At 36.0% G+C, this 65,964-nt stretch overlaps 1 protein-coding gene and 4 pseudogenes across 1 annotated transcript in view; 1 reads left to right on the forward strand and 4 right to left on the reverse strand.

The window, feature by feature from the left end:
* The window catches only part of LOC143529089 (uncharacterized), a 3,951-nt gene extending 1,134 nt beyond the window's left edge, over positions 1 to 2,817 (forward strand). Inside the window, exons 2-4 of the mRNA XM_077024961.1 lie at positions 527 to 682; positions 981 to 1,616; positions 1,723 to 2,817. Of these exons, the coding sequence (XP_076881076.1) occupies positions 527 to 682; positions 981 to 1,616; positions 1,723 to 2,760 (1,830 nt within the window). The 3' untranslated portion in view covers positions 2,761 to 2,817. The remainder of the gene's footprint in view (positions 1 to 526; positions 683 to 980; positions 1,617 to 1,722) is intronic.
* A 3,318-nt stretch (positions 2,818 to 6,135) lies between these two features.
* On the reverse strand, positions 6,136 to 7,037 carry LOC143529068 (RING-H2 finger protein ATL70 pseudogene; annotated as a pseudogene).
* A 28,890-nt stretch (positions 7,038 to 35,927) lies between these two features.
* Positions 35,928 to 40,574, reverse strand: LOC143529077 (uncharacterized; annotated as a pseudogene).
* Positions 40,575 to 43,475: 2,901 nt separating this feature from the next.
* LOC143529069 (uncharacterized) lies at positions 43,476 to 47,135 on the reverse strand (annotated as a pseudogene).
* Positions 47,136 to 64,612: 17,477 nt separating this feature from the next.
* On the reverse strand, positions 64,613 to 65,650 carry LOC143529078 (flavonol 3-sulfotransferase pseudogene; annotated as a pseudogene).
* Positions 65,651 to 65,964: the final 314 nt, after the last annotated feature.

The following is a 65,964-nucleotide window of genomic DNA, read 5'->3' on the forward strand; positions in this document are numbered from 1 at the left end:
TAGGTTAGCTGTTCACATATTTGGTTTTTGTTTTTAAGCCACGGTTTACTTGGTCCCACTGGTTTGGCTAGCAGAGTATTGGTGGGGCCAGTGAGTTTTCCTTGGGCTTTCATGATCAAAAGAAACCTTTTTAAGAAATGGAGTATTTAAAAGAACAGAGTAATGCAGATTATAGTATAATACTCGTTTTGAGTTTTGACCGTTTCCATGATGTTGATATATAAACTCATGAAAGTTATTTCATTAACTTAGGGTTTGTTTAATGATGTCGAAAGCCCTAGTTTAGTTCAAGATATGATTTGTCCGCTAGTGTCGGTTTGATGACGCGAATCATAGATTGTCGCATCATGCGTATCGTATAATATCGTGTTATACGTATCCTATACTGTCGCATCATACGTATCAAATATTGTCCTTTGTCAGTATATTTCCTAGTAAATCTAAGACAACGCATTTATGTTGTTTTTGAAGTTGTGATGATGAAATACTTAGTTTCATATGTCTTCTATTTTATTTTTTAATTCAGGGATCTAGCCCGGGACCGAAGAACAAGATTCCTATAGTTGGAACGGCATCTTTGAATCTTGCTGAATATGTTTCTGCTGCTGAAGAAAAAGATCTCGACCTTACAATTCCTCTCACCGTTTCATGTGGATCAACCGAGTCTGCCCCCTCTCTTCATGTAAGCGAGCTTTATATTTTAGGATTTGTGTATTTAATAGACACAATAATTATCGTTTTAGGATGTCTTATACTAGTTAATTGATAAAGTTTCATAATTTGTAGCTGTTTGGTGTAATATGCATGCAGGTCCCACAAAATCGTGTCGTTAGTTCTTAAAGATTTGAACTTTTAAAGAAAGGATTACAGTTTCCCTGTTTGCCATCGCTTTTGATATACATATAGAAAACTTTTAAGAAATGAAATACCTAAAATACCCTTGATATGCAAATAAGTAACCCTTGAGGTTGATTATGCAGATTCAAATTAGTTTGATGGAGGTTAAATCTGATCAAGATCCAGCCGATGCGACTCAAAGTCAAAGTCAATGTCAAACATCAGAAAGTTCATCAGGACCAGGAGAGAAAGATGAGCTTTCTGCACTGAAAGTCGGATTAAGAAAAGTCAAAATCTTTACAGAATATGTTTCGATTAGGCGAGGAAAAAAAACGTCTCGTGAACATGATCACGAAAGCAGGAGTGAGGAGGGTGATTATTCTTCATACCGTTTTGACTCGGGATCACTTGAAGAGTTTGAAGAAGGCGAGCCCACTGAAGTCAAAGAAGAAGATGCTAGTTTTAGGAAATCATTTTGTTATGGTACATTAGCACATGCCAACGGTACCACAGGTTCTCTTTATGAAGACAGCGTTTATTACAGTTATAGAAAATCTGACGTGGGCTGCTCTCAAAACGATGATTTGAATGCTTCAGTTTCTGAAACCGAAACGTTTGTGATCCCAAATCCAAAACGAGGTATCTTTCCTTGGAAGAAAAGGAAACTAAACTTGAGGTCACCGAAAGGCGAACCGCTTTTAAAGAAAGGATATGCTGAAGAAGGCGGTGATGACATTGACTTTGACCGCCGCCAGCTCAGCTCAGCCGAATCTTCTTTGGTAAGTGAAAATGTGAAATCATAACCCTTTTGTGGTTTTGCTATTTCAAGATGATAAAATGAAAAAAGTTTGAATTTTTAATGAATTGTAATCGTCTTTTTAACAGTGGCATACGATGAACGATCAATCTTTAATATCCGAATTCGGTGACGATAGTTTTGCGGTTGGAAACTGGGAAGAGAAGGAAATAATCAGCCGTGACACACACATGATGCTTAAGACACAAGTTTTCTTTGCTTCAATCAATCAACGGTCCGAACGAGCCGCCGGAGAGAGTGCGTGCACTGCCCTCGTGGCGGTTATAGCCGACTGGTTTCAAAACAACCATGATCTCATGCCAAATAAGTCCCAACTCGATTCTTTGATCCGTGAAGGCTCGTTAGAGTGGAGAAATCTTTGTGAAAATGAAGTTTACATGGCCCGGTTTCCCGATAAACACTTTGATCTTGAAACCGTTCTTGAAGCGAATTTACGCCCGTTATCGGTCAATCCAGGAAAATCTTTTATCGGGTTTTTCCACCCCGAAGAAGTCCATGAGGGTGGTTTTGACTTTTTGCATGGCGCGATGTCTTTCGATACCATGTGGGATGAGATTAGTCGCGAGTCGGAGCCGCGAGTCTACATCGTAAGCTGGAACGACCACTTTTTCGTGTTGAAAGTTGATCTTGATGCTTATTATATTATTGATACTTTAGGGGAGAGGCTCTTTGAGGGGTGTGATCAAGCTTATATCTTGAAGTTTGACCGAAATACAATGATTTATCAACTTAACGCGTCTGAATCCGGTTCTGATGACTCTAACCGAAAGTCAACCGCAGAACCCATTGACCACCCGGTGGTCAAAAACTCGGGTGAAAACGAGGTTATTTGTGAAGGGAAAGAATCTTGTAAGGTGTATCTTAAAAGCTTCTTGGCAGCTATTCCTGTAAGGGAATTGGAAGCAGATATGAAAAAAGGTTTACTTTCTTCGTCTACACCGATTCATCACAGGTTACAGATCGAGTTTCACTACACTCAGTTGCAGCAACCAACGCCTGAGGCGGTCAAACCTGACCCTGTTCCGGTCAATCACCCGAGGTTGATGATTCAGAAAACGTGGTCGTCATATAGGATAGTTTCACAAACCGGCAAATGCGAGTTTTAGGTTTGAAGTTTTAAGCTTTTAGGTTAAAGTAGATTTGTTTTAACTCTACAAGAACTTGTTTTTTTATATAGATTTTGTGTTAAAAGACTCTTTAGATGGAAAGTTTAAGGGAATCCCAAATGTGTAGTCTATGTTTCCATCTTTTGCAAATGAAAAGGTTTTGACTTTTTTTGGTCAACTTTTAATTTTTTGGTTTTGAATAGACAGAATTACAAATTTTGTTCTTTAAACATCGCCGATTTATGGATCGGGTCATTTAAAAACTTTACTTTTACTCGTCCTTTAAATGACACCTTTACACTAACGACCATCCAAAAAGGCAGTTTGAAAATGGGTTGGTGGCTGTGGGTGGCTGGAATTCCGTCTTGATTTTATTATTAAGTTCTAAATTTAATGAGTGGAAATTACGCTTTTGCCCTCACATATATCGGATTTATCATTTTACCTTTCACATGCTTGACACATGTTAGGATTTAGCTAACTTTTTGAATTGTGTAAAAGACTGAAAACGAGACAACTTGTCATTTAAAGTACGAGTGAAAGTAAACTTTTAAATAAACAAATCCATAAATCAGTTATGTTTAAAGCACAAAATTTGTAATATTTTCTTTTGAATATGCAATTTTGATGGTAATTGATTGTTTTTGGTAACCATGTGATGGATGTTGGTTCTTAAAAGACCTAGACATTTGGTCAAAATTAACCTTTTGTGTGTCCAAAATATGTGGTCTGATTCCAGTTTCCAAGTTCAGATCTGCATCTCTGAAGATTTTTTTGGTTCACCATGTGATTAAGTTTATGTGGCCTTGCCGTAAAGTTTTCACCTTTTTTCACTTGTGTGGCCTTTGAGAGTGTCTTTTTCTTGTCTCAATAACACTTTATGAATCAAAAAAAGTTAACTTAAAATGTTTATATAGTATGTATTGAAGGCCGTTAATACATAAAAAAAAGTTGAAACTTTAAGGAGCAGTATATTGCGTTTTTACACGGTATTCTATTAAGATGATGACAGAGAAAACGAGTATATTACGCTTTTACTTAGTATTTTATTAAGATAATGAAAGACAAAGCGAGTCATTTGACAAAAATATTTAATCACCTTATTTATTGTAATTAAAACGATATATATAAGTGTGATATAGTTTTTGTTCTTCATAGTGCTTTATCTGTATAACGAAAGATAAAAAAAAAAGCTATATAGACAGACAATTATATAATCGTCTTATTTATTGTAACTAAAACAATAAGTATGATAAGTTTATTATGCAGTTTTTTATTTTAGTTATGTTACTCATATTGCTTTATTAATATTATATGAAAGAGAAAAATAGTTAGGTAAACGGACTTGTATATAAGAGTCTTATTTATTTGTGGTAATTAAAACAAAAGTGTTAGATAGACAAGCAATTATACAATCGTCTTACTTATTGTAGTTAAAACAATACGTATAAGTGTATTATACAGTTTTCAGAGTTATGTTCCTCTCATATTTGAACTTCATATATCTTATACACTGAACTATATGCCTTGCATAGTAAATCATTTGTTTTATAATGCACATGTTACAACTTTTGATTCACTAAAAGTGGTATCAATCTTGCTTAATATGACAATAAGCATCCAATGTGGCTACCTATAAACAATTAATATGGTACAATCTTCATTGTACAATGTACAAGTTCTGGCTGAGAATGCACACCACAAACATACAAATCCAATGATTTTTTTATGCAGGAACAAATATAATATTCTTGGTCACATGACAAAATTTTTGAATACTAACTGACTTCCCTCCCTTTGTCATATTATGAGAATATTGGTCAAAGATTATCTAACAATGCATGAATCATTACACCCTTTTGTGTTTAAATATTTGTCAAACAATAAAATATAAATATAATATATGCCAAAAATGTAAATTACTAGAGATATATCTATGAACGAATATTCTTTTGTATAATAAAATTAAAAAACCCAAGTTGAATGTATTTATACCATTAACTTTTTTAGTATAAAACAAAAAGAAAAACAATTGAAAAAAAAATGAGAATAATGGGCAATATTGTATCGGATGAGATTAGGGAGGAGAGATTATGATGGTTTGGTCATGTAAAGAGAAGACAGATGGCGACGTCGATAAATACAATGGAAACCTTCACGGTAGAGTGGAAGAGGAGAATATGTACACCCAAGCGAACATAGGTTGAGCGGATTGATATACATGATTTGCTCGACCCGCATTTATGTTATGTGATATAGTATTTAAAAAATATAAATATAAAAATAAGAAAAAAAGGTTTTCTAAGCCGGGTTTCATTGTGAGCAACCTCTCTATCTCCTACGATTAGAGTAAGGGTTTGGCCTCATCTTACCCCCTACAGGCTAGGCGGTTACCAGTAGTTTGCTATGAATGAGATTTTACTCCGTATGTTTGTGTGTTTAGTGATGAGCTAATTTACTAGTTGGGCCAAGCCCAGTGAGTATTCTTTATTGGGCCAGTGAGTATTCTCAGCTCGTTTTGACCTCGAATAAGTGGGCCAATGCATAGCGTTTTCATACTATCAACAGGGGCGGACCCACATAGTGTGGATCGGGGTCCCGGGACACCAATGTTTTTTAAAAATTTATTAGAAGCGGTATATTAAATTTTTTGAGGACCCCATAAGATTTAATACTTGGAACCCATACTATTAATGTTGATGTGGTCTGGTGGAAAGTCCCTTGTTTTATCTTTGAAAGGTCATGGGTTCAAGTCTTACAAGGCTCAGTTTTTGGTTTTTTGTGTTAATTTTTAGTGTTAATCAATCATTTGATTGCTAATGTTGCAATGATAACTTTGGAAACATTCAAACACCTCTAAAATACATATCATTGTTTTCAACTTTATGCATGGTTTTCTTTAGAAACATTCAAACACTTTAAAATATCAGTTTTATTTTTCACTAGTTTAAGTTAATTGTTTTCAACACATGCTTATGAAAGGGTGGATTTAGGTTATATCTCAAAAATGTTTAAGAAAGGGAAAACAAAGTGTTTATGTGTCAACCCGACCCATTTTGACCCGTTCAGGTAGTGATGATTGAAAAGAAAGTTTTATTATGATATTGTTTTTTATTATGTTCTTCGCCTCGACCCGACCTGAACAACGACCGACCCGAAAAATTTGAACACCGAAAATATGGGACCCCATTGGCAAAAAATCCTGGGTCCGCCACTAACTATCAAATCACAGACGCTGTACTGTACATATATAACAGAAGTCAACATTTAAACTGATGGGCTAATTTACTAGATGGGCCAACAAAGTTTTACATGGGCCGATTCATGGGCCTCTATATCTTTTTATCTCATCCACCTTATAGCCCAAGGCCCAGCAATAATATATAAGTTTTTGACATCCATAAACACAACTAATATAACTTTTTAGTAAATCACAATGAAAAGTTATATAGTATATACAACAAATTTATGCATTTCAATAGCAATAAACTCTACAAGATCTACAATATATCATAAGTAAAGGAAATGTAGACCTTCAACACCAAATGCTCATCCAAGTCGAACTAAGCCGAACAAAATAAGATAAAATCAATCCCGTCTTCTTGCAAGCGGAACCACCTCGGCCAAAGGGGTCGAGAGCGGTGTTGGCATGGGAGACGTTCGACAATTAGGGCACGTAGGGTTCACCCGCAACCACGGGTCAACACATTTGACATGAAAAAGGTGACCACAATCCGGAAGTTGTCTAAGCATGTCACTTCCCTTATAATCACCCAAACAAATGGAACAACAAGTTGAAAACCCCGAATCCGATTTATTGATCTTTGCATCTTTGTAGAGCATAGTGGGATAACTCAAAAGTGTCTCTTCATCAATTCCCACTTCAACCACACAATGGGCCGAGTCATGAGGTTGGCCCAACGCTCGAGCTAAACTATTCCTTTGGGCTCGGATTTGGGCAGCCGATGGTGATGATGACGTTTGTGTGGTTCGATTGCAAAAATAAGAAGCTAGAGTGATTGTTGTGATAAGCAAAAGCATTCCAACAGAGATCCCGATTCCATACCCGAACCCGCTGATATTTTGTGACCCTAGAAACCCGCTGGAGTTCGGATCGAGCCCATTCGTGTTGTTCATCTTCTAGTTTTAGTTTCTGAAAAGGTGATGTAGAACTAGAAGAGAATGAGGTGAACAAAATGTTGAAATATTAATCTTGCCAGCCATTTTGTGGGGTGTAATGTGGAGAAATGGCTATTTGATGGGGGGTTGAAATATAAAATATTTATACAAAAAAGTCACCTCAACGTAGAGGGGATCAAATTGCAAAAAGAATTAAATAATAGGTAAAGTGTCATTTTTCAAAGTATTATGAATCATTAATAATATTAAATTATGAAAGCTTACGTTATAAATGTCAACGCTTTTATTTTTAAGAGACATTGTTGAAATACTTCACATACACGTTGATTGTATATGTGGTATAAGTTAAGTATTTAAATAAATCTGACGTATAATTATTATATTTCTCAATAAAAATATTTTAAATTAAATATAATCTGTTTATTATTATAAATAATAAATCTTCTCTTACAAGGCAAAAAGGGTAAATTTTATTCAATTTTTTTACAAAAAGAAATTTTAATTATGTAATATTTTAGTTATGTATTTGATAAGGTAATACCTTAAAATCTATGTATTAAAATTTTGGTTCAATTTGAAAACAGATGGACGTGTTGCATGGTTGAATTGCACGTTGGGAGCACCACAAAATAAGGTGATTCAACAGGTATTAATGTATTTGAATATACATAGTAAATATTAATTCTATAATAGATTCATTTAAATAAATGAAATTGTAATTAATGTGGTGTAAATTAAATACAACGGTCACGTTCATGAGACAGCTTTGTGATGAATAAGTCTTGTATTTATTTATCTCTATTCCATTCACTTGTCAAATACTCAAATATATTGAGTTATATAGAAATTAATATGTGTATATGTATGTGTCAAGAATCGTTGGTATATATGAGAGAAACTTGTATTTTAATGTTAAAATCTAAAGGATTTGAATAATGAGAAAGGTAAGAAGGATGAGTGTGTATATATTAAAGCAGAATATAAAATTAAAATAAGATAATGTTAATTGAGATGGTAGATGAATATACGTAGATAGCGTGATCTGAATAAGTCGTTTTCATGTATCAATTTTTTGGTGAGTGAAGAAACACTAATCGACCCCTGGCAGATTACGGATAATCTGGGGGTTAAATAGATGTTTCCCACGAGGGGTTAGACACGGCAAAGATGGTTATTCTGATAACCTGCAAAACAGACACCGTGAGCTCGTCACTGGGAAGGGGGGGGGGTACCTCCTTGTGACCACCCTCCGGCGTGAGAATCAGACTAGATTGCTCTTGAATATAAATGTATATTAAGAGATTGCTAGAGTAGATATCAGGTATAAGATGTAAGATACGAGATAAGATGAGATGATCATACCATTTGGGGTATTTATAGCCGAAGGTAGGTTTCCAAGAAGGTGTAGCCGGCTGAATAGTATTCCTGTTCTACCAACTGTGGCCTACGCACGTGCCATGCTGGTAGTTGGTGGGTAGGCAGCGGCTGACAGTGACCAGGCCTGCTGTGTACTATTCCTTTTCCACCAACTGCAGGCTATGCACGTGGTATGACAGGAGCTGGTGAGTAGGCAGCGGCTAATAGTGACATACAGTACAAGAGCATGCTGCTCGCCATACTGTTGTCAATGAGCTGTCGTATCTCTGGTCAGATCTTTTGCCCATACTTCGTCAGGTACAGTACAAAAGATCCTCCAGTATCGTACGGACTGGCTCATTTGGGCGGGAGTATTCCCCCTCCCGCCTTTGTGCGGGATTGTTCCCGGCTTTGCTCATTCCTTCAGGTGACTACTGAATTATTTTGAGAGCTAAGTGTCTTGTGCGTGTAGCCTTGCTGCGCGGGTGGCCTTCCCTGATGGCTTGTATCCGCAGCTGCGGGAACAGGCGGAGTACTTCGCCATTGGGAGGCATTTCCTGCGGGAACAGCTTGCGTACTGCGCGTAAGGACGTCACGTCTCTGAGCATGGTGGGTCCTGCGGATCCAGTTGGTTTCTGCGCAGACGTCTCTCTTCAAGGTGAGTCCTGCGGATCCAACTGGGCTCTGCTGGGACCTACCTCTTCAAGTCCCCCCAGTCCAATGTTCTTCTCATGAATGTTTAATAAGTGAGGTGAACTTTTGGACTTAAGCAAAGGGTTTTTGAAAAGGGGTTTAGTTTTAAGGTTTTCCATGGGGATTCTTCCCGCGGAAGTCCTAATGTCACTTGCAGAAATTCCCGACTTTCCTGCTTGATCTTTGGGTATGATGCGGGTAGGTCTGTAACCTCCTCGCAAGTCGGGAGCGTTGAGTCCCACTTGTGTGGATTCTCCATGAGGTTTTGGTAGTTTTGAATATAGTGATCAATTATGTTAAAACCACCAATTCCATCTTGGAGTTTCAAACAATATAGTTCTCGACGTTCCCGCTATGCGGGGATGTTATTCCCGTTTCCGCAAGCATGGCCCAGAAGATCCTTCTTGGTTTCAATTCCCTGCGGAGCGCTAGGTATGTGAAGGGTTTTGCCTTGACACTGTACCCGCACTCGTCTTACGGTTACTTTACTTCCAAGGTATTCCTGGCGTCAATTCCCTGCGGGTGCTAAGTATGTGAAGGGTTTTGCCTTAACACTGTACCCGCACCCGTCTTATAGTTACTTGGTTGCCAAGGTAAGGGGTATTTTCCCGCTTTTGAATCTTTTTGAAATTTTGAAATTCGAAGAGTTGGTGAAAGGATAAGAACAGTCCAAACTATTGAAACGTCGTCCGACGGTTTCTTCTGACAGTGTCAGGACGTGCAGGAAGTTATGGCGACGTGACAGTATATGGTCATTCCAGGCGCTTTTTCAGGCGCGTGGGCGCGAATTTTCGGGCGCGTGGCCGCGAAATTACTGGCACGCGTCCTTTTAACAGCTGTTGCCAGCTTGCTTTTTGCCACGTGTCATAGTTTCATTGCACCTGCGATTTCTCTCTCTTCCGCATTAAATTCATCGCATTAATTGCGATTAGTATATAAAGGGGGAAAGGGTCCTTTGTAATCCACACTTTCACTTTTCTCTTCATCTTCAAAACGATTTCCGGCGAATACTCACCTTTTTAGTCGAGCATTCTCTTGAAATCGTTCTCTTTTTCATACCTGCAAGATGTCTTCTGCTCACGATCTTGAGGCTACAGCCCAGGAGGCTGGGGTGTACGCCGAGCACCCCGTCATCCACGTCCGACAAGGATGACAAGAGTACTGCTGGCGAGTGCCAGTGTGCTCTGCCTGTCGATCTATATCAGTACATCGTCAGGAAGTTCATGCTCGAGTCTCTCGAGCCTGAGTTTCCTGAACCTCATCAGACGGTGTATGATGCCCCCAGAGGCAAGATCGGGGTATATGCCGCATTCTTTGTCTATGGGAATCTTAGGTTCCCTTTGACAAAGTTTGTGTACCGTGTCCTAGAGAGGCACGGTGTACACCTGACCGAGGTGCACCCGATGGCGATCGCGAAGATTCGCCACTTCGAGTGGGTGTGCCGGATTCTGGGCGTTGAGCCCTTCGTCGACCGCCTGATGACCTTCTACTCTTGGAGGTGCATCCAGGGGTGGTATACTCTGATAACCCGGGTCAGGGGTTTGAAGATTTGCGCAACCGAGCGCAGTCTTCGTTCATGGAAGCGGGAGTTCTTTTTTATCTCCGCTCGCGCCATCCCCCTTGCCATGAAGTTCAAGAATGGGCAAGCACTCCCCAGCCTTCACGCCTCCAACTACCAGGAGGCGGAATGGTTCTCAAAGATATCCCGAGTCCAATATCCGGTTTACCGCTTTTGCGGAGTCCGGGATGGTGATGCTCGGGATGAGCCGGGTGTGGAAGGATGCGGAGGCGCAAAAGATCCCGATCGTCCTTGAATACGGTTTGAACTCTGTCCCTTACGGTATGCTCTGTCTTCTTTGTTTATATAGGTTTGTCTTCTAACTGTTTTTCTTTTATTTCAGAGGGGAACGACTTGCAGTCGCTCCTGTATCCGCGGGAGGCTGATAGTCCCGCTCGGATGGGTACTCGTGCTCTAGATGAGAACGAGTTGCCCATCCTTGAACAGACGGTGGATCGGTTCGTGGAGGTCTACCCGCCAGGCCACGAGATCCTGAGCGCCAGGCGGCCAGGTAAGGCGTTATTCAACCCTCGACCCCTCAATGCTGAAACCTCTGCTGGAATTCCTCTAATCTTGTGTTCTGATGAGGAATCCGCAGATGGTCCTCCGTTGGTGCGGAAGAAGAAGGCTGCCGGCGGGAAGGGGAAGGCGAAGGTGGCCTCCACTGCCGATCCGGTGCCTCGGTCTGATTCAGAGACCGAGAGCGAGGAGGTGGCGGGGAACCCTGGTGGTGATAAGACCACTGCTCCGGAGGCTGCGACGACTGTCACCTCCGGAGAGCCCAGGATGACGACGGTGAGCGGCGCAAAGAGGCCGGCTCCATCGGGTTCGTCCCCGCCTGTCCGCACTTTTAGGCTCAAGAAAACCCGTAAGTACAAACTTCCTTTATTTTTAACTTCATAGCTTTCCATCATTAATACTTATCTCCTTTGTGCAGGCGTGGATGCTACCGCATTCCAGGGTGGAGCGGGGAGGAGTACCTCCGGACCCATGACGGTAGGCTTGGTCAGCCTACCTGAGGCGACGACCCAGGCGGCTGCGCCTGCTTCCGTTGGTTCAGTTGCTCACCCCCGTTGAGCCAACTGTTCCAACTGTGATGACATCACCGCCGGCTGTCAGTGCCATATTTACTGAATCTTTCACTGAGCAGGCGGTGACTTTTTCTGCGGACTCCTCCGCAGCGGCGACCACGGTTGTGAGTTCATCTACGGTGAGTTCACCTCCGCTGGTTTCTACTACCGCGGCGGCCTTCACCATGCCTCCTCCGTCATCGGCAACGACGACCGATCCTTCAGGTATGCTCGGGGCTTCTCGCCAACCTCTGCCTCCTTCCCATCTGCCTGACCTCTTGGACGGATTTCCCTTGGGTTCAGGTGATGGGTTTGGCGGCTATCGGCCTGTTGTCGACCCTACAGGTGCGTAGGGTTCTTTTGGCCTTTTTTTTATATATCATCTTTTCCTAACTGCTTTTTGTTTTTTGCAGTGTCGGATTCCAGTGAAGTGTATGTTCCACGATGGAACATTCGCCGAGGAACAACCCTTCGCACACCTGTGGAGTGCGTGGAGTGGGCTCGTCACGCAGCTCCCAGTGGTGCGTTGGGGGAAGCCATGGCTAGCTACCAGGAGGGTAGGCTAACCAATGAGCTTCGGGTTCTCCTGGCCCGGATGCAGCCACGCGTCGAGCTGCTTTGTCGTGAAAACGACAAGTTAAAAGCAGCTCGCATCCAAGAAGTAGCTCAGGCGCGGGCTGTCCGGGAGGAGAATAGGAGGCTTTCCGCAGTGGCTGCGGAAAAGGAGAATGTCTTCAAGGCCCTCGAGGTTGAAGTTCAGGCCCGGCTCGAGGCCCGTTCCAAGGCTGCCCAAGCTGTTAACGAACAGCTTCGGCTGGCAAAGGAAACTGCACGGAACGCAACCGAGAGGGCCACCAAGGCTGAAGCTGTTGCTGAGCCTTTACGCCTCGAGAATGAGGAACTCAATGCCAAACTAGAGGCGCTCCAACAGGCTCATGATGCCTTGGCGATGGAAGACGCCAAGAAGCTCCAAGAGATCTTGGACCAGAGGGGCGTGCTTGACCATACTGAGCGGAAGCTAAAGGGCGTTGAAGAGGCTGCTGCAAAGGAAGTGTTGCTTGCCAACCTCAATAAAAGTGAAGCCAAACGCGCCCGTAACCAAGCTCAAGCCGCCCTCCAAGAGGCTCTGGTTGCCAAGGAATGGCTTCTTCGAGAAGCGTTGTCTCAGGTAAGCTTAACTTCATAATGTCTTTACGCTTTTCTTTGTAAATAGAAAAGGTTTTGATACTTGTATTTTTTCTTTTTTGTAGGTTGTGCATCGGGTCATCACGGATACGTCTTATGACGATGCTATGAGCGCAACCCTCAACGCTTCTCATGAGGATGGGGAAAAGGCCGGCTTCCTGCTTGGTCTAGGGTTCGTTGAGAAAGGCATCCCGCCTTCCAACTTCCCTTTATTTGATGTGGATATTGAAGCTGTATACGACCAAGCAGTGAATCAGTATGCCGCCTTCCCTCATCCGGTGGTGGAGAAGGTAAACGAAGTTGCCGCTGCTGATGATGGGCTAGCTATCCTTAAAGCTTTCCTTGAACCGCCGCACTCTACTGATGGTGCGGGTCCAAGTGGTAGTGGTCCTGAGGCTTGATCTTGAAGATCCCTTTCCACCATTAGAGTAGATTTTTATTTTTGTATAGCTTCTTTTGTATGCGGGTATGTACCCAGCAATCTTTGTAATAATTGAATTTCGATGGAATAAAGATTATTTGCCAATCCCTTGCCTTGTTTATTTCACGCATATTCTGATTTAACTTAGCAATTTCTTTAGTACTTAGATAATTTAACTTTTCAACGTGGTAGATAATAAGTTAAAGTTTTGCGTCCTCTTTCATGATTGTGCGGATAAAACCGTCACTTGCACTTAGTAGGATGGCTAAACTTTACCTATATCTGACCTGCGTGGAAGTTTTCCTCATCTTTTCCTTTGAAATTTTCTAAGTGTTTAGAATAAGTTAACCGCTCGACGCGCGGTTGTCAATAGGTTCGGTTTCCTCTCATGATTTGTGCGGTTAGGACCGGCACTTTCATTTAGTGGGATGACCAAATTTTACCTATGACTGACCTGCGTGAAGGTTTACCGTTTTTTGGGTTTATGCGGGTTTTGCCGCCTTCCCCACGCAACGACTTTCCACGTAATTATGCGGTGAGTACCGGCATCAGTGTTGAATAAATTATCCGTTCGATGCGCGGTTGTTAATAGGTTAGTGTTCAGTTTCCTCTATCATGATTCGTGCGGATAGACCGGCACTTTCATTTAGTGGGATGACTGAACTTTGCCTTTAACTGACTTGCGTGAAGGTTTGCCGTTTTTTGGGTTTATGCGGGTTTTGCCGCCTTCCCCACGCAACGACTTTCCACGTAATTATGCGGTGAGTACCGGCATCAGTGTTGAATAAATTATCCGTTCGATGCGCGGTTGTTAATAGGTTAGTGTTCAGTTTCCTCTATCATGATTCGTGCGGATAGACCGGCACTTTCATTTAGTGGGATGACTGAACTTTGTCTTTAACTGACCTGCGTGAAGGTTTGCCGTGTTTTGGGTTTATGCGGGTTTTCCCGCCTTCCCCACGCAACGACTTTTCACGTAATTATGCGGTGGAAACCGGCATATTCGTGTGGAAAGTTCATAAGTATAAATGTAAAATCATCAGCATCGATGTTCTAAGGAGAATCATTTCCATTAGAAGTGGCTCTGGGCCTTTTCTTTACAAATTTGGAATTGATCTACATGCAAACTGTGTAATTGAGCTCCCTTCCATGTTGTTGTGATGGGAGTGCCATCGAGCCGATATGCACCTGGTTCGGGATCTCGTTGTTTACGCAGTATGTAGTCTTCGGCATTGAAGCTGCAATTTTATTCGTGTTTTCCCCAGCTGGGGTTCTACACGCATCAGCCTGCTCAGCGTTCGTTACGCCACGAGGTGTGCGAGCGTCCCATCTCTGACAAATGCTTCGACGATGTCCTTTACGTCTGTGCATTCTTCAGTGTTGTGGCCTTTTGTCCTGTGAAAGTCACAGTATTTGCTCCGATCAGCATTGTGACGATGTCGGATTATTGGAGCCTTTGGCCATGGGAGCTCCTCAGTGGCGAATATCTCGGTGACGCTTTTGGTGAGTGGCGTCCATCTGAAGTTCTGGTTCGACTGTACGTTATCCCTTCCGCCTAACCGATGTTGCAAGCCGGATGAGGTGTCAAAGTTTACCCTTGACTGCCAAATGCCTAGCTTCCGCTTTTTGTTTAGTCGGGCGGTAAGGACGTTGTCTTCTCTTGTTTTCTGGGTGTAGAGGTTTGTGCTATGGGGGAGATCTCTACCCAGTTGCTTCTCCGTTTCCGCAAAGCGTTTAGCTGCTGTCATGATGGCATCCCATGTGGATGGCATGCCATCTTTACCCGTTAAGGTGCGGATGAGCTCTGGGTCGTTTGCGCCCTGGATGAAAGCAGCGCGAACAAGATCTTCGCTAATATTACCCAGACTTAGCTTCTTTGAGTTGAAGCGAGTGATGAAGTCTGGCAAAGATTCATCTTCCTCTCGAATGCATTTGAGAATTGTCCATTGCTCTTCGGTATACTTTCTTTGTTGGCTAAATTTTTGCTGGAAGTCTTCCCAATCGTAGATGTGGTGGACCGGTAGACGATCGAACCACGCTCTAGCTGCCCCAACAAGCGTCATTTGGAACATGTAACACCACGTAGGTTCCGTCCAACTACTGACGGTTGCCCCCGCTATGAACCTGTTCAAATGATCGTCTGAATCAGATATACCATCGTAAGTGCCGATGTTGGACATCTGTTTGGCACTTTTCGGGACGATTGCTTCCGCAATGTCCCTTGCAAATTTGGACGTTCCCGCCTTTGCAGCAGTTGGTGTAAATGTTTTGGAGAAGTCACGTGGGTTTCCCCCTGCGTTTTTGGTTTGAAGGTTTCTCCAAAACGCCTTCTCGGTTGGTAGTCCGTTTCCTTACGCTTCCCTTTCGCCCTATGACGAGGGTTTGCGTCACTATCGGATTCCTTCGAATCATTGTCCAAGTACTCTCCGAATTCCTCAGGCTGTTGGAGTGAACGTAAGCGTTCATCCAACTCGGCTAGGAATTCTTTTTGACGTGCTTCCGCCCACGCTTTAACTTCATCGAGTGTTTGGCGGGGGAGCCTCGTTCGTTGTCTCTCTAGCTGGGTATCGGTGAATCCCAGTGAGCGATTATTTACTCCACTTGCCCCAGCTTGGGTAACTGGGGTAGTGTTCGTAAAATTTGTGTAGTCGCCGGTATTCCCCTTAGTAGCTGGGGTTGTGGTTACCGGCGTTTCTTTAACCATCTTTCCAGAAGTTTGAAAAAACTGAAAAGAAATGAAGTTCTAGCTTTTATGCACGGATGGCGCCAATGAAGAAACACTAATCGACCCCTGGCAGATTACGGATAATCTGGGGGTTAAATAGATGTTTCCCACGAGGGGTTAGACCCGGCAAAGATGGTTCTTCTGATAACCTGCAAAACAGACACCGTGAGCTCGTCACTGGGAAGGGGGGGGGGGGCTACCTCCTTGTGACCACCCTCCGGCGTGAGAATCAGACTAGATTGCTCTTGAATATAAATGTATATTAAGAGATTGCTAGAGCAGATATCAGGTATAAGATGTAAGATACGAGATAAGATGAGATGATCATACCATTTGGGGTATTTATAGCCGAAGGTAGGTTTCCAAGAAGGTGTAGCCGGCTGAATAGTATTCCTGTTCTACCAACTGTGGCCTACGCACGTGCCATGCTGGTAGTTGGTGGGTAGGCAGCGGCTGACAGTGACCAGGCCTGCTGTGTACTATTCCTTTTCCACCAACTGCAGGCTATGCACGTGGTATGACAGGAGCTGGTGAGTAGGCAGCGGCTAATAGTGACATACAGTACAAGAGCATGCTGCTCGTCATACTGTTGTCAATGAGCTGTCGTATCTCTGGTCAGATCTTTTGCCCATACTTCGTCAGGTACAGTACAAAAGATCCTCCAGTATCGTACGGACTGGCTCATTTGGGCGGGAGTATTCCCCCTCCCACCTTTGTGCAGGATTGTTCCCGGCTTTGCTCATTCCTTCAGGTGACTATTGAATTATTTTGAGAGCTAAGTGTCTTGTGCGTGTAGCCTTGCTGCGCGGGTGGCCTTCCCTGATGGCTTGTATCCGCAGCTGCGGGAACAGGCGGAGTACTTCGCCATTGGGAGGCATTTCCTGCGGGAACAGCTTGCGTACTGCGCGTAAGGACGTCACGTCTCTGAGCATGGTGGGTCCTGCGGATCCAGTTGGTTTCTGCGCAGACGTCTCTCTTCAAGGTGAGTCCTGCGGGTCCAACTGGGCTCTGCTGGGACCTACCTCTTCAGTGAGGGTTTGGTTTTGAGTGGTTTGACTATATTATTATGATAACTGCTCTCTTTTATTACCACTAAACTAACTATACATATACTAAGACACAACTCCAATAGTTTTGTCTTTGAACTTTTGTCATCACACCTTGTCCTTTGAACTTTTTCCACCAAACATTTACACATTTACCGATTTATATGTAGAAAACATATATTTGCTCTTTTATTAGCTTTTTACCAAAAACCTGTATAAGCTATGTATGTATACAAAATAGTTACACCGTATATATATATATGTATAATCCTTGTAAAATTATAAAATCTAAAATTAGAATCAAAATCCGGAAAATAATTTTTGGAACTACCAAAAATTACAAACCATAAAATTTGAATTGCAGTCAAATGCTAATTAAGGCAGGACATTATTATTAAATAAAATTGACTAATCATTACATTTTAATAACCAAATCGATAAAATTAAATGACGATCAAATTATAAGAGGAAACAACATTATAAATACAGTTATTTTAAAATTTAAAATTTATAAAAATACTTAAATTCTAAAAAAACATATAATTGGTTTTAATTTACAATCTTTTAATATAATTGAGGTTTTAATTTACACACCTTTTAATATAATTGGCTAACATAATTGACTAAATTAAAATTGCAGTAAAACAAATAGGTTTTATTTACAAAGATTCTAAAATTCCAATTAAATTAAATTATTTCATATTAAATAAATAATTGACACAAATTTCAAACAAATATTAGGTAAATAAAAATGAATAAAATATATAAAAATAGAAAAATCAAGAATTAACATACATGCAAACACATATTTGATGGAGAAGATGGACATTTTGAAAATGGAGAAGACGATGATCGTATCTGCATCAATTAATCGGAATAACAAATTAGGCTTGTTTATGTACCGAGGAAGACGAAAATCGTTGTTGCATCCATTGGGAGGAGAAATTAATACAACAGATGTATTGAAGATGACAGTCATCATTGACGCACCAATTTCATGGATAAACAATTTACGAACAAGAGTTATTGAAGAGAAGATGATCATGAATGTAAAACAATAGTGGCCAGATAAACAAATTAGGGTTGATAGAGCTGATAACAAAACAACGGGTGTAATATTTGTGGGTATGAGCTAAAACGGAAACGGGTCGCGCCTCTTTTGGATTTAAAATTTAGAATAAAATTAATAGTGTATATGTGGAATTAAAATAAATGGAAACATGGTGATTTGGATGCATAGGTGGATAGACTAGTTAATTGCCATGTGGACAATTATAATGCTTAATAGTATTGTTAGATTAGATTAGATTAAGGGGCTGTTTGGCTGAGCTTATTTTTTTTGCTTGTTGCTTTTTGGAGGGGCAAAATATCCAAAATACCCCTCAAAAATCACCAAATTAAAGCCTTTTTGCTCTTTGAAAGGGATTTTGAACATTTTGCCCCTCCAAAAAGCAATAAGCAAAAAAAATAAGCTCATCCAAACAGCTCCTTAATATGAATACTTTTTACATTCAAAGCTTCACAAGGTTTGTATTTGGATTATTGTTGGGTTTAATATATAGTTGTAACTGATTGAATTATTGACATTGGATATGAATTTCATATTTGATTGTTGGGTGTTCTATTTAAAGAACTTGATATGTGACTTTCTGTAATTAATATCTTTATTTGAATACGAATAATTTTAGTGACTTTCCAATACAACCCGATCCATATCTTTTTAATGTTTAGTTTTGTGAAATCTGACCATAAAAAAAAGATGAACATACAAGAAAAAAAATCATGAATGCTTCAAAAACTAAAGACTACATAACAAAATCTTAACAAATCATATAAGGGAAAAGACAATAATATACCCGCACAAATAAACAAAAATACGATTGTCTAAAATTAAACAGTTGTATTTTAAATCCTGTACAATTTTAATATTCTTGCTACACAGTCATATTTTGCAATACTGCGGTATTAATTTGGATTTCGCACGGTTTTAATTTTTAATAAAACATAGTTGGAAAAAATGAAAACAAATTAAAAGTAGTCAAAATCATGCCTATTTTGGGCTTTGCCAATGAGCTGTGATGGAGTGGTAACAAGTAAGGAAGATACTTGGTGTTTCATGTGACTCTTGTTTGATTCCTGTCTGCATCATTTAGTTTCAGACTTTCAGTTGTATCAGGTGATGGGTGATAATGGGAGAGACCAGACAAATAGTTAGATTCTTGAACTGAACATGTTTGATATCAATGTACTGTCATGTCTTCAGGTGAATGTTCATGGACGTTGACCTTATGTGAGGATTTTGCCCACCCATAAACCGTAACTACCAGATTGACCAAAAAAATTCCTCGTAAAGTTATAAGTGGATCTTGAACATCCTAAATTTCCTTCCACCAAACTTTTACACAAGCAAGAAGAATAACAGTTTATATAAACAGAAAAAAACTTTTTGCTTTATAAAATATTCAAAACTTTGACTTGTTTTATAAGATATTCAAAGTAATTTGCTTCTGAACATGGTCAAGTGATATTTAATTAATTATCATTTTTCATCGGATGATCTTGTACTTCTCTATCACTTGTTATTTCATCGATTTTAATCTTAGCTTTGTCGATGATTGACTTCTCATTACCTTTAAGGACGATCCATGGTCGAATGCTCGAATTATACATGAGGTATACGCTGACGATCACTTGCTTAAAAAACCCGGTTGATCCAACGTCACGGCACTGTCTCATATTTCTTGATTATTTTGATATTTTGTTACGACTTTTTTGTTTACTACATCATCACTGGAATTAAATTATGAACATATAATCATGTGTATCTTACATTTATATTGCATGCTCTTAGTTTTTTAATATCATAAAAATGATGCATTATATATAGTATAGATATATGCACCACCGCCAATTTCGTTTAACTGTCACAATATGAACTTCAACAATATACGCATCTCAACATGAAATTCAACAAAACAATACGTCTTGCAAAGTAACAAGTATGTAGTGGTGACATAACAATCTCCTAGGTGTTGTTTCTTCAACTCCAAGCAAGCTTGGTATTACACCTGAAATTAAGAATGTGAACATGGAGTCGGAGTGATAATGTTAGACTAATGACATAATGTATAAAGTGGTCAAAATGTTTGCTCCACATATTTTTAATCACACTTATAAAGAACCAACAAATTTAATTTCGTGCAGTTTTTCAAAGAACCAATAAATTTCATTTCATCAGCATCTTTGCTTCCAAAGTGGTTTTCATTCAAGTATATAGTCTCAATATCTTTTAGTTTTGCAAAGTTGATTGTCAACTTCCCACTAAACTTGTTCTTTGAGATTTGAATAGATGTTAATCTCGAACAATTAGAAATGGATGGTGGAAGAGGTCCGGTTAGTTGGTTACCCCATATCTGAAGGAAAACAAGATGAGGGAACATTCGACCTATAGCTGGATGAAGATTACCGGTTAACTGATTACCAGCCAAGCCAATATCAGTTAGGAGTGAGAGGTTGTAAAAGGAATCAGGGATTGTTCCATTTAAATTACAACCACTAAAGTAAACTTCTTTTAAACTTTTCAAATGGCCTAAGTTGTCTGGAATGCTCCCACCTAATAGATTTCTATTAACAGACAACACTTCCAATGATGTTAAATTCCCTAAGAAAAGCGGGATTCCACCTGTTAACTTATTATTAAAAAGTGAAAGAAAAGAAAGTTTAGAGAGGAAACCGATCTCCTTAGGTATGCTTCCAACTAGCTCGTTGTCGGAAAGACCAATCTCTTCAAGGTTCAAACAACTAGACACGTTAGGTGGAATGGTCCCGTAGAATTTGTTTTGGTACAAATCAAGGAGACGTAGCCTGGAAAGACGGCCGATTTCACAAGGGATAACTCCTTGAAAGCTGTTGTTAGCAAGAGAAAGACGGTGGAGGAAGCTGAGGTTCCCTGCATGAGGAGATAAGGAGCCTTGTAGACCTTGTGACTCAAGTACAACACTAGTCACTCTTGTATGCCGCTTCCCACACGTGACACCAGTCCACTCACAGAAATGAAGGGAACCGTTCCATGAGGTTAGAACACCATATGGATCTTGAGTGATCATCGACTTGATCTTGAGCAAAGCGTGATAGTCGGTCTCATTTCCACCTCTATAGGAGGAAGCTGGGATGGTCGTGAAAGTTAGAGATATAATACCAACAAAAAGTAGGAAATTATAGAAAGGAGCTAGGGAAGATGATAAGCAGCCAACTGATTGTGTTGAATTCATTTTGTTGGAGTAATTATTACACCAACAAATATTGCTGGCCTTTTATAGTCAATTTTTGAATGTTTCGGTAGTGGCGATAATGCATCCCCTCATATCTTAAAGCACTGATATCGGGAATATAGGTGATATATCGGTCAAATATGAGTCCTATATCGGCCAAATATCGGTCAATATCGTCGATATTATCGGTACCAATATCCAGAACCGATATTTTGATTTATATATCGCAAAGGACCGATATATCGGCGATATCGCCTGCATAGCTCTAGAGTGTTATATATTCTTATAAACTAAACTAGATATCTATCAATTCTTCACTGTTATCTAATTTTTATCATAAAAATTACCCTAAAACACAATCTTTATAAGTGACATCACTCATCTTTGGGTATGGTTCCAACTAGCTCGTTATAGGAGAGACCAAGAGCTTCAAGGTTAAAACAACGAGATATGTTAGCTGGAATAACTCCGCTAAATCCGTTTTGGTACAAATAAAGGAAACGTAGTCTGGAAAGACGGCCGAGTTCATAAGGGATAACTCCTTGAAAGCTGTTGTTAGCAAGAGAAAGACGGTGGAGGAAGCTGAGGTTCCCTGCATGAGGAGATAAGGAGCCTTGTAGACCTTGTGACTCAAGTACAACACTAGTCACTCTTCTATGCCGCTTCCCACACGTGACACCAGTCCACTCACAGAAATGAAGGGAACCGTTCCATGAGGTTAGAACACCATGTGGATCTTGAGTGACCATTGACTTGATCTTGAGCAAAGCGTGATAATCAGTCTCATTTCCGCCTCCATATGAAGTTGTGATGATCGTGAAAGTTAGAGATATAGTAAGAACGAAAAGTAGGAAATGAGTAGGAGGGGAAGATAATAAGCAAACAATTGGTTGTTTTGAATTCATTTTTGGGAGTGATTAAAGTGAAACAATTGTTGGCCTTTTATAGTCAAATTTTGAATGTTTAATTTCGTCGTCAGTGAGCTGAAGTGCAAATAGGCCGGCCGTCTCCTGTGAAATGATAGTAGTCAAGACAATGCAATAATTGCATCTCCACAAATCTCATATTTTCTAAGTCAACAAGACTTTATCCCTCTTGTGGCTGTGGTATTTAAAATTCATATTTTCATGATGAATTATTGAAATAAACATCCTAATTAAGACGTCGTCATATTTTCAATGTGAATTAATGAGATAAACATCTTGAGTAACACGTCGTTTACTAAGTCAACAAGTCTTTAACTTCTCTTAGGTTGGTTGTTGTGGAGAAGGGTTTGCTAGTTACTTAATCAAGTCACTGTCAGTTAGACAGTAGAGCTTTAACTAACCTACTCGTTAAGTGTAGGTCCTCTTTGGATGGATCTAACAACTTTACTCGGATCAATCCGTGTTGTTAGCTAGCGGAAATCACAAACAACACTCGGATCTCGGATCTTAGTTTGTAAGAAAAATAAAGATTGTTTTTATTATTATTATTATTATATTACTAGTGTGTGTTATATATATACATATATATATATTATATTATATTTGTAGCCTATGTGTGTGTGTATATATGTATATGTATATGTATATGAAGGGAACCGTTCCATGTGGTTAGAGCTCCATATGGATCTTGAGTGATCATCGACTTGATCTTGAGCAAAGCGTAATAGTCGGTCTCATTTCCACCTCTATAGGAGGAAGCTGGGATGGTCGTGAAAGTTAGAGATATAATACCAACAAAAAGTAGGAAATTATAGAAAGGAGCTAGGGAAGATGATAAGCAGCCAACTGATTGTGTTGAATTCATTTTGTTGGAGTAATTATTACACCAACAAATATTGCTGGCCTTTTATAGTCAATTTTTGAATGTTTCGGTAGTGGCGATAATGCATCCCCTCATATCTTAAAGCACTGATATCGGGAATATAGGTGATATATCGGTCAAATATGAGTCCTATATCGGCCAAATATCGGTCAATATCGTCGATATTATCGGTACCAATATCTAGAACCGATATTTTGATTTATATATCGCAAAGGACCGATATATCGGCGATATCGCCTGCATAGCTCTAGAGTGTTATATATTCTTATAAACTAAACTAGATATCTATCAATTCTTCACTGTTATCTAATTTTTATCATAAAAATTACCCTAAAACACAATCTTTATAAGTGACATCACTCATCTTTCAACTACCCTACATCATTTTTTATAACTAAACATAATTCTTTATTATAAAAATAACTATTATATAATAAATAATAATATTTTTCAAGGATATTATTTTGAAGGAAGGAAGCCTGGATTGCCTTTAAAAACGTGCAAGATGAAGATGGCGATACATTTATACAAATAATATTATACTAGGTTATATAACCCGTGCAACTCGTGGGCTTGTATTTATAATGTAAATTAGCAACAACTTCTAGCAACGGTAATGTTAAACGTACAGAAATGCATCAAAATTAGCATTGGCTCGTCTTTGGGTTGGTTACAAAGATGCAACACTACTGCTGTATTAGGTTCTTGTTTCTAGTGGATCAACTCTTTAATTTTGTATATTGAGACTGGCTGTTGTTGTGTTCTTGTTGTAGGTAATTCATTTAACCTGCAGTGGAAGTCAATAGAAGAGGAACATATTTTAGATTAATGTTGCATTTGTTTGAAAGTTGAAACAAATAGAAAGAAGCCAATTGTATCTGAAAATGGTATACTACTAACTACTAAGACTATTATCATATTAGAAGCAAATTCAACCAATGTTGTAAAAGTTGCTAAGAGGACTTTATGCGGCTGATTAGGAAGTTAGATGTACTCGGAGTACTCCGACATGGTAAATATAAAAATAATAAATATTATTAAGTATTAAATATTATATATATATATATATATTAAATATCATAAGTTACTAATACTTGTAACAAAATATGTGAATACCAATATAAATAAGAGAATATATTTTAAATAATAAATTATTCTAAAAATTACTAAACATTAATTAAAAAAAATGATATTTGTTCTTTATTATTATAGAAATACGAATTATGTTTTATATAATTAAGTCAAAATCGGCTCAAGTTCACCGACTAGATGCAATTATGGCTGAGTTTGACTAACTTTGATAGATTCTTAGTAACTAGGCGGAGTTAAAGAAACTCGTCTCGGCGACATATCTTGTAGCGAGAACTCAAGAAATACTCGGCCTTATGAACCTACTTTTACAACATTGAATTCAACACAAAACGGTGTTAAATGTGTCCAACACCAAATCAGATTGGAGGCTCCAAGGATCTCGGAGAATATTTAATAATAATTAGTTTATTATTATAAGATAAGTTAGTCTTATTTTATTTAATCCTATTTGTTTTATATTCAAATTGTGTATTTGATTTAGTATAAGATTAGTCATGTATGGGCTCTATATAAGTCATACATTGTATCAAAATTATTAAGATTTTCTCGTTAGTCGTTTTCTTAATAAAAGAGTTGATCATGTGTTGATCAAATCTCGTGCTCGTGTTCTTGATTCACCCGCTAAAAATTTAACAAGTGGTATCAGAGCCAAGGTTTCGGGAAGCGTTTTGAAGATCGGGGCAGCCTCCACCGACGAGTGTGTCAGTCGGTGGAGGGCACGCGTGAAAGATTGGCTTATGTCGCAGCCATAAAACTTAACAGCAGTAAACAAGACCAGTGCGGTGTTTCGTTCGACCGTTTTCATGTCATGCAAGAGTTCCGTTTGGGACTATAGGGGCGTTAGTACGTCTGTGGCTGTTAAAGAGGAGATATACGGAGGTATTCAATCTTGGTTGGCTAATGGCTCGTATCAAGAAGATTTTTCCATCTGCCGGTTTTCTTAATAAAAGAAGTATGTTACTGGTTTTTGTTTGTCAAACCAAAGTTGGTGTGCATGAGATTTGTTGCTTGCAGCCAAGTAACAATTTATTCTTCCTTGTTCTTTCTTGATTTGTTTGTGATTGTCATAAGCTCCACTGAGTTCTTCTTGATCATGATCTGCACATAAGGGGCTGCAGTCTTCTTTCCTTGTTCGTACAAGAGAGAATACCATGTGCGTTGGTTTACTTGTTTTTTTTTTGTTTTAATAAACATAGTAGCTTACAACCAAAGTTTAATTAGATTTTTCTTTCTGTTCGATTGAAAGAAAAAAAAAGAGAACAATTGCAACTATGTGATCTAGTCTTTTAGGTTGCATAGAGGTTGTATGTCAACTAAGTTTTGGTGTTAATCGAGTTGTTAAAGGTTTCCCTGATGGCGTGCCGTCACCGTGAGTCGGGATGGTTAGATCTCCGTGTGTCGGATGGTTAAATCTCCGTGTGTCGAGCAATGATGGTGTGCCATGATCTTGTGTCGGTATGGTTAAGTCTCCGTGTGTCGGGATGATAAAATCTCCGTGTGTCGGGGTAGTTTAGTGGGTTGGATCGATAACCCAATAGTCCGAGTGGTAGCGTTATCAAGCTGTCTAAACGAGACAACATCATCATATGTTCGGGGTTTTGTTTCGGGACCAAATCGTAACGTATCAGTTAGCAACGGTTCAGGTTGTTGACAACAATGAGGGATGAATTTCGGATCTGGAACCTGTGGCTAAAAGTGGCCGCATAGTTATGGTTTTCGGGCTGTAAAAATAGAAGACAACGGGCTCGATGGTTTCGGTTTGTACGAACAATGGGTTCGTAGGAGACCACCAGAGATAAGGCATGAAACAAATGTGTTTAGAGGTAGTAAGTTGAATGGTGTCCTAGATCTTGTGTAGATTAAGGAGTAACGAACCAAGATGCAACTTCGTGTGAAGGCGTGTGACGAGTCCAAGAATCACGTCCAAAGAGAACAGGTGTTGCGGGACCGAGAAAGACCTTAAAGGAACAAGTTTGGATCTAGAGGGAGTGTTGGAATTCAACATGATCCGCTGTTGGAAGACATGACCAGTTGTGTTGAGTCGCGGGTTGTTTCGAGTCGAGGTGCTTCGTATTTGTCACGGTTTAGAAGAAGTTTGGTGTTGAGAGGGAGTGTTAAATGTGTCCAACACCAAATCAGATTGGAGGCTCCTAGGATCTCGGAGAATATTTAATAATAATTAGTTTATTATTATAAGATAAGTCAGTCTTATTTTATTAATCCTATTTGTTTTATATTCAAATTGTGTATTTGAGTTAGTATAGGATTAGTCTTGTATGGGCTCTATATAAGTCATACATTGTATCAAAATTATTAAAATTTTCTTGTTAGTCGTTTTCTTAATAAAAGAGTCGATCGTGTGTTGATCAAATCTCGTGCTCGTGTTTTTATTCATCCGCTAAAAATTTAACAAACGGTATATTTGATTTGAGCTAAAGAAGAGTTGAAAGAGATTATCATTATGACCAATTATTGCAATAGTAAATGAGTTGAATTTGTAGTTTACACTCGTTCCACGATTGATTTGAGGTATAACAACCTGATTGTAACTAATTTCATTTTTTATTGACCAAAATAAAAAAAGCCAAAACAAATTTATAATCCAAAACAAATAAAAACAACTGTTTTTTTTTCTTTTGTTTAAACTAGAAACATTAAATAGAAACGGACTCAACAAAATCATTATTTTTTAAAAGTTCAAATCAAATAAAGCTCAAAGCAAATAGAAAACATTAACCTTTTTTTCTTTTATTTAAACGAGAAGCATCCAATAGAAACAAGCTCAACATAACCATCATTTTAAGGTTGAAACTTTTAATACAGTTTTGGATATGCAAATTCAAGAACTTTAAAATAGATTTAGTGAGGTCTTAACTAGTTTGTTAGAAAATATGTCTTGTTTAAATCTTGAGATTCGTTTTCCAAATTTGACGTATCTAAGATAATGGCATTTTCGAAAATGTATTCGAATGATTTTAGTAATGAATAAAAATGGTGTAGTTCCGGGCAAATATAATATCATACCAATTATTGTACCAAAACAAATCATAGCAGTTCATACTTTTTTTCTTTTTTTTTTAACGGACATACTTTTTCATGCAAAGGGAAGACCCACAATTTCGGAATCTCTTTTCATTTACTTGCATAAAGTTGGATGTCATCATTGCCCGGCTGACGTTAAACAGTGGAGGATGCAGCTTATACTAAAGTTTTAATCGGTACAGGCCCGCCTTCGAGAAGCCAAAAATATTTTTTGGCCGAAGGCGAAACTCTTTTAGATCTCAAGTAAAATGAATATTTTATTAGCTTTAAGCAATTAAATTTTTAAATGGTCATATTTGGTTATAATTTTAGTTGTGTAAAAAAGTTTTATATAAAAATAAGCTTAAACATGTTCCAAATGAGACTAGATACCACAACCTCTTGGTTGAGAGTAATACCTCTTTGCCACTAAGCAAAACTAGTTGTTATGTAATTGAGTTTAAACATTAAATATACATCTTGTTATTCATACAAATACATATAAATTTTTTTCAAAAAAAATTTTCCGGGTCTAACGGGGTGTCAGGTCGGGGGCCGCCGACCACCCCGCCCTCCCTAAAGGCCAGCCCTGAATCGGTAGTGTAAATTTTTTTTTCTTTTTGGGTCGTTTTTGTATATGTCGTTACTCCTGAAAAAAATTATGTTACCCCTGTTCATTTAAAGACCAGCCAATTTAAAAATTTAAATTAAATAAAGCCCAAATAAATTTAAAGTCCAAAGCAAATAAAAACAATTGTTTTTATTTCTTTCGTTTAAATTAGAAACATTAAACAGAAACAGACTCAAATATAAATAAGCTCAATAAAATCATCAATTTTAAAAGTTCAAATCAAATAAAGCCCAAAGTAAATAGAAACCATTAACCTTTTTTTTATTTAAACGAGAAGCATCAAATGGAAACAAGCTCAACATGATCATCATTTTAAGATTGAGACTTTTAATACAGTTTTGGATATGCAAATTCAAGAACTTCAAAATAGATTTAGTGAGGTCTCAACTAGTTTGTTAGAAAATATGTATAGTTTAAATCTTGAGATTCGTCGTATCTAAGATAGTTGCATTTTCAAAAATGTATCCGAATGATATTAGTAGTGAATAAGAATGGTGTACTTCGGGTGATCGTATGACCTTTCAGGGCCGGCCTTGAGGCATGGCGGGGTAGTCGACGGCCATATGCCCGACACCCCGCTAGGCCCCAATTTTTTTAAACAAATTATATGTATTTTTATTAAAAAAATATGTATAATCAATGTTTCAGCACAATTACATAACCACTAGCTTGGTCTAGGGGCAATGGGGTATGAGATCTAATCAAAAGGTTGTGGATTCTAGTCCTTGAGACAATTTTAAGTTTATTTTTATACAAAAGTTTTTTACAAAACTCAAATTATAATTAAGTAAGCCATTTAAAATTAAATTGTTTAAACCTAACAAAATGTTTCTTTTACCTAAGGCCCAAAAATTTTTTCGCCTTTGGCCCAAATTTTTTTTCGCCTTATCGGAGCCGGCCATGCGACCTTTTATCATACTTTAAAGGAAGATGATAAATTTGCAAAATTGGGTGAATGTGTGACCTTGCTCGTGTAATGGTGGAAACCGGAAAGCACATTACTTTTCCTTTGGCGTATTGAATATTAAAGCTAGCGTTGGTTTTACCGATTGCAACTGCAACAATTGAAGTACGCTTTCTAAAATGAAGCTTATCAATATGGGTTTACGTAAGAGAATGCGTGTTGAGTATTTGAACAACGTTTAAATTGTGTAGTCGAAAGAGAAACGTTAGATAAAGTTAAAGAACATGATGTAATGGCTCGATTTTAAGCTTTCAAAAACCGAATAGAAGAAATTTACGCCCTATGTATCATGTTTCTATTTTTGTTTCGTTTACATTGTATGAAATACGACAAAAAAAATTGAACGTTACCCTTGACAACTAGTTACAATGTGAGAGCTCGGAGAAAGTGTTTTGAAAATGACATGGGGTTACAAGCAAGTTTATGTTAGTTTTCCGCATACTTATCAATTATTGCTCTTTTAAGGTAGGACTAATGGACTAATTAATAAAACATAACTAGATAAATTATATGGCCCGTATCCTTCCACACAATAGTTCTGCTCAAAAAAATGACTTATGAACACCTAATGCTTATGACTTACAGGCCCAGAAAAATTAAAGAAGCATCGACGTTCAACGGTTTTGCCACCAAAAGTATAGCTGGTAGATGCAATCATACACGGAGCTTTGGTATGATAATATGAATTTAAGATACAGCTGGTAGATGCAAGGAAGTTTCATATGTAAATATAAATATAATATAATTAGGCATGTCTTTTGTAAAACTTTACTAACACTTGCTACTATATAATGCGTAACTTTAACTTGAGCAACCAGCCAAAAACGCAACCACTATAAAGCTTCGGTGCAATGCGCCGGGGCATCACTAGTCAAAAACAAAAAATGAAGAAATAACCTCCTTTTGGACAGGTTCTTTTTACTTGAGAAAGTGAGCACAATGTGACAAAGAGATGACAAATTAGCTGAAAAAAAAAAAAAACTTTTATCGTTACCCAAGTCCCAACCAACATAGGCTGTCTATTTAGCTAAACATGTTCTGTAAATATGATTAACCTCCCAAGCCCACTCCTTTTCAACAACCCATGAACCTGCACGAATCAATCTCGGTTTACAAAAACACCCCTAAAATGTTTGTTTGTTTGTTTGTTTGTTTGATGTGAAGATGAGAGAGGAGTAGACTTTGGTTTCTGATATAATAAATCACACCAAGAGCCTCCTTCAACTCCCAATATTAAAGATTGATTGTTTAACATACACCAATGTTCAAAAAACACGTCCGACATCCTCAATTTGTTTGATTTTGCTTCAAAAATTCGCGTCTTTTGTTTAGGGCCGGAGAAAGAGAGGAGGGAACGATAATTAATTATTATTATTCCTATCAAATATATGTAATATACCATTTACATTTATGTAAATTTTGAAACTAATTATTAATTTCTTCAAGATGAACGTAAATTAATATATATATATATATATTTTTCATACTCATTGTCCATTTTCAAATGGGAAAATTACCTATATAGCCATTTTGAAGTGAGAGAAACACAAAAATAGCCTGTGAGATTTCGTTTTCCAAAAATAGCTCTCGAAATCCAACTTCCACGTGACATTGAGATTTTCTCCGTGAGTTTTCGTGAACCAATCAAAATCTGCCATGTGTCAAGCATTCACACCTACCACTCAAGTTTTCATCTCAAATCCGTCTTAAACGTTACTTTTCAATCAAATCTAACCTGATGAAAACCAACTTTAACGTGATGTTTCAAGCCGTTTCCGTCTCCAACGTGAGTTTTCAAAAAAATATGATTTTTGAGTTTTTTTGAAATTCATCTCCAAAGATGAATTTCAAATGCATTTCAACTCCGGAGACGAATTTTGATTACAAGTCAACTGCCAAGATGAATTTCATTGGAATTTAAACTTATTTCATCATCTTCTTCCCACTTTCTCATAATCTTACCAAAAACCATGTTTATGTTCTCCCGCTTTTGATGGATGGTTTGTCTCTAGTTGATAAAGGACTTGATGACGATTCATTAAATTTGGGATAAACAAGTGTCGGGCTAGGTAAAGGCGAAAAATATAGATTGATAACAAAGAATTCAAATTTTTTTTAACTTTGACTTGTTTTCCGGTAGGATTCCGGCGAGCTTGTTGTCGGAAGTGTAACTTCTTCAAGATTCGTTAATATAAAAATCCACTTGAGATTTCACCAGAAACATTACTTCCGCACCAACCGAATGGTATCACTCTCACAACCACCACCATTCGGTTTCAAGCATGGATTTAAGGGTAGTGATAGAAGCGTAAGTGGTGGTGTCATGTGTGAGGTCTTGGTGGTGGTGGGTGGTGTAGTGGGTGACCATGATGGGGTTTCATCATCGCCGACCATCCAGACGGTGGTGGTGGGGTCCGGTAGCATTAGGTGGTGGAGGAAATGGTGGGGGTTGGATGAAAAAGATGATGAAGATGATTGTAGATGAAATTCATTTGTAATTCATCTTTGGAGATGAATTTAAAAAAAAAACATTAAAAACCATAAATTTGAAAACTCACGTTGGAGACGGAAACAGCTTGAAACATCACGTTAAAGTTGGTTTTCATCAGGTTAGATTTGATGTGAAAAGTAACATTTAAGAGTGATTTGGAATGAAAACTCGCGTGGTAGGTGAGAATGCTTGACACATGGCAGATTTTGACTGGTCCACGAAAACTCTCGGGGAAAATCCCAATGTCACGTGCAAGTTGGATTTCGAGGGCTTTTTTTGGAAAACGAATCTCACAGGCTGTTTGTATGTTTCTCTCTCTTCAAAAAGGCTATTTAGGTAATTTTCCCTTTTCAAATCAATCATATCATGCACTTTACATATTACATATGTGCATGCAAACAAAAAGTATATATAAAAAGCACATTAACACATTATTCAAATCAACATTTACACATATGTACAGAGATGTTTATGCATAATAAAACATAGATATTTACATAATACGTACCTTCAAAACTATTTAAAAATTAAATACATTTTTTTTGTTTACTCATGTGGTGCTACTTTGCTTTCTTCAAACTCACTAGAAATTAAACGAAAATGAAATGTCAAATTGAAAGAAAGAAAAATGGTGGTTATTAGAGAAAGAAAAGAGAACATATAGGGATGGTATGTAATAGATAATTTAAGAATGATTAAAGGAAATAAACACGTTATAATCCTTTTATTACCCTTTTCTCTTTAATTTAATCAATCTCTTTGACTTTCAATTTAATTACACTAATGCCATTTTAATTTTAAGCCATTGATTATATATTCTTGGCATATATATGTGTTCTTAGCATATATATGAGTTCTTAAATGAAGGGGAATGTTCATTTACATTTTAATATTAACATGAGAACATAAGAACCAATACTAACTACAATAGCAATCTACATAAATAAATTATTTATAATAACAAAGAAAAAAACCTAAAAATTACAAAAAAAAAAATCAAAATCAAGAACAAAATAATAACAGCAAATACCAGCAAAAGAAAAAACCTAATAATTAAAAAAAAATATAAATTATCAAATACTTTTAACGTCTCATAATCGAAATTAGCAAAAACGAACAAAAAATAACAGCAAATTGGTTCTCACTATTTTCATATTAAGAATAAAATGTATTTGATCTTGTTTCCTTAAATGAAACTCTCTCTCTCTATATATATGTGTGTGTGTGGAAAAGGATGATAGTGATATATAAAAAAAAGAAAGACATGAGAATCTAAAGAGAGAGAAATCTATCAAATTTTGTATGTTTTTTTTGTTTGTCTATAGCTTCTTAAAGGGCCTGTTTTTATGTATAACTAGTAGGTTGACCCGCCACATTGAGGCGGGATGTCGATAAGGATTACAAAGTTAGTTTCATGTGCAATGCCTGCAGTACATAGCAACCTTATAGCCTCTCGTTACATCACATTCGATGGGTTGTGAATAAAATATATGCACTAAGTGATCACAAAATAGATAGTTGTTAATTACAAATGATTTTTAGTTTGATATTCAACACATGTTACTACTGCCAAATGATTGTGTTATGGCGTTGTCAAAGGGCGGGCGATCGTGCATCACGTTCTACGTCTCCTGTTTCTTTGATCCCGAATCTGCACAAAGTTTATGAAATCAGACTTATAAATGTTAACATTAAAGTTCAAAAATTTTATTCATACTAAGTAGGAACTTAAGAAACTATAAGCATGACTTGATACTTTTAACCAACTATTAGGACCTCTAGCTCGAGCCTAGTCGAGCTTAATTTCAGCTCGGCCGGTTTATCCCCTAGTGAAACCAACCCAAGGCAGCTGATTTAAACTTTTACTAAAACGTGACCCGTTTCAACACGGACATTGAAGAAACACTAAGTGACCCCGGCAGATTATGGATAATCTTAACTAGATGTTTCCCACAAGGGTTAGGTCCGGCAAAGATGGTTATTCTTCTCGATCTGCAAAACAGATACCGTGAGCTCGTCACTGAGAAAGGGGGGGGGGGTTCCTCCTTGTGACCACCCTCCGGCGTGAGAATCAGACTAGATTGCTCTGAATATAAGTGTATATAGAGAGAAATAGCTAGAGAAGATAAGATAATGATACCGTTCCAAGGTGTTGGAGTATTTATAGCCGAAGGCAGGTTTCCAAGCAGGTACGGCCAGCTGTATAATATTCCTTTTCCACCAACTGCGGGCTATGTACGTGCCACGATGGGAGTTGGTGGGTAGGCAGCGGCTGACAGTGACATGGCCGGCTGTATACTATTCCTTTTCCACCAACTACGGGCTATGTACGTGCCACGATGGGAGTTGGTGGGTAGGCAGCGGCTGATAGTGACATTTTGTACTAGAGCGTGCTCCTCCTCGTACTATTGTCGGTGAGCTGTCACCCTGTGATTGGTTCATGGGCTGCTTTGGTCAGATCTTGTCTATTTTGTCCATACCTTGGCAGGTATAGTACAAAAGATCTTCCAGAAGCGTACGGACTGGCTCTTTTGGGCGGGAATATTCCCGCCTTGCTCATTCCTTCTTCAGGTGACATTGCTGAAGTATAAGAGTTAGTGCCTTATGCGTGTAGCCTTACCGTTAGTGCGGGTAGCCTTCCTTCTTGGCTTGTACCCATAGCTGCGGGAACAGGCAGGGTATTGTACCAAGGGAGGCTTTCCTGCGGGAACAGCTGGCTTACTGCGTATAAGGTCTTCATCTCTCTGAGCATGGTGGGTCCTGCGGGACCAGTTAGTCTTTGCGCATACGTACCTCTTCAAGGTGTGTCTTGCGGGGACCTACCTCTTCAGACATGCTTTGACCCAACCCTTTACCGGAGTACCAGGAAACACTCTCATTAAAGCTAAATGGTTATGTTTGAAGGATTACAAAAATGTTAACGTCTAATGAGTGTTTCATTTGTAGTATTTCCAGGAACCTTTCCCTTTCCCATTAACTGCTTACATGACACCATTGTGGGGATCATAAATAGAACTTAACTCGTATTGACCCATTTACCATTTCATAACTTAGCTTTGTTATGACCCGAGCGAAAATTTTATTTACTGTTAAAATATTAGATCTGGAATAAAACTGAACCCAGATTAACCGATTCGCATTTTTAGTACGGGTAAAAACAGGTTTTCTTAGGTCAAATATAAAGCCTAACCAAAACGAACCCGTTTGCTGTTTATAACGGGCCCAAATGTTTTTGCAGTTGTTTCTCACAGTCCATAACATTAGTTTTAAAGAATGCCACTTACATGAATTTAGGTTGCTTATCCTCGCCATTTTATTCACACGCGAACTTTGTGCTATTCCTCTTTTGATAGTACAGTTTCTTAAGGCAGCTAGAGAAGTTGACACACACGCAGTTGAGGTCAGCGTCAAATGTCATTCATTTGTGCCAAGCATGTATAGCGGTTCTATATAGAAATTAATTTGTTAATGTGAGGTATGTAAATATACTAATATAGTAAAGAAGTTTAGTTATTACCGAGCTTTCGTGTGCATTCTTAGTGAGAAATTTTGCAATTGAGATTGCCATCGGCCGGTATCAAAGCCGTTCTTCGTAGTTTTTGGAGTCTGATATTGGCGAAAAGTAAGGTGTTATGGTTTTTTTACAACTGAAATGGTTGTGGGAAGTCCAAACTATAAAGGCTAAGTTTTCGGTGTACCTGAACTTGGCTTGTGTATGCAGTAGTTGGGTTTATTGCAATTGTTGGTGCAGGAGTTGTTTTCGGTTCTGTTGAACCTGCATAACATATGCAGTTCGAGTAAGAAACTTAAATACAGAAACAAAATTGAAATTGCTTTCTAGTAATTAAATGTTAATACAGCTCGCTACAACTTATAATTAATTATCATGTATAATATGTTTTCAATCTAAAAATAATCATGTGTATTATCAAAAGTTCAAACACAGACATTATCTGGGAAGTTCTCACAACCACAAAAAAGTTGGGAAACACAGCAACACATTATAACCTTGATTAATTTTAGTCTATAGTTGAAAAAAAGAGGAACTCATCTTAATACGTGAAAACAATAAAATAAAAAAAAACAAAATAAAACAATAAACAAACAAACGGGTTCACGTGGGTTACACAATTTTTTGTTTCTGTAGAAGACACGTTTGATGACCAAGATATCACCAAATGGCATTGTCATTACCAAAGTGTCTCCCGTCACCATCGACATTCTAAACGTCACTTTGTCAGCTCATGTGAGAAAGAAATTCTCACACGCCCCCCACTTCCGGTTGCAACATTACCAAACCATCAACTCGAGTCATTTCCTGAAATATCAAGGTTAAATAATTAGCCAATAAGTTGAAACTTTAGCCTTTTGTTAAAAAATATCAAAACAGATGTACCAAAAGTTGGTTCATGAATGGTTGTTAAGAAATAGAATTACAAATAAGGTCAGATACATTATCATCATAGCCTTTATCAACCAAACCGATCCAAAGACAACTTACAACCACCACTCTACCACCACCAAGGGTTCTAAATCGAAACCCCAATGGTGGACTTAAGGTCCATAACAATACGAAGAACTTGGGGTCCAAAAACAATCACAATCGCCACTGTCTGCAAGACCGCCTCCAACACCAAATCACCGCCATCAAGGATCCGGAAATCAAACAGGGCCATCGTGTCACGACAATTATACTATAAACCATTAGTATCGCTATCGCCACTGTTGACCACTGCCCACACCACACCACCGTCTCCAAAGGTCCGGAAATCAAACCCGGCAACAGTGATGGGGTGTTTAAGGATCTTTAATCCTACAATTTCCCTCTTAATCTAGAACAAAATAATATCAAATTTCAGTCAAACAATTAAAATCACAAACTTTATCAATAACCCTAATACCTGATCCAATAAATTAAAGAAACAAACAAACCCTGATGAAAATAATCAAAGAACAACATGCCTTATGGGAGAAATGAAGGTTCTTGACCCGTGTTTTTTCACAAATCTTGAATGTGCGGTTTGTACGTCCTTATCATACTTTAAGTTTGACACAAACACCATCGCCATCGTCCGCCAATAGGCCAAGGAACATCACGGCTACCTAGGGTTCTGAAATGGAAGACGGCAACAATCGATCCTTGAACTGAACGAGTTTTATTTCACTATACTATCGTGCCTTCAGGTGAGTGTTCACTCGCGATGGCATTAGGCGAGGGTTTTCCCCCGATCAGAGTGTATCACGAAGTGATGAATTTAGTCAATAGCTCATGTGAATGAATCGTTGATCGTTAAAATAAATGCATTTTGAGCTTTTGGCCAGTTCGGTCAACCCATAAACCTTAAAGTCACTAGTAGATCTTGAACATCCTAAATTTCCATCCAACAAACTTTTACTCAAGCAAGACGAATAACAGTTTTTACAAATAGAAAAAAACTTGGACTTGTTTTATAAAGTATTCAAAGTCTTAATTTTGCTTTTATTAACGATTTTGCTTTTATTAACGATTTTGCTTTTTAGTTTTATATATAAAAATGTCCAAAGTCGTTTTTCATTGGTTGATCTTGTACTTCTCCATCACTTGCTATTTCATCGATCTTAATCTTAGATTTGTCGACGATTGACTTCTCATTACATTATGGACGATCCATGGTCAAACACTCGAATTATACACCGACCGTGGTTCTTCATTTGCTTATAATTTCTCGTTTGATGCATGTCTTACCGTGGCATTCAACGTGATGGCTCTCTGTCTCATATTTATTGATTAGTTTGATATTTCGTTATGACTTTAGTTTTTGTTTACTACATCATCATTGGAATTAATTATGAACATATAATCATGTGTAACGAACATTAATATTGCATGTTCTTATTTTTTTTTATATCATAATACTGATGCATTTACGGTTATATATGCACAACCGCCAACTTTTTTTAACTATTAGTCTATTACAACACGAACTTATAAATATATATATGTAACATGAAATGTAACAAAACAGCAAACACTCCTGGCAAAGTAACAAGTATCAAATCCACAATCTCCTATAGGTGTTGTTCTTTCAATATCTAGCAAATTAAGCTTGGTATTGATACACCTGAAATAATGTGAACATGGTGTCAAAGTGAAAATGCTATGTGTTTCTTCATACAAATTAGCATTAAAAATAATGAACACGAATGAAGACTTTTGAATGTGGTAAGTAAAAAAGATGGAATAGTATACATTTATACCCCCGACCCCCGTATTTTGAAGTGTATCCAGAATATGCTGCAATTCATGGACAACCTTTTCTATGTTCATTCGTTGTGGTGGGGAATCAACCGAGGATAATACTCCAATTTTGAGTGTCGCGGCCACACATTCCTCGATTTTCTTTCCATTTGCTTCATTGTTGACGCCATACCATCTTTGATAAACACTTCGAATGTCAACATCAAAAAAACCTGTTGCATCATCTGGCAAAGCCATGGAAGAAAATTTATGAAGGTTAAGTCCTTCAATAAACATGTCGTTGGTCGGCTTTTTCCCAGTCATCGCCTCTAGTAATAGCATTCCAAAACTGTAAACATCCCCGCTACTTGTCATTTCATGGTTGCATTGAGTCCATACTCTGCAACTTATGAACATATATTTTAGAAAAAATAGGTAATATTAGAAGTAATGTCTATAGATATATAGATATTACCCGGAGGAGCATAACCAATTGTTCCTCTAAACCCGGTTGTGCCGTTTGGGTATGAAGATCCAAGAAGTTGAGCTAAACCAAAATCTCCAACATGAGCCACGTACCATGTCATCATCAAGTAGAATGTTGCTAGGCTTCAAGTCTCCATGAACCACATTTGGTATGCAATGATTGTGAAGATAATCAAGTGCATACGCTACATCTGTAAGAAGATTTATTATTTGAAGAAGGTTGAGTCTCGATATCGATGCACTTTCACTTGAATGCAACCAATCATGTAAACTTCCATTAGACATGAGTTCATATACCAAAGCTTTGAAATCATTTCCTTGAAACTCAACACTTGAACACGAAGTTATTATCTTCAATAAATTTCGGTGTCGAATGTTCCGCCATGCTTCACACTCCCTCATAAAGCTTCTTTGAGCTCCTCGATTCAGAAGATGTAAAACTTTGACGGCAACAAGTTTATCATCTTCAAGGCTTCCTTTATAAACGGAACTAAAGCCACCACTTCCAATCAAATTGGATTCAGAGAATCCATTAGTAGCCTTGAGAAGTTGATTGTATGAAACTTTCATGAATTGTTTGCTCGTTGATGATTGAGATGCGTTTCTCTTGACTTTCTTCTTACGCCAAGCATATGATAAACATGTTATGATGGAAAGTGTGGATGCAATCAAAATGACTATTGCAAACAGAGGAAAACTCTTTTTATGTTCCTTTGTATGCTTGCACTTCGATAACTTAAGTTCAATAATGCCACCACAAAGCCTGCTATTGCCCAAAACAGAAAAAGTGGTTGCATTGGCGAACACTCCTACAGTTGGTACTTCACTCTCAAAGTCATTGTACGATAAGTTCAAATATTCTAACGAAAGCCCTTCTAAAAATTGAGGAATTTGGCCTGATAAGTTATTTTGAGAAATATCGAGTTTCACCAGTCCTTTCATAGAACTAGATGATGGTGGTATCGAACCCTGAAATATGTTGCCTTTGAGGGATAACATGGTAAGGCTAGCACAACGACCAAGACTTAGGAACGTTACCAGATAAGTTATTATCTGATAAATATAATTGATTCAACATGTCAAGGTTTCCAATCTCAGATGGAAGTGAACCAAAGAGGTTATTTTGAGAAAGGTCTAATGATATGGAAAGAGATGAAAGCTGAAAAGGTTGTGTAGGTATTTCACCGTTAAGTTTATTGTTATTAAGATACAACTCTAAAAGACGACGACAGTTTCCGAGACTTGATGGAACATGACCTTCCAATTTGTTGAAACTTAAACCAAGACATAACAACATTGACAAGTTTCCAATAACATCAGGAATCGGCCCTGAAAGTTCATTTCCATCTAATATAAGGAATTCAAGCTCTTGAAGGTTTCCAATGGATGAGGGGATGTTTCCTGTGTATTAGTTAGGTCCTAAAATTAGAAGTGACAAACCCACAAGATTACCGATTGATTCAGGGATGTTTCCATGAAACTGATTGTGTCCTAAAGCTAGGAATTGGAGTTGATTAGAAAGATTACCGATTGATCTAGGGAGCACTCCTTGAAACTTGCAATCACCTAGGTCCAGCTCATTTAATCTTGTGCAGTTTTTCATAGAATCTAGGAACTTCATATTATCGGCTTCTTTGCTTCCAAAGAGGTTACTACCTAAGCGTATACACATGATCATATCTCTTAATTTTGAAAAGTCGATTGTCAACTTCCCACTAAACTTATTTTTTGTAACTTCAAGATGTATTAATCTTGAACAGTTAGAAATGGACGACGGAAGAGGTCCAGTTAGTTGGTTATCCCATAAAACAAAACTGACAAGATGAGGCAACATTATGGCTGGAGGGAGACTACCACTCAATTCATTCCCACCCAAACTCAAATAAGCTAGTGATGAAAAGTTCAAAAGGGATCGAGGAATGGTTCCGGTTAAATTACAAAAATTCGAGTCAAATTCTCCTAAAGTTTTCAAATTGCCTATGGATTGTGGAATGCTACCACCCAAAGGATTTCCCGAAACATCTATTCCTTCTAGTGATGTAATATTCCCCAAGAAATGTGGGATTCCGCCCGTTAATTTATTATCACCAAGCGATAAAATAATAAGTTTGGAGAGGAAACTGATCTCACTAGGTATGCTTCCAACTTGCTCGTTATAGGAAAGACGAAGATCTTCAAGGCTAGAACAACCAGATATATTAGCTGGAATGAACCCGTTGAACTTGTTACGACTCATATAAAGGAAACGTAGTCTGGATAGACGACCAAGTTCATGAGGGACGGCTCCTTGAAAACTGTTGTTCCTAAGTCGTAAGTCACGAAGAAAGGAAAGGTTTCCTACATGAGGAGACAACAAGCCTTCCAAACCTTGTGACTCCAATACTACACGAGTCACTCTTCTATGACGCTTCCCACACATAACACCATTCCAATCACAGAAATGAAGAGAATTATTCCACGAGGTTAGGGCCCCACACGGATCGTTGGTGATCATCAACTTGATCTGTTGCAAAGCCTGATGATCAGTCTCATTTCCGGCATACGAAGCTGTGACTGCGGTGAAAGTGAGGAATATAGCAAGAGAATGAATTATGAAACGAATTGAAGAGGAAGATGATAAGAAAATAATTGAGCTCATTTTTGAGAATAATTAAATGATGACAACAAGAATATTAATTTATAGAACAACCAGATGCATTTAATTATAAAAATCCATCCATAAAATTTTTACACCATCTATGAACCAACAAATTTGATTATTTTCTCATAATTATTTCCCGGACCATTAGTCCATTATATTAAAGTTAACATCTGGACTAAATATATATTATATTTTAAATTGTTGAATTATGTATTTGTACAATTTAATGGAGTCTTAGTCGTTGGATATTGATTCGGATTTCGAATTGACATGTTATGTATTCAAATTGACACAATGAAAAGATAGCATGGCACCTGGTATCCCAAAGTCAATAACTTCATGTGTCTTAGTTCTTGGGTTCACACTGTCTCATGTTTTTTTTTTAACTTTTTAGTCGTCGGATGAATTATTAATTAATCAAAATTACTAATATATACAACTGAGAGTTTTTTTATTCCATTAGATCACTCGACGGCACATTATATTGTTAATACTAATCCCTATTCATATGTGAAGTCAAGATTATATCCTTCAATTTATTGAGTTATCATATCTCCTCGTTACCAATACATTTAATGATTGGAAAATATATCTTGAAAAGAAGACTGAATAGGTCACATTTTGTACGGGCTTATTTTCTCGTGTCCGAAAAAATTTAATACGATCCCTCTTTTTATGTCTCATAAGGAATGTGCGAAACTGCAGATTTAGACAAACTAGAGGAATGAAAACCGCAGTTCATTAAAATAAGTATTGTAATAAAGAAATAGTGAATAGACATGTCTACCCCTGACTTAACGATTAAATTTAACGGAGTTAGTAATTTGGATGTATTTGGCAAGAACTGGGAAACGTGGAGGGTCCATATGCAAAAAATAAACTTTTTGGACTAAATTCGCATTATTTGCCAAACCACAAGGACGAAAATGACACTTTACTCTTTTTTAAACTACTGGTAAATGTCGTATTTCTTAAACATAAGTTGTGTGTAACAAATTGGAAATAATTTGTAAATGTTGTATTTCTTAAACATTGTCACGTTATTGTTTCAGTTTCTATCATCCTGAGACTATAGAATTTATATAGTAGAGTTTGAAGTTTTACAGTTTTCACCCGATGTTCTCCACACTAAGCCTTAAGTAATGTTTCCCAGGCCTCCTTTGAAGTTGTTGATCTTCCAATTCGATCGAAGATAGTTTTGTATATGGATTGAAACAAAATACATAGGGCCCTCTTGTCGCATTTCATATTTTCCTCGCGTTCATTAACCATGTTTGCAGAATTGCAGGAAGGGCCTGGTAGTGCCGGTCGGACCATCGGCCTGGTACGTAATTTTTGGGGGCCAAACTTTTTTTAATATATATTTTTATATATACATTTAAAAGTATAAAACGTATTAAAGTCTTATAAATATTATACCAAAAACTTGTCTTTATCCATAATCCATTTTTTTTTTTGACTTTGAAATTGATTTGAATTTAGAAACATAGATATTACATCAATATCTATGTTGGGCCCAACTAAAAAAAATAAAATAAAAACCACAGCCACCACAACTGACTCATCGGAAAAACGTTTTTGACATGAAACATCACATTTTTTGCCACAACATGGTAGCAGAGGCGAGAGAGATCCCGGTCTAATCAGTTTCTTTCTTCATCTCCGTCATCCTCTGTTTCCTCTTTTTGATCGACAAAATACAAACCCCTATCATGCAAAGTAATGAAATGTGGCAGAAAAGTGAATCACCATGCTTCATTAGGATGTACACCATGCTTCTCTTCAATACTTGCTACCAAGGTTGTAAAAGTCGTTAGGCGGACCCTAGGCGGCCGACTGGAGAGTTGGGTGTACTCGGAGTACTAGGGGAGTACTCGGAGAGTACTCGGACATGGTAAATATAAAGAAAATTAGTTTTTAGATATTATATATATGTCGAATATAATAAATTTACTAATATTTACAACAAAATAGGTAAAGATCAATATATATAAGAGAAATACATTTTTAAATAATAAATTAATTTAAAAATTGTTAGTCATTACGTTAGAAAATGATTTATTTGTTTAATATTAAAGAAAATACGAGTTATGTTTTATTTTTTTAAGCCAACGTCGACTCAAGTTCCTCGACTAGTTGCGATTTTGACTAAGGTTGATCAATTCCTAGTAACTAGGCGGAATTAAAGAAACTCGCATCAGCGACATACCTTGTAGCAAGTACTCGGGGAGTATTCGGCCTTGGAAACCTACTTTTACAACATTGCTTGCTACAGTAGAATATGTGAGAGGCTAAGAACGCGCCTTATAATTATAATACAAATGGCTAAATAAAAATTGTGATAGATAAATATTATATGTAGCGAAACCTTAAAAAGTGGGTACCGAATTAATATCGAAAGTACCCATTTCCCCGTGCCCGGTAATAACTAGAGTTCATTAACTGTAGTTGTAAACTTGTAATGTTGTACAAGGTAGTCTTTCTTTGGCAAACATGTCCACTGTTCAGTTCAGATCTAACAGGAAACAATGAAACCGATAGAATGTCATGGTTTCATCTTAGAGTTGAAAAATGTTTTTTACTTTTTACTTTTGTGAGTGAATTAGTGAATGCATGAGATTGTATTGTGGATGAGCATATGATGTGAAAGTTCTTTTTTTATCACTCCAAGGCTAAATGTTTGAATATGTATATTGTTATTGTAGAATAATACCAACATCTGAAAGGAGTAAGCTGTGTTATAAAATGCCTGAAGACAACATAATATTTCATTAACTATTACACCAAGAAACTGTATATCAATACGAAATTGTGCAACATAACAAATATGTCTTGACAAATTAACAAAGATGACAAGCAATGCATCATCTTGTATATGTAATTTGATCCTACTTTACCTCAAATACTTTTAAGTTTATCCATAATATGCTGCATCTCATGTACAATCTTTCTCATATTCATTCTTTCTTGTGGAGAATCCATAGTGCATGATACTCCAATCTTGACTGTCGAAGTCAAACATTCCACAATTTTCTTCACATTCTCTTCATTGTTTTGAATAAAAGTTTTACCCTCTTGAAAAACATTTGAATGTTAAACATCAACAATATCCATTATATTGTCCGGCAAGGCCTTGGATGCAAGTTCATGAAGGCTAAGGTCTTCGTTAAAGATGTCGTTAGTTGGTCTTTTTCCTGTCATCGCCTCTAGTAATAATATTCCATAACTATATACGTCCCCGCTACTTGTCATCTCATTTCCAAGACCATACTCTGTAATTCGCAAGCAATTATTTTGGAATAAAGGTATAGGGGCGTTCAACAAATCCAATTTTGAATATTCAAAGTATTTGAATCGAATTTAAAGTTGGAATATAATCAAAAAATGTGATTTGTATTCAAAATAGCTGGTTCGAAATTTGTCTTGATACGAGTTTAAATTCGAATTCAGTAAAAAAATATATTTTAATTATAATTTCAAAATCACTACAAATTTAAGTTCTTTAAAAACAAAAAAACACAACTCTATAAAACAAATAAACTATTCGAAGTTATAGCATCCAAATATTCAAATTGATAATATTCAATTGCATATTCAAAGTAAAAGTACTATGAATTAATAACCAAAGTTATGAATTCAGTTTTTAGTCTTTAGAACTTAAAAACTTCTTTAATTAATAAAAAATAAAACGCACTATTTGAATACGAACTAAAAAAAAATCATAAATTCATATTCGTTCAGTATTCAATTGACGAACCAAATCGAAGTCGAACCTTGAGATTTGAATATGGATAAAAACAAGTTATAAGTTTTTCAATTAACGAACCAAATAGAAGTTGAAAGTCCGATTTGAATAACGAGCACCCCTAGGTAATACTACAAGCGAGTAAATATGACAATCTTCACCTGGAGCGGCGTAACCAATTGTTCCTCTAATCCCAGTTGAGCTATTTGTGTATGAAGTTCCAAGAAATCGAGCCAAACCAAAATCTCCAACATGAGCCACCAAATCTTCATCGAGTAGAATGTTGCTAGGTTTCAAGTCGCCGTGAACCATAGGTGGTACACAATGATTGTGAATATAATCAAGCGCAGATGCTACATCCATAAGAATATTTATTATCTGAACAAGGGTTAATCTTGATGTACATTCACTCGAATGCAACCAATCATGTAGACTTCCTTTGGGCATAAACTTATAAACTAAAGCTTTGAAATCATTTCCTTCAAAGTCAATACTTGAACATGAAGTTATTATTTTCAACAGATTTCGGTGTCGAATGCCTCGCACTCCCTCGCAAAGCTTCTTTGAGCTCCTTGATTTTGAAGATGCAATACTTTTATTGCAACAATTCTATTATCATCTTCATCAAGGATTCCTTTATAAACAGAACTGAACCCGTCCTTTCCAATCAAATTGGCTTCAGAGAACCCATCTGTAGCTTTGAGAAGTTGATTGTATGAAACTTTCATCAATTGATCCTTTATTGATGATTGAGATTCTTTGCTCTTGCTTTTCTTCTTCCACCAAACACATGAGAAACATGTTATGGTGAAAAGTGTGGATGGAATCAAAATGACTATTAAAAAAAGAGGAATCTTATTTTTATGTTTGTTTGAATCATTACATTTTGGTAACCCAAGTTCTACAACGCCACCACAAAGCCTATCATTCCCCAAAATAGAGAATGCACTTACATTAGCAAACACTCCTGATGTTGGTACTTTACCCACGAAATCATTATATGATAAATTCAAATATGCTAATGAAAACCCTTCCAAGAATTGAGGAACTTGGCCAGATAAATTATTTTGAGAAATATCGAGTTCCATCAGTCCTTTCAAAGAACTTAATGATGGTGGTATTGTACCTTGAAATAAGTTACCTTTGAGGTACAACCCCGTAAGGCTAGCACAGCCACCAAGGCTACTAGGAATGTTACCTGATAATTTATTATCAGATAAAGCGAGAACACTCAACATTTTGAGGTCTCCAACCTCGGTTGGAAGTGAACCAGCGAGGTTATTTCGAGAAAGATCTAGTGCTATGGATATATATGGAAGTTGTAAAATTTGTGTAGGCATCTTCCCATTAAGTTTATTGTCATCGAGGTACAGCTCTAATAAGCTATGACAATTTCCTAGACTTGATGGGATATGGCCTTCGAACATGTTTGAAGTTAGCATAAGTGTTATGAGTAATGATAAGTTCCCGATGGCATCGGGAATATGCCCTGAAAGTTGGTTTCCATCTAAGAGAAAAACTTCTAGCTTTTGCAGGTTATCAATGGTTACCGGGATGTTTCCTATGAATTGGTTACCTTGTAAATATAAACTGGTCAAGCCAACAAGATTACCAGTTGAACTAGGAAGGTTTCCATGCAACTGATTTTGTTCCAAATACAGATGTTGGAGTTGATTGGAAAGATTACCTATTGATGTGGGGAGCACTCCTTGAAACTTACAACGAGAGAGATCCAAAGTCTTTAATATGGTGCAATTTTGTAACGAATCGATAAAATTTATTTCCTCAGCTTCAATGCTTCCAAAGTTGTTATCACTTAAGGATAGATAACTAATCTCTCTTAGTTGAGAAAAGTCGACTGTCAACCTCCCACTAAACTTGTTGTTAGCCATTTCTAAGATGCTTAATATTGAACAATTAGATATTGAGGATGGAAGAGGTCCGGTGAGTTGGTTATCCTGTAACTGAAGTTCGACAAGATATGGGAGCATTGTACCTATGGCTTGAGGAAGACTGCCGTTCAGTTGATTTGCAGGACATGAAAGATAAGTTAGGAGTGAAAGATTGTAAATAGAATGAGGGATGGCTCCGGTTAAGTTACAAGCCCCACAGTAAATTTCTTTTAAATTTTTCCAATTGCCTAAGGTATGTGGGATTGTCCCAGCCAACGGATTTCTAGTAACGGAGAACCTTTCCATTGTTGTAATATTCCCAAGGAATGATGGGATTCCGCAAATTAAGTTATTATCATAAAGTGAAAGAAAAGTAAGTTTCGAGAGAAAACTAATCTCCTTAGGTATGCTTCCACCGAGTTTGTTACGTCCGACAGCAAGCCATTGAAGACGAGAACATCCAGATATGTTAGTTGGGATGATCCCACTGAAATTGTTAAGCGCAACTCTAAGGAAACGTAGTCTGGAAAGACGGCCAACTTCATGAGGAATAGGTCCTTAGAAAGTGTTGTTTTGTAAAAAGAGCTCACGAAGGAAGCTGAGGTTCCCTACATGAGGAGATAAAGAGCCTCCTAGACCTTGATTCTGTAATAATATACGAGTCACTCTTTTGTGCCGCTTCCCACATGTAACACCGGTCCAATCACAGAAATGAAGGGAATCGTTCCATGATGTTAGAACTCTGTATGGATCGTGAGTGATCATTGACTTGATCTTTAACAAAGCATGCTGATCGGTTTCATTTCCGCCGATATATGAAGATGAGGTGGTGGTACAAGTTAGAAATAAAATGAGCGTATAAAAGAGAAAATCAACATGAGAGGAAGATGATAAGCAAATATTTGGTTTTTTTGAATTCATTTTGAATTCATTTTGGTGAATTATTTGACTGATATCACAAAGGATTTTATAATCGGTTTTAGCATTTATGTTATCGTAGACATAGTCAAGCTAATGCCAGCCATGTATTTCTTGTAAGTTATAATAACCTTCACCCACACAAATTGATTGATTTAATGTTTCCTATTTTTTTTAAACAGCAAACGGGGTAACCCCGTAACAAAAAGCGACCCTATGTCCATCATTTTTTGTTTCGGGAGAAACTCGTTGCCCTAAGGCCCACTGCGATAAAACCTGGTTGAGATTGGATTCAAACTTGAGACCTTGTAGTCTCATGCCCAAATTTCACTTCTCCTTCGATATCAGCTTAGATAAAACTCATTGTCAATATTAGTGTTTCCTATTAATTTGATTTTGTCTTGCCAAGATGAAAATAGAGGAAGAGTTGAATTTGTGATAAAGTAGATATTAGCAAACTAACCATAGGCAGTTTCAAAAATTTTAAAAAGAAAAATATAATAATAATAATGGAAAAAAACAACAACCAAGGAGATTACAATTAATACATGGTAGGTACTGTCGGACCGTCGTTGACTTAAGTTTTTCGTGTACCTTCTTTGAAAAGCTAAAAAAAACTTTCGTGTAACTTCTTTAATCTAGCAACTTGCTAGGTCAAGCTTTTTATATTTTTATTTTTAATTTTTATAAAATGAACGGTTCATACTACATAAAAAAGATAATAATTCAAAATCTGTTATAAGTGGAGGCCATTGTTTGTAAAAGTCTACCAAGTACTCCTCAAGTCCTCATCAATCCTTTAACTACGTAAACGCGGCAGGATTAGGTGTAAGTTTTTTGTTAGCAAGACAACAAAGCAAAATAAAAGGTTAAAGACAACAAAGTAAATTTTTTTAAGACTAACGTGTTTTAATTTGAAATTTTATTAATGTCATAAATTATAAAAGAAAAAAAAATCTAACAACCACTATAGTTTGTTAGATTTAGATCACTACAAGATTTTAACTCGAGTGGTTTGTTTAACAACCGAACACCCTTACCACCACACTAACTACAATTTTTTGTTAATAGTTTCTCTCTGTGTATGTATATATAAAAGAAAGGTTAGATATAAAAGTTAAAGTAAAAGTTTTGTGAGAAATGTAAAAAAAATATTTAAACCGTTGGATTCAATCTAACAAAATAAAGGCTTTTTTTTCTTTTTTTTTAGAGTATTGGATTGTTAATAAAAGTTGATATTATTATAGATAATAATCAATATTCTGATAGGAGGCAATGGCTTGGCTATATTAATAACTTGAAAGTTACGGTTTACTCACATTTAGCTATTGTTGTAGTGCTATCGTTTTTTAAGCGTGGGGTACAAGTTCTTAAGGGCTCTTTGGTTTTGCACGTGATAACTACCTTTCCACCGCTTCCCCATGTTCCTTATCATTTTTTTTAATTATTTTCTTTTCAGTTCATAAGCAAAGAGATGTAGTTCCACCAGAATTAGATGATGATATCGGAGATTCTGATGATGAAGGTAATGGCCAACATGTCTTCGAATCGAGGTTTTTCGTTCTTTTAGGCATGACTTATTGTTCATAACTAGCAATATATACTTATTGTATTTTTGTGTTTTGATTTGTAGGATGACAGTGATTATGATATAGATGGTTATGAGGAGGACACAAGCATTGTTACTGTAAAAAATAATATTAATTTGCTAACGTAACTTCATAACTTTTCTATAGTCATAGATGATGAGAAAGGTTAAAATAAAAATACATATTTTTCTAAGGTATAGGAATTGAAATGTGAAATTTATTAAATAAATTAAAAAGTTGTAAAGTTCATTTGGTTCAAGTCTTATTTGGTAACTAGTGAAAGTCAATATCCCTATTTTCTTGGATCTCAGCGTAACAATAATGAAATTTGTTGATATACCATTGCCTGCTTACTCAGATCATCATAGATTATTAACGTGTGCATTCCATGATCGCGGAAATATTCCCCCATGGCATAGCTAGAATATGGAGCGCGAAATTGCAGAGGGAGCAAGATCCGAAGTGGTTTACAAGAATGGAATATTTCATAGCATTCGCTAGCAAAAAGTGTGAGTTAAGAGCTATGTTGAAGCTCTCTGTTGCAAATCTTTTCTAAACGTTATTTTTTATCCAATCTCGCACTTGGTCTGATCATATTCTTTACTAATAATGGTTGTTGACTAAAGGATGCATGAGACTCTTTTTTCTAGTTGCTAGGCTTTCAACCAAGTGTTTTTCCTTAGTTTTTATCAAAATAAAAAAGAAGATACATGTCCGATTGGAACCCTAATTGATGTCGACTAACAAACAATGAAGATTCAATTATGCTTTAACCAAATTACCTAGAGCATTTTTTATCTTATGTTACAAAGAGTAACCAAACAACATAATGTGTTTCCGAGTTCATTTAAGAAAAGAAAAGCAAGGAATTTTTTTTTCTTATCTTTTCTTTAGGTATCTTTTCCTTTGCTTCAACTTATTTTCCTTCCAAATAGTTCCAATTTGGAAAGATACAATTTCTTTTATTTTACTAATCATTTTCTCTTATCTCCCCTCCTTTTCTTTCTTTAAATGAAACTCGAGAACACCTCTTTTAAATTTTCCTTCCTTTTCCTTTCTTAAATAAAACTCGGGAACACAACATATTTTTTCCATCCCTCCTTTTCCTTCCCTTTCCTCAATTAAATGAAACTCGGGAACACAGTGTAAGGATATACATACAGTAAAATTTAAACGTAAAAATCATTTCTCTACCCGCTATTTTTTATCTACGCTCGTTTGAATTTTGTCTTTTTTAAGCATAACAACGTGTTATTGCATGTAGTGTATATGCATGTATTGACCCAAAATGCTATCCATATTACTATTTTGTTTTTTTATATAATCAATCTGAAACATATCAAGTTATATAATAACTGTAAGATTTATTAGGTACTGGCATCAAATTAAGCTTTGTAACTATTCTTGATGTTTGAAATGTAAACATATCCTTCGGATTAAAGTTTAATGTTATTATCACTAAAAATCTACTACTCTAATAAAATAATACTACCATTTGTCATTCTTTAAGCCATTTTCACATTTTTTAAACTCATTTTGTTATTTGAATCCTATGTGGGCCAACCCAACCCTAAATAGTATATATAAAGCAAGTGTGTTAATGTTTATTTATTTATTTTTTTCTTTTCATATTTAACGTCATGTTTATCCTTAAATAATAAAATAAAATAATTTAGCTATAGAAAAAGAGCATGCCAAGTGGGATTGAAGTGGTCAGAACATTGCTTTATTATTAATTTTTTAGTATTTTCAGGTATATAATATAAAAGTCAATTAAAATACTTTATTTCTTAAAAAAATTTCATTATATACATTGACACATTCTCATAAATTTGTTTATCGACATACTAACCATTTATATTTATTCTTGGTTTATTTTGAAAAACTAGAATCATGAAGTTCTTTTCTTAACTATCATATATATATATATATATAACTAGCTTTTATTTTCTGTAATACGGAGGTGTTTTATATTATTAGTTTCTAATTTTAATATATTTTTTTGGATTTTAATTTTATTTATTGTAATGAAGTTATTAATATACTTAGGATTTGATGATTAAAGTGTTTCACAAATATATTAGATGTTATAACCCGGTTTAGAGGCTATATGGGTTTGGTAAGACCCATGACCCACTCTCAGTTTTTGAATTATAAATAATATTTTATAAAAATCCATATACTAATTTTTAGTATATCCTTGTTTTATAGGATTTTCATATAAAATATTTGATGAAATCAATTTTTAATATAATGAGATGTTATAACCCGTTTAAAAGGCTATCTGAGTTTGGTGAGACCCATACTCGTGAATTCAGTTTAAATGCATGAGAAACCTTTAACAAATAAAGCAATTTGATGGCTTGAGAGAATTTAAGGATGTTTCGTTTATATATATTTAAGATTAAGATTTAATACATAATCTTGTTTTATTATTTATGGTTGGCTTGTACTTGAAAGACCTCGTGTTTTCACACGGAAATCTATACGTCACTTTGTCAAGATTTACAAGCAGACATTGACTAAAAATTTTGATTATTAGGTATATTGGCAGACACAACCGCAAACGTAGTGTACAAGGAAATATCTTCTTATAAGTAAATATTTGCGTAATGTTTCTTTAGTAATTCCTATAATTTTAATATAAATTGTAATTTTATTAACAATATATAATAATTGTGTTGTCGATTGTATTTTGATTAGTGTTCAAATTTTATAATTTTTATCAATTTTTCATGTAATACACGGGGTTCAAACTAGTAGTTTATATACACAAGTCCAAGGAGAAGCAAAAAATACCAAAAGAAAAAACAAACAGAAAAAAGCCCGCTTAAGTCTGGTAGAGCTAGGCACAAGACTGAGCCCTAATAGGTACAAAAGTGCCAGCCTAGAAGCCCATAAACCAACCCATGAAGTTTGAGACAAAGGCCTAGAGTTGACTCACAAATCACAATTACTCGAAATTAAAAAGTTTTCATAAACAGACATTTATGTAACTGGAAATAAGACCTCAAACCCCGAACACAAAGCAAACGATATTTGAACAATTTGTTTGACTCTTTTCAGTATTAACATACTAACAATTTGTTTGACTCCAACTTTAATTCCTAATAATTCTCAACACACATAATAAGGGGGTGTTTGGGATTGCTTATTTTCATCAACTTATAACTTATAAACTTTTTGAAAAGTAATAAGGTGTTTGAGATTGTTTATATTGTGAGAGGAAAAGTTTCATAAGCTACAATGTTGTAACTTATTAACTTAATGAAAAGTTATAAGGAGGCAAAATAAGGAATACCAAACACCCCCTAAAATAACTTTTATACTTTAGCTCTAACTTTAACAATAAATAACCATTTAACTTATTCTTTAATTTTTCTCTATCTTTAAACTCTTAATTCGATTCACCCACTTGTATTTGGTTGTACATACTAACCCTCGTTCATATGTAAAGTCAATATTATGTCTTTCAATTTATTGAGTTATCATTTCTCCCCGTTACATTTGATGATTAGAAAATATATCTTGACAAGAAGATTGGTTAGGTCACATTTTGTACAGGCTTATTATCTCGTGTCCGAAAATTTTAATAGGATTCCTCTTTTTTACGTCTCTAAAGGAATGTACAAAATTAATGACTTATCTAACCAGATAGATTAATCATTTTTTTATATTCATAATAAATGTTCTAATGGTAAATGTTGTATTTCTTAAACATTGTCACGTATATATTCAATGCATTTAGATTTTCCGAATAAACATTCTAAAGGTTGCATTCCTAAATGACTCACTTAACCATAACTCCTCATACACTAGCGTTATTGTCAGTGTAGTGCTTGCCGTAGTGGTTGCTCCTAGTAGTTAGGACCACTACGAGTTGTGGTTACCATGGTAGGTTGTTAGGACCACGCCACTCGTCGTGATAGCACTAGTCCCTTTTGTCCGATGTTAGGGGGGCCCATGAGTTGTCGGTAGAATCTTCGGTTGTTTTGAACACATCTCACTCACACTACTGGTTCTTTGGAATGCTAAGGCTGAAAGCAGGCGGTCGGGGACACTACAAGCGCTAGCCCTAACAAGAAAACTTAGTTAGCACAATGGCTTTCACTCTTTGTATGACAAATTTTTGTTATTCCAAGCTTCCTCAACGATTGACACACTATCATCAATGACTCTATCCTTGATGTGAAGATATCCATAAACAAAATTACCCTGCTTTTATTTCTTATAATTTAGTAACATCCCAACCAAAATTCAATGTTCTTCTCACTTACAATTCAAAAAATAAAAAATTTTATTGGGTATATTTGAATATCAACTTTAATATGGGCATTCTAAATGGATCTAGATCCGTTTTAATATATTATCAATTATGTATAATAAAGAGTAGGACAAACAAACACATTGGTTAATTATAAGATTAGGTACATTAAAATGGTTTATTAAATATTCCAACTAAAAATATAGTTAGGGACATAAATGACAATATAATCACGGGGCCAAAGACATCTACATAACAAGACAACAATGCCTCTTTTCCCATCACGGGTGCCCTAATCATCTCTTTTCAATGAAAACTATTGAAAAAACAAATGTTAAATATATTCTAACGGTAATTTAAAATTGCAAATCATCATATCATATGTTATATACTTACAATTAATACATATCAATTGTTTACGATATTCCATAAATTCTCGCTCTCACATATTAAATATTGACCGCGTACCTAACACCGACCTGATATACACCACTAATTAATGTTTTCATAACTAGATCAATTGTCGAATCAGATGTCATATCAATTCACTAATTAGACCGGTCAAATCCATTTCAAAAGCCTGATTACACCATCAATAAGTTAATATGTAAATATAAGGTTTGGATCAAATACAAATGAAATTAACATGTTAATTGTGATAATCAAGTTGAGTAATTATGTAATTACATCATAGAGTAATTATGTAATTACTCTATGATGTAATTACATAATTACTCTACTTGTATATATAATTACTCTACTTGATTCTTACAGTTAGAACGTTAATTTCATTTATACGTTAACTTCTCCATGTAAATATATAACTAATTTAAAACTAAAAATAAAATAATTTTTAACTTTTAAATTGTTGATGGTGTAATCCGGCTTTTGAAATAGGTTTGATTGGTTCAGTCAGTGAACCGGAAAGACGCTTGAATCAAAATCCGGTCTGGTAATTGAAAACATTAATGATGTATTGATCAGGTCGTTGTTAGGTACGCGCTCGTATTTTAATGCGTGAGAGTGAGAATTTATGAAATACCGTAAACAGTTGATGCGTATTAAATTATAAAATATTGGTCCAACGGTATCATAGTTTGTTACAACATGCTTCCCCTTAGAGGTCGATGGTTCAAGTTTCAGGGTGGACATTGGTGTACTATTATTAATAGTAGATTAAACTGTTGTTAAAAAAATAATGAAGTATAAATTTTAGATAGTCAGTGCCGGCTTTGTGAGAGGGGCGGGGGAGGGGGGGGGGTCGGATTACCTTGGTAGGGATTTTTAAAAATATTTATATATTTTTAAAATATGTATTTTTAAAAAAAAAATTGTTTAAACCTAATAAAAAAATAAAAATTTAATTACACAACCAAGTCTTAAGTAAGCCCATTTACAATTTAATTATTTAAAAAAATTACTTAAGGCTCAAATGCTTTCTTGCATTACCAAAAAATTTTAACAATTCTCATAGACATCTCTTTATTTAAGGGGCTCTGTCCGTTTGGACTCGTGGCCGGCTCGGACTACCTTTAGCCAATAGGGGCCGCGTATGTAGTACCCGACGTTATTTAGTTGTTCGTTCCAAAAAAAATAGTGTATAAGTTAGTAAATGCTTCAATAATTATTTATTAGCACATCCAAATATCCAATCACAGCATAAAAGGACATCCAAACAAGCATCCATCTTTGAACACCACCTCACCACTCATCATTTCAAAATGGTTTCAAAAAACATGTCAATAAGATTTCTTCCATTGTTAGCCATAACGATGGTGTTACTAGGTTTATCCAATGGAGACTTCGAAAAAGACAAAGATCGGTGCGCGGAGTCGCTTGTCGGGTTAGCCACTTGCCTCCCTTATGTTGGTGGTCAAGCCAAGGCTCCAACCATGGACTGTTGTGCTAAGCTCAAACCCATCTTGGACGAGAACCGAGTTTGCTTGTGTATATTGGTCAAGGACCGCAATGAACCTGGTCTAGGTGTCAAGATCAACGGCACCCTTGCGTTAAGCTTACCCGATTCATGTCATTTGCCTTCTAACATCACCGAGTGTCCTAGTAAGTTATATTATACCATGTTCATATCTCTATTTACTCTGGGACACGTTGTTTACCTTTCTTCTGTCGGTGGGGGACGCCTGATGGTGGCGTACACCATTTTTAGTTGTGTGTATGTTGTTACATGTTTATCTATCTTATTTTTTCATTCATCCAAATCTACATGCATTTTATTTAGTTTATATAATAAATAGTATAAGGATTCAAATGGTTTTTACAGTTTTTAACATATTATCATTTTATCGTTTTCAGAGCTCATGAACTTGCCAGCCAACTCCCCAGAAGCTAAGATTTTTGAAGATTATGGTAAAACAATCAAGAACAGCAACATCACCACCGTAACTCCATCGGGTAACAAATATTTTTTATTTTTATTTTATTTTTTGAAAGTTCCATCTTGGATGATTTAAATGATCGAATCACCTTTTATGTTTCACAAAAATCATAATGATAGTATATTACTTGATAAACATAACGTTAGTATAAAAGAGCAAATTTTTTATTATTAGAAAATTTAGAATTTATGGCTATGCTAGTTTTAGACAAGTTTACTTTGTTTATTTTTCTATTTATGGACTGGCTGACGTAATATATTAACTATGGAGCATGCAAATTGCAAAATATACAAAAACAATTGTACTATCACTTACATATTTAGGCTATGTGTAGTGGAGGGGCTACGAAATGGAACGATTTATATCATTTAACGCTCAGTCAGTAAATGAGGAATTTTCATTTTAAAGGTGTAATGGCGTTGTAGTCTCTCTCTCTCTCTCTCTCTATATATATATATATATATAGGAGAGGGATATTTTGAGAACCATGTTGAGTTTTAAGAACTTGAGAACTCAATTCTAGGCCACATATTTAATTAAATGAATTGGAATATGTGGTTGAGATTAAATCTGGCAAAAAAGTCAAAGTAGGAGAGAGAATAAATATGTAAGTGGTTACACTAACTTTTACGCCTGTTACACATGTGTAAAAAGTCGACTCGGTGCGTAAAAAATTCTGTAATTTTTTTACGTGTATATAACTTACATATATTACACATGTGTAAAAAAATATTCGAAAAAAAAATCATTACATTGAGTTCTTAAAACTCGTTCTTAATTGAAATCTCCCATATATATATATATATGGGTGTGTGTGTGTGTATCAAACACGCATATAATATAAAAATAAAAAACACAAAACAAACACCAGCGACCCCCCCTCCCCCGGGTGGCCCCTCTTATTGGCGGGGGGGGGGGGTGTTTCTCTAATTTGTCGCTCATTTACTCACCTCACTACACCCAGCCTTATTACTTTGATTATTAGTTATCAATAATTCATTTATGTTTCTATTTGTTAAAAAAAATACAATATTACCTTTATTTTTACCTATTAAAGTGTTAGATAAAGATTTGTCTTTTCATATAGAGAAAGTACAAATATTGTATACATTAAAAAAATTGTTTAAATTAAACGGCTTAAAAGAAATTGTTGAAGTAAAGTTTAATAAATGCAACCATTAAACAATTGAACTTCTTTTTATATAAAAAAAAATAATGCACCCCTTGTCTTTTCTTGCACACATTATGCAAGTTCATTAATAAACATAATTATTTGAGAGTTCAGTTATATGTCACTAATCAAACATGTGGAACTAAATTATATATCTACAAACATACAAGCAAGCATACTAACAAATTTATTTTATAGCAAAGTCATTGTTTAGGGTCTCAGAATAGGGAAAACCTTTCCTCTATCCTGTCAAATAAGAGGTGGCTTCCGTTACGACTCTAGCTCCGAGAACCTTTTCTTGACATTATATAGTATCACAGTGTCACAAAAGTATATAATGTCACACAAGGAATTTTTTTTTTTTTTTTAAAAAGAGAGAATAATAAAACAAAGTACTAATATTAACAAAAGTAAAGTACTGATTACAAAAAATCTATAATGTGTTGTAATGTTTTTCTTTAATGGAAAAAATGTTGACACAAAAAAAAGTAGGTATACCGTATAAATAAATGAATTCGTAAAAATTGGTCAATTCCAATACATTTATGATGAACACTATGTCAAAGATTATTCATATATATAATTTAGGGGATTTGTTTTCATACACCCTTCCGGTGCAAATGAAAACTAGGACCACAAAATAGTGTATTGTGTTTCATGATTATATAAAAAACACGTCTGATATGTACACTAACGTCTAAATATATCTAAACATAATCAGTCTTCCAATTTCTCTTTAAGAACAATATAATTTGTATGATTCTAACATTGTATGCGTGTATCTCTTCTATATGCTAAATGTATCTTTTACTGAGTAAAGTAGAGAGACGATGTAACCAGAAGAATTTTGAGCCGATTGAATAATACGAAGATTTTTATTATTATCATTTAATTTATTTTTTTTCTTTTATGAAGGTAATGGATCAAATGGAAGCAAAAATGACGTTGGGAGGGGAAAGAAATGGTTGGGAGTTGAGAAAATTTGGGGGTCATTGTATATAATTATTGTAATGGTCCTCTTTCAAATGGCTTAAATGGTTAATGTTTTGCCCCACCTGTTTTAATATTTCTACATGTCGTTTTTCCCATCACAATAGTTCTTTGTTTTTTAGACGTTTGGTGTGTGAAGGTTTTAACTTTCTAAGGAAATTGTCTATGTTATTGACCACTATGGTTGCATATGTACTTATGTTATTATGATTGGAAATTATACCGCTCTTTTTTTCTTTCCTGTCAATAGATCACAACTAAGTCGCACCCCTTTTTTTAAAAAAATATCATACGTATTGACGGAGCCCTTGGATGAAAAACCAAGGGGCGGGCCAAAATTTTCGGATGAAAACGAAAAAATTTACACCACGTATTAATATTTTCGACCAAAAGCGGACAAACTGCTATGCAAAAAAAAACGGTTAAGGGGGGGGGGGGTATTGAAAATGTTACATGTTTAAGACCAACAAATAATGATGAAAAGAAAATGTTTTACTAAAGCAAATTTCTTTAAATACATTTTTCTTTATTATAAATTTCTTTTCTCTTACTAATATGGGCAAACGAGCCATTTCATTTTGATGGAGGTGGTAAGATGACTTGGGTGTAGAATATGATGTTAAGGGGTGTAGAATGTAACCATTAGTCGCTAAAAAAATACATGCGAAAGAATATTATACCCATTTCTTTTACACAACTTTAATTCCTTATAAATGTGGTGTGAATGATTGTTTGGCATGAGGCATCTGGTCACTAAATCCAGATACCCTTCGGACCCTTATACGACTCGTATAGTTATACGAGCCGTATAGGTGTCATATAATGGTGACAAAAGCCTACAAGAGTCTATAATGTGCATACAAATGAGTGTGAAATTCTAAAAAAAATTGAACAATAATGGAACATTGTGGCCTATATGAGGCATATGGTTAATCAACAAAGAACTATATGAGTTGTACCCTATACGCTAGTTCATATATCCACGAAGAACTATACGAAGCAAATAGGATTTGTATGACTTGTGTAGGCCTATACGAGTCGAATTAACATGTCAACCTGCATATCTTGCATATATGACACATCCATACCATTTCCATTATCATGCACGCAATGTCTATTCGACCCGTATAGGCTTATACTAGTTGTGTAAGTCTCGATAAACACCAGGAGGATGGTGTCCTAATATAATATCTGTTGTTTTTAGTTCATTAAGTTTTTTTTTATATTATTAACCAACTTGACGGTTTACATCGAGATAGAAGGTAAACGAACAAGCTACATTGTTAACCATTTTTAATAGGAAAACTAAGTTTTTTAAAAATTACATGTATAGATGGTGGGTCGTAACATTACTATCCATGATCATTTGACTCGACTAGATAGTTTCAAAACCTCATGCGCAAGGAAACTAAATATATCAAATGCAAATGATATAAACACGTGCTAGTCGTCAAAACATGTGTTCCCATGTTTGTCACTTTGTATTAAGCAACTTTTAACGTAGCTTGACCCACCGTGAAAGCACTACTACCCAAACCCACAAGATGGAAAATCCATGTTAATCTATACTGCTATACAAACATATTCTCCTTTATTTTATTTAAAGACTTAAATGTCAGCTAGTCTGAGTGTTGATATGCTTCCAATGGGTCAACGATGTTAGCCGGAGTTGCTCTGGCTACTTGATGTCAAGACATTAGACACGAAGCTAATAATCTCTTTCCTATTGTGAAGAGGGATTTTTAAAATCAAAGCTAGCTCACTTGAAAACCTTTTTTTTTTTTTAAAGAATGTAGTTGGAAGTGACGGTGACTTTTTATTTGAAACTTGTATGCAACACTTAAACCTGAAGTAGACTATACGTATTTTTGTGATTAAAACGATTTATTATCTTTTTTAATCTGTTAAGAAACATAGTTTGTCTGACTTTTTATTCGAATCATCTACCTTATTATTTATTAGGGGTGAGCAAGATAAGGATCGGACCCTTAAAACCCGGTTACCCGACTCACAAAACCCGTAATTAGACCTGAATATATAATATGGGTCAGGTTAAGAATATTTAAATTTCACCTTATAGGGTAAAATGGTTTATAGGGTAAAAGGGTTTAAAGGGTCCGGCCCTTTTTAACCCCTTGACCCGTTTACTAGTTTCTAGATAGACATGCATCAGATTCACGATTAATTTGAAATTTAGGAGATATTTGTATTTCATATATGATTCATTCGAAATTTCCCAACTACTAAGAAAAATAAAAATAAAGGGAAGGATACATATATGGGAATCACTTAATTGTTCTCTACATGTAATTTGTAAATGTGAATATTATTTGCATCAGTTCAAATGGTTGATAAACTTTTGAAGTTAGATTTTACTATGTTATTAAATGAAAGTATAATTGTTTTATGATTCATATATTAAATTCATATATAAGATATTTAACTAGAAAATGAGATGCGATTACCGCCTTAAAGGGTAAATGGTTGGACCCTTGAAACCCTTATTTATATCCGACCCTTTTATTGTTTAGAGGGTTAGGGTCTCGGATCCACGTGTTTTCCTTAAAAGGGGTCGTGTCTTACCTTTAAACAGTTCTATTATTTATCACTTTATTTTAGTTTGGATTTATTAACTTATTAATTTTTTATACGTTTCATTTTATTTAGAAAGTTATATAGTAGGTTATAACTTTTATCACTTAAGAGATGTATTCAAAGGAGAGTAACCGGAAAAATTAGTTGAGTCGAAATCTAAATCATAATTTTCTGTTGCGAACTCTATACAATTAATCCATGTTTGTGTCACGGCGATAAAAAAAATGTATTATGACAAAACACATAATATTTCATCGTTAATTATAAAGTCATAAATTATACAATACCACGGAGGATGTAACATAACAAAAACTAGATAAACAATGATGCATAGATTACGAACTAGCCCTCACATGTACAACAACGCATAGCCTAACATGACTCACCTAAAAACTATGTTCGTAAATAATGCAAACTATGTGCCATCGATATAACACGGAAAGCAATGATTAAAGCAGCATTTAATGTAGGAGATTACGGTTGACATGTTTTGGAAAAAGATAAACAAAAACAAGTATAGAGTTTAGTTTTCTTTTTCAAGAACTTATGTGTTGGAAAAAGTGTTTCCAAAGAGGATTTTCGGGTGGTAAATGATGTACTCATCTAACCTAAAGGCTAACACTAAGCGCGTTATGGTGAGGTGAAATATGGTTATGTGTCTGATTTAGATGAATGATTGGTTCATATATTAATTAATTTTTTAAAATAAAGTAAAAAAAAAAAACAAAAAACTAGCCCCCCTCACGAGTTACACCCGCTACCCTAATCACCATGCCTTGTGCACCTTTGGTGCCACCTATGTCATAGTGTTTAGTGCTAGTGTGTGCTAAGATGGCGGAAACATGCCCTCATTGGCTCCCCATAACACATGGCCTAAGGGGTGACGGGTTCATGTTTATGCTTTAATTATTTATTATCAATAACTTTTTTTCTATTTGTTAAAAATATAACAAAATACGACAATCAGTTAGACTTAATCTAATTAAACCTTTATAATTTTCTTAAATAAACACCCGTTGTCTTTTCTCGTACAAATTAAGCGATTTTATGTGTTATCTTAATTAAAAATAAATCACAAAATAAAAATAAATCACAAAAATGAGTTATACACCAATACATGATAACATGAAAAAGATTAATCATGTTAATGGCTTGCCCCACGCCCTTTAATACTTTTAAGAGTCATCTTTTCATTGCTAGAGGGTTTTGTTGTTTAATAATATTAATGCTTAAATCTAGACGTTTGGTGTGAAGGTTACCTGTAAGGATGTTACATGTATACTGTTATTTATAACTAGTTCACGCGTAACCAAGTTAAGTGTATGGTTGGATCTATAGCTTATTAAAAAACCTAGGTTGTTTTTGATTTACGAAATGATAGGCATAATGTAATGAACACTTGTGAGAAATGAAAAACAAGATGTTTAGTTAGTTAATGGAATTTATTCACATTCTTGCCGCTTTTTATCATTATATTTTCCCCTTACATTCTTGACACCACCACCATCATCACTCTTGGTAAAAAAAAAAAAAAAAATTTAGTCGGATGTATTTTTGTCATTTGTATTTCATTCTTTCATTTTTATTTTTTCTATCAAACACACAAGATAATGGTAATTTTGTTTCTATTCTCTTGTCAGTTTCTTTTCATTTGTACATTCCATTTACTCATTCATTCTATTATTCATATTAAATAGATCATAGAGCATTATTGTATATAACAATTGACAAGTTTGGTGCCGTTGAGGACACCATACTTGTCAATTGTTTTTTTTAAGTTTCTTTTTGCTTTTTGTTTTTATTGTTTTTAGTTCTAGTATCGTAGCGAAATAACATAATTCAGAAAAACTTCAATTTTATGGTTTTTATTTGATTGACTTATGGTTAGCGTAACAAAACGTGATAGAAACCGACTGATCATTCCGCATAGACTCATCGCCTCAACGTCCTGATACCGACAACGCTCGAGTTTTACCAACGCCCAAGTTTACCGATGGACACCACCGATTCGTGCACCTCAATATTTATATTATCCGTTTTTTTCGCTCTTGTTACCCGTAACGAAAACTGATTGACTAGAAATTTCTTTCTTGTATCCTAACGAATGTCACGGAAGACTGACCGAAATTCACGTACTCACCGCATTTTGTTTTAAATCTGGTACCGTAACAAACATAAAGAAAACCAACCGAATGCCAATGTGCTTTTTTTTGTCGGCGGAAACCGGTCGAAATTTGCGTACACTCACCGTCTCAACGCCGAGATCAACAACACTCGGGGTCTTCCCAACATCCGCGTTTTACTGACCTGTACCCAGGGAGGCTCGGAGGGTGGTGCGAGCCACACAATCGGCCGGGGACACATAAGTTTCTGGGGGCACAAACTTTTTTTATACATATTACACATATATATGTTTTTTTTGTGTTAAAAATAAGGTTATTTTCAATGGTATTTAAATTCTCGGAGACGGCCTTGCCTATACCACCCATTAATTTACCACATTTTTTATATTTTTTGTTTTATGTTTTAGGTTTTAGTTCCGATATCCTAACACACGACACCGAAACCGATCGAATTTGAGGTCGACTTATCGCCCTCAACGCCGGAACCAACGACACTTGGATTTTACCAACCTGCTGGGTAAAACTCTAGTTAGGCATAATTGTAATGAAAGACTTAAAAAATAATATTAAAGAGAATTGTTTTGAAAACATTTTCTTTAGTTCAACATTTTTTTTCCTTATATCAATTTTTCTTTCACCCACCTTTCTTTCTTGATCAAATGAGACGAAATATAACTATTTAGAATGATTTGTATCAGATCAACTAGATTTATTAATTTATAAAAAAGTATACGAAAATTTTTTTTGAAGTAAAACTTTAGCTTGACCAGACATTAAGCCGCTCATGGTAGAACAAAACTGGATTCCAATCATGATTTAAGGAAGTCATGATGGATTGTAATAGGGCTAAGTTGAGTTAAACCGATGAGTGTAGTCTATATGTGATTTTTCCATTGCGTTTGACTTTAGACCTCAATTTTTTAATATTGTTTTATCATAAGTTTGAGCCGGTCAAAAACCACCCATGGGTCATAGGGGTCCGTTGACCCTCCAAAGAACCATTTGATGATTTGACGATTTGTCTTGTTACTTTATGGTCTTTGATGGGAGAAGCGAGGACGAGATGATTTTAGTAACAAGCCGGCTCAAGTAACGAGTGTGGTGGGTGATATCAAAGCTTTTGGTTTAATAACCGGTTGAAATCGAGTAATTTGTCTTGAGAGGAGTGACAAGGGTTTAACAGTAGTTGACTACACAGTTGTTGTCGGGCTAATAGTGGTTGTGAGTGAAGGAAAAAAAATAATGATTTTTTTGTAAATTTGGGGAGAGTTTGTTTGCCCCTATTTATCTAACTATCTAACTATTTATATAATTGTTTACCATAAAATCATAGGTGTCGCTCCCCACCCATCCTAGAGCCGCCAGATTGCTTGATTTCTAAATGGTGGTCTCTCATTGATTTAGCCCGTTTTAGTCTCAGCCGGGTTAGACGCAACCCATTTTCTTTAAACGGTTTATAACGTTTTCTCTTCTTCTTCTTCCACATGTCTTCAAGTTCGATATCCGTACTTGCTTTTCTTTACTATACATGATCGGTACACTTGTCGTTGTGTGAGGTGTAAAGATTTTTCCGTTTTTAAACCTTAGTTATTAATAAGTTCTTATTATTAATTTACATATATAATTTCACACATCAGCCTTCAAAAGAAAGACCAACTTACTCAGAATTGGTCGAAGTAACATACATATATTGATTTAGACAAAGATTACATGTTAATCGCTCATTACTGAATGTTTTGTTTTGTGCTACTTTGAATGTACCTTTGATGGATAGTGTTATTGTTCGTACTATTTGTGCTTTTGTTTTCTACATTTCGTGTTAGCTTCTTCTTTTACTGATTTTACACTTAATGTCACTAGGCTAACAATCCTTTAATAGTTTATCATGGTAATAGATAGCACATTATTTGGTTTTAGAAATTATCAAAAGTTTTTTAAAGTTTTAATAGTGCATCTAGTGGAATTTAACAATTTTTTCCAAAAAAGCATAGAAATAGAAACTATATCATTATTTGTAGACAAAAAAACAACATAGTTTTTTATACGAATGAAAGGACATCACACAACGTACAATAAATGGAAAGTATCCATCATACGAAAGAACATCATACAACGTACAATAGATGGAAAGTGTCCATCCAACGAAAGAAGAACATCACACAACGTACACTAGATGGAAAATATTCATCCAACGAAAGAATATCACACAACGTACGATAAATGGAAAATATTCCATCCAACGAAAGAACATCACGCAACGTACGATAGATGGAACGTATTCATCCAACAATGACATATCCGTCACTTATTCAAAACCATAAACTTAAAAGCAAAGACTGAAATCAAGAGCCGAGTCGAGCCTTTCATTTTAAAACTAAACCAGTGGCACCCAGTTTCTCATCAATCAGTTTGTCAATCTTTTCGATCATCTCATCCGTGATGAGTAGTTCTGCCAATCTCCGTCCTTAGCCTTTCCTGAAGTAGAGTTTGTTTTCAATTGAAAAAACATTGTTCTACTCCATCAACACCACTTTTGTTTAACTTCGAGGTTTGCTTCAAATTCTCAAAAACTACACATCTTCACAATGCTTTCTATCACACCTTCTTTCTCTTCTTGTGTCGTAAAGGGATATCCAATGAACTCCGCAAGTCTCTTGGCGTTGCTTGTAGGATCCTTTTTCACATCTTTCATATTTCAAGAGAAGAATGGTCTCGGGCCTCTCCAAGCTTGCTTGCGAGTATCCCGAGATATAATCCCAATATGGCCCAACAAATGAAACGCACCTGACAGAAAGTCGTTAAATGCCTCCTTAAACGGGGCATCTTCCACGTGTACTTTCTCTATTTGTCTGACAAATGGTAATAAGAAACTATGACATCTTTTGTGTTTCGATATATGTAAACCATCTTGCATTTCGACGTTTAGGATTGATTATGGCAAAGTGGTTGTAAGGAAGGTGTGTGGCTATAGGTGTGTGTTCGGGGTGGTTTTCTAGAATTCGTTCAATCTCTCTCTCAAGAGTGGGAATGCACTTATGAGGCGTGGTTGTAAGCAAAGGAGTGTTGGATTCATCAAACTTTTCTCGGGTTATGATGGCATAAGTCAAGGCCTTTTAGCCATGTTGTGCCGCTTTTGGGATAATCCGCACAAAAATACATCATTCGGTCGAGCCTTGAAGCTTTGTCGTGCTACAATTCCTCCTAAAAGGAATTCCCGGATGTACCAAACGTCTTGATACTTATACAAGATTCCCTTGGCATCTAACCAGCTGTGAGTGTGTTGAGGGAAGTGTTTTTGATCATCTCTTCAATTTCTCTAGTAGACATAAGTTGGGGTTTTGGTGGGTTTCCATTGATTATTGCTAGTGTGGTGGTTAGAGGTTGGATCATAAGAAAGTATAACACCTTATGCCGTATATATATTCGTTTACATGGGACATGTGTGCACATCATATTATAATCTCTAGATCCCCCCCCCCCCACACACACACACTTATTATATATATATATATATATATATATATATATAGTATATATATATATATTATATATTATTATATATATATATATAGGATGAGTATCATTACAGAACTATAAAATTATTTAAGAAATTGAAGGAACCTATGAAAACTAACGTTTTTTATAAAAAATTTAGTATGTTAATGTTATTTGAGATTAGTTTTTATCATTTTTTATATCTATAT

This window comes from Bidens hawaiensis, unplaced genomic scaffold (genome assembly GCF_021521415.1).
Source record: "Bidens hawaiensis isolate Kalapana, Puna unplaced genomic scaffold, B.hawaiensis_p1.1 tig00008460_1, whole genome shotgun sequence".
Lineage (NCBI taxonomy): Eukaryota > Viridiplantae > Streptophyta > Magnoliopsida > Asterales > Asteraceae > Bidens > Bidens hawaiensis.